Here is a 55,354-nt window from a genome sequence, read left to right on the forward strand (position 1 = left end):
TTTTAACAAGACAATAATCCTAAATGGATATCCAAGGGGAGTGTTGTGATAAGATCAAAATGGTTAAGGTGGATGCCCATTAATATGGGCGGCTGGTTTTATTCTCAATACTTCACTTCTCAAGGCAAACCAAATTAATGAAGTTGAAAAATGTAAAACTTCTTTGCCTATAAATAGAGAAACAACCGAGAAACAATACACTGCAATTAAAACAAATACTTCCTCTCTCTTTCTTTCTTATAAAGCACTTCTTTACTCTCTTCACGTATTACAATATAATATTAATATATTATCTTTATAGTAGTATAATAGTATGGTAAATGTTATAAAATAACTAAATAAATAAATAAATAAGGAAGATATAACAAACATAAAGTAAAGAAATATAATTAGATAACAATATTAACCACAATTACTATCTCAATATAAAAGAAATGATTAATATATTTACTAATATTATATACCAAGAGTAAGAGAGAGGAGTATTTAAAATACTTGTAAAATAAAGAAAGAGAGAAAATATAAGAGAGAGAACATTGCTATTATTGATGCTGTGTAGAGAGAGAGAGAGAGAATAGTATTTGTTATTGATTGTAGTGTGTTTCCATTTAGAGGCTTAAGCCTCTATTTATAATGAAACATTTTCAAACTACATTTAATAGAGTCATCCTTTGGTAAATAGAATTTCATTGGAAATGGGCATCACATCAGTACTTATCATAACACTCCCCCTTGGATGCCCATTTAGGATTATTGCCTCGTTAAAACCTTACTAAGGAAAACCCAATGGGAAAAAATCTTAGTGAAGGAAAAAGAGTACAATATCATTTGTGATGGGGACTGCCTCATTAAAAACCTTGTCAAGAAAAATCCAATGGGAAAAAAACCTGACCAAGAGAAAAAGAGTACAGTCTCCCCCTCTTACCGACATTATTTTATATCTCGAAATCGGCGCATCCCAATCTGATGTACCAATCTTTCAAAAGAAGATTTTGGGAGTGACTTTGTGAATAAATCTGCCAGATTATCACTTGAGCGGATCTATTGGACATCAATTGTCCCTTGATTTTGAAGATCATGAGTGAAGAAGAATTTGGGAGAAATATGCTTTGTTCTATCACCTTTGATATATCCGCCTTTAAGTTGAGCAATACATGCTGTATTATCTTCAAACAGGACAATTGGAGCTATCTTCTGATCAATCAGTCCACATGATGACAGAATATATTGGATCACACTCCTCAGCCAAAAACACTCGCGACTAGCTTCATGTATCGCTAGTATTTCAACATGATTAGAGGATGTTGCAGCAATCGTCTGTTTCGTGGACCTCCATGATATAGCTGTACCACCATATGTGAATATGTATCCTGTTTGAGATCTCCCTTTATGTGGATCAGACAAATATCCAGCATCTGCATAGCCAACTAATTGTGACTTGGATCCATAGGGATAAAACAATCCCATATCAACCGTTCCATGAAGATATCGAAAGATCTGTTTGATTCCACTCCAATGTCTTCTGGTTGGAGAGGAACTATATCTTGCTAGTAAATTCACCGCGAATGATATGTCAGGTCGCGTATTATTGGCAAGATACATTAGCGCTCCAATGGCACTAAGATATGGTACTTCAGGACCAAGGATATCTTCATTCTCTTCTTTAGGACGGAATAGAACCTTTTCCACATCTAAAGATCTTACAATCATTGGGGTACTTAATGGATGTGACTTATCCATATAAAATCTTTTCAAGATCTTCTCTGTGTATGTCGCTTGATGAATAAAGATCCCATTTTTTGTATGCTCGATCTGCAGGCCGAGACAAAATTTAGTCCTTCCAAGATCTTTCATCTCAAACTCTTCCTTTAGAGTTTTTATAATTGTTGGAATCTCTTCAGAAGTTCCAATGATATTTAAATCATCAACGTACACAGCAATTATAATGAATCCAGATGCGGATTTCTTTATGAAAACACATGGACAAATATCATCATTTTTAAATCCGTTTTTGGTCAGATACTCAGTAAGACGATTATACCACATTCGTCCAGATTGCTTTAGACCATATAAAGATCTTTGCAATTTAACTGAGTATAACCCCTGTGAATATTCATTGGATGGTTTAGATATCTTTAGTCCTTCAGGGACTTTCATATAGATATCCCGATCTAATGAGCCGTATAAATAGGCTGTTACCACATCCATTAAATGCATATGCAGTTTATGATATGCAGATAAACTGTCCAAATAACGCAATGTTATCGCATCCACTACAGGGAAATACGTTTCTTCATAATCTATACCGGGCCTTTGTGAAAAACCCTGTGCCACAAGTCGGGCTTTGTAGCGCACAACTTCATTTTTCTCATTTTGTTTTCTCACAAATACCCACCGGTATCCAACAGGTTTTACATCTTCTGGTGTACGGACTACAGGTCCAAAGACTTCACGTTTTGCAAGTGAGTCTAACTCAGCCTTCATGGCTTCTTTCCATTTTGGCCAATCATTCCTTTGTCGCATTCTTCGACTGATCTTGGCTCAAGATCCTTACTTTCATGCATGATATTCAATGCCACATTATATGCAAATATTTCATTGACAATTGTCTTATTTCGGTCCCATTTCTCTCCTGTAAAGACATAATTTATCGAGATCTTGTCATTTTCACAATTTTCAGGTACCTGAACATCTTCTGGCGTTATATCAGAATTTTGGACAACTGCAGGTGTCTTTACTATGTCTTTTTCAACAGGAATATTTACCTCTTTTCTCTTTCGAGGATTTTTATCTTTGGAACCGACAGGCCTGCCACGCTTCTGGCGTAAATTTGCTTTAGTGGCTATTTGTCCTACTGGGACACCAATTCGAATTGGGGCATTTTTCGCCCTGCCACGCTTCTGGCATGAATTTGCTTCAGTGGCTAATTGTCCTACTGGGACATCAATTTGAATTGGGGCATTTTCCGCTGGTATATAAGATTTAGTTATCCTTTTTGTATCGAAAAATGCATCAGGCAATTCATTTGCTATTCTTTGCAAATGTATAATATTTTGAACTTCTAGTTCACATTGCCCTGATCGAGGATCTAAATGCACCAATGATGATGCATTCCAATTAAGTTCCTTTTCAGGAAGCTTATTCTCTCCCCCTAATGTTGTAAATTTTGATTCATCAAAATAACAATCCGCAAACCGGGCTTTAAATACATCTCCAGTTTGTATCTCAAGATACCTCACTATAGAGGGAGAATCATATCCAACATATATCCCTAATTTTCTTTGGGGTCCCATTTTGGTACGATTAGGTGGTGCAATGGGAACATATATCGCACACCCAAATATTCTTAAATGGGAGACATTTGGCTGCTGGCCAAAAGCTAATTGCATAGGAGAGAACTGATGATAACTTGTTGGCCTCAAACGAATAAGTGCTGCGGCATGTAAAATAGCATGCCCCCAAACCGAGGTTGGGAGATTTGTTCTCATAAGCAAGGGTCTAGCAATCAATTGGATGCGTTTAATAAGTGATTCTGCTAACCCATTTTGTGTGTGAACATAAGCTACTGGATGTTCAACACTTATTCCATTAGCCATACAATAAGCATCAAAAGCTTGGGAAGTAAATTCACCAGCATTATCAAGACGAATTGTTTTGATTGGATTTTCTGGAAATTGTGCTTTTAATCGAATAATTTGAGTCAGTAATCTCGCAAACGCCAGGTTGCGAGAAGATAATAAGCACACATGTGACCATCTCGAAGATGCGTCTATTAGGACCATAAAATATCTAAAAGATCCACATGGTGGATGAATAGGTCCACATATATCATCTTGAATCCTTTCTAGGAATTCAGGGGACTCAAATCCAATCTTTATTGGTGATGGCCTTAAAATTAACTTCCCTTGAGAACATGCAGCACAACAAAATTCACTAGATTTAAGAATCTTCTGGTTCTTTAGTGAATGTCCATGAGAGTTTTCAATAATTCTCCTCATCATGGTTGTTTCCGGATGACCCAATCTAACATGCCAAGTTATGAATTCATTTGGGCTAGTAAACTTCTGGTTTACAATGGCATGTGATTCAATTGCACTAATCTTGGTATAATACAATCCAGATGAAAGTGAGGTAACTTTTCTAATATAACTTTTTTATTTGAATCATGAGTTGTGACACATAAATACTCATGATTTCCCTCATTCATTGTCTCAACATGATATCCATTTTGGCGAATCTTTGAAACTCAACAAGTTCCTCAGGGACTTGGTAGATAATAGTGCATTATTTATTATAAATTTTGTTCCTCCGGGAAACAAAATTATAGCTCTTCTGGAGCCTTCTATCACATTGCCCGAGCCAATAATAGTATTAACATATTCATCTTTTGGCACAAGATGGGTAAAATATATATTACTTTTAAGAATAGTGTGTGGACTCGCACTATTCGCAAGGCAAATATCTTCAGAATATGTCCTTGCCATTTTTCTTCAAAAACAAATGATAATAATAATAAAATGAGTAGAAGTACATGCACAGTAAAATTTTTCACGTGAATACTTAACAAACACATACATATATTAAACTATTCCATAATTGATCAAATAGACAATATTTTCTTCAGGATCCTCAAAGAAATTAGATACATCATAATGAGTGGTGGAATTTTCATAATTTAAAACAAAATTTGTTTCCTTTCCTTTGTCATCCTTTTTCAAGGATACTTGATAAAGATCAACTAGGTGCCTTGGGGTACGACAGGTACGTGACCAATGGCCCTTTCCACCACAACGGAAGCATTTATCCTCAATTGATTTATTTTGCCCATTGTTTCTTTCTTTATCCCACTTCTGGTGAGATCCTTTCTTATGAACATAATTTCTTTTCCTTCCATAACTTTTTTTTGTTATCAAAATCTTGCCATTTACCTCTTCTGGGGTTATAATTTGTCGCATTTGCTTCAGGAAATGGGGCGGCGCTAGTTGGGCGCGCTTCATGATTTCTTTAAAAACAACTCATTGTTGCATTCAGCAACAAGAAGGCAAGAAATTAACTCAAAATATTTTTAATTTCTTTTTCTCGATACTGCTGCTGCAGGAGCACATTCGAGACATGGAAGGTCGAGAAAATTTTCTCTAACATATCGGGCTTGAGGAAGTATCACATAATTGTACCTTTTTTCAAGGTCTTTCTACAGATCTGCAGGATCTTTTAATGTGGGATATTCATTTTTCAATCATACTTCAAGATGACGATGAAGGAAAAATATGACTTTGGTTTTATTCTTCTGAGATGTATTATTTTCAGCCTTAATGGTATCTTCAAGATCCATTGAATCATGATGGATTTTAGCATCTAGTATCCATAGTAAATAATTGTTTCCAAATATATCAAAAGCATTATATTCAAGATGAAAGAGTTTCGACATAATAAAAATTTGTTACCTGGAGTCTTCCTAAAATTTCGTTAGAGTTTCGTGCTGATAACGTGTTATAAAATAACTAAATAAATAAATAAATAAGGAAGATATAACAAACATAAAGTAAAGAAATATAATTAGATAACAATATTAACCACAATTACTATCTCAATATAAAAGAAATTATTAATATATTTACTAATATTATATGCCAAGAGTAAGAGAGAGGAGTATTTAAAATACTTGTAAAATAAAGAAAGAGAGAAAATATAAGAGAGAACATTGCTATTATTGATGCTGTGTAAAGAGAGAGAGAATAGTATTTATTATTGATTGTAGTGTGTTTCCATTCAGAGGCTTAAATCTCTATTTATAATGAAACATTTTCAAACTACATTTAATAGAGTCATCCTTTGGTAAATAGAATTTCATTGGAAATAGGCATCCACATCAATACTTATCATAACAGTAAATACTTATAGTAGTGTTTTTCTATTTATACTTTATTTTATTACCTCTTCCTTACTTATTTATTTATTTAGTTATTTTATAACAAATTATAATTTATCGCATCATTTATCATTGTTCTCTTTTAAATCATTCAATTTATAAAACTTGTTGCATTAAATAAAAATAAGCCGAGTTATAATTTTATTAATAACAAAATTAAATAATTAAAATACAGACAATGTTAATGAATTACATATATATATATATATATATTTGGAAAAATTACAAAGTTAATAAATCATAAATACTAACCTATAAAAGCTTAGTTAAAAATAAATTTCTTGATAAAAAAGTAATTTAGAATAAAATATTGATTTTACACAAAATCACAAAAATGTCTAAAGTGACTATTATTTATAAATATCTAGTTTGCTATTTTTAAATTATTTCATTATTAAAAATACTGAAACCATTTTGTTATTTCAATTTAACCTCTTAAATTTTATTTGTTTAAATTTTAGATATTTGTTTCATTACGAGTTCAATTTTTTCTTTAAATACAAATATAGCTAAACTATTAACAAAAATGCTAAAGCTAAATATCCAAAAAAAAAAAAAAAAAGCAAAAATGCTAAAACATTTCAAAATTAGTAAATTAGTGTTAAAACCCCAAAATACCCTTACTACTACTACGTACCACGCCCCCACTCTCTATTCACTTACCTGCCAATACCCACCCACTCACTACTCCGAATCCCTAATCTTCTCCCAGTCTCTCCTCTGTCAAGTGTCAAACGCCATAACTGCAGTCCACTCCTTTCTCCAGCATCACTCCCATCTTTTCACTGCGGCTGCTGCTATGTCTTCTCTTTCCACCGACGCTGTTGCTATGTAATGTCGTTGTGACCTGTGACCTCGTCGCCGATCTGTTCTCCTCTGTTGTTACCGCTGTTGTGCTCTCTGCTTCCCCATTATCGGTAACTTCCTCTGTACTCCCTCTTGCCGCCGGTCGGTCGGATCTCTCTACCGGTCTGCGCTCTTCTAGTTTTGTGTGCCTCTCTCAATGCCTTATCTTCTGATTAATTGATTGTTGAATATTGATGCTTTTATCTGTTAAGAATATGGATTAGTTCAATTTTTAAATTTCGGTTTTATTGGATTAGTTCTGGTTTTGCCTCTTTATGAGGTGAAAATACAGTGTGTCATTGAAATCAGCGGGAGCTCTTTAATCGTTGTGATCAGTTCTTCCCAAATAGAGACTTAATTTGCTTAATTTGCTTAATTTGCTTGTGTATGACTAAACCTTGTTACGTTGTGAAATAATGAACTAATTAACATTCTGGAGCCTTAATTTGCTTCAGTTTTGCTTATCATTTAAATTTAATTAAAGACAAATGGATGGAGATAGGCCTTAGTTTGCTTTTGTTTTGCTTGCCATTTAGGTTCACTAATCCATCTTCATTAAACACAATGTAATAAGTGCCTCACTGCCTTGCATGTAATTGTTTGCAGTTCATGATTTATCTTTTGTTCCTTTTTTGGCCGTGTTTGGTTAATGGGTGGAAGTAGATAAGACATATACATAGATACATAAAAATATAACCCTTCACTCCTCATCTCTTCAACAGCAGAACCACCACCACCACCACCTCTGCCTTTTTCACACTCCCTTCAAAGTTAGCACAAACCACTGCCAACACCTTCAGCACCCCAAATAAGCAACAAAAACCCAAATTTAAATTCTTATAAAAAAATTTTAAAAAAGAAAACAGAGGAAAAGAGGAAAGTTTTGGAAGCGGCAGTGTCTCTTCTGCGAGGAATGGCGGCGGCGACGACGTCTTCATCCCTGCGGCGGTAAACCATGGAGATCGATGGTGGAGGAGGCTGAGGCATGAGGAGGAGGAGGCAGCAATAGGAGGAATGAGAAGAGAAGCAAGTGGCAACTTATTGGTGTCGGTGAGGATAAAGGTGGACTTTTAAAAATTGTGGGGGATAAAATTGTAATAAACAAGATTGTCTCATGTCTAATTTTTGTGTCTCAACTATTTGGAAAAACACTGAATTCTTGTAATTGATGTCAACTTGTGTACTAGTGTGCCTACTGAAAATGTGTGTCTCAACAACCAAACAATAAAATGTACCACTGTTGTATGTCTCAAGTAGACACACACTCAAACACAGCATTTTGGATCTTGGACATATGACATTTCAAATGCCTAACAACTTGTAATATATGCACTGTGTAAAAGGATTTGCTGCATCTATTATTTCCCTTGAAATTGCTTGCTTTCCTTTGATCAGCTGTTGTACTAAATTTGGACCTTAACTATAATTCAGAATTGTCAATATTTGAGAAAATTGTCTGGACAATACAATCGACATAAACATAATACATAAGAGGAATATGGATCGATTTGTTTGGCCCTTGATTTGTTATTGTTATGTGCTATGGTGATTTGATGAATTCAACGATCTGTCATTTTTGCTTTTAGACCTTGATTTGCAATTGTTGCATCTGATTCAATACCAAAATTCTTACTTGATTATCTAGCAATGATACAAAGGAAAAAACTACTTGGGATTTCTCTCATACTCTTCCAACAAAGATCACACCATATGCACTATTAAGAAAATAAGTTTCTTCTTTTTCAGCTTGAAGGACTCTCCTTTTATAGGGAAAAAATTACATACTTGAACGAATGACATATCCTTGTTTTTGGTAATGCTAGTGATTGAGAAAGAAAGTTATACCTTTTTTGGCACCCTTCTTCCTTTCAAGTAGGAAACGTGTAATGAAAGAATTTGAAATAATTAGTATATTGAGAAGAAAGTGAGAATTATTAGAGTTGCTCAACTCTACTTCCTTTATATAGGAACACTACTAATCCCGGGTTCGCTATTGTTATGTGATCTGATGTTGCTGATTATTATTGCATTTGAACGTAATGGCATTCTGACCGTTAGCTGCTTCCTTCAACTTTAGTGCATCAAAATATAACTCAGTTTATAGTCAAATACAATTCACTAACAACTACTTGTTTGTGGTTCTCAAAGGACCTGTACAATGCTTGAGGTAGAACTGCAGAAGTATTAATGAAAAGTCTTTTTTCAATGTTAAATTGCAATGACTAACACTACCTACTGCTACTATGAATTCAAACCAAAAAATGAATTAGAGTAATTACAGGCCGTACATGAAATCATGGATTAGGGAACATGGAATTAATGTGAGTTGGATTTGATAATGAGAACGAATGAGGGTTTCCAACATAGAGAGGGAGAGCGAGAGGGAGAAGGGGGAGAGAGCGGCACGGTGGCTCCTTGAAGACTTGCCACCACCATGGTATGTTCACGTAGATCTTTTGGTCACACACCGACAGACGGAAGACAGCAACCTCATGTCCAGCGGCGGCTCAGATGAAATAGACAAAGTCATAGATGTTGGCGGCAACGGTAGCCATCAGTGAAGTTGTGCTTCTTTTTCTTCCCTTCTCTTTGTTCCTATTCTCTTTTTCCACTGTTTTGTTACACAGAATCTGTTTTCAGTTCTCTCATTTTGTATTTATTTTCTGTAATGTTTGTGAATTGAATTTGAATTAATGTGAGTTGAATTTGATCATGAGAACGAATGGGGGCTTCCTACATAGAGTCTGGAGAGTGAGAGGGAGAAGGGGGAGAGGGGAGAGAGCGGAACGGTGGCTCCTTGAAGACTTGCCACCACCATGGTATGTTCACGTAGGTCTTTTGGCCTCACACCAACGACGGAAGATAGCAACCTCATGTCCAGCAGCGGCTCAGATGAAATAGACAAAGTCACAGATGTTGGTGGCAATGGAAGCTGTTAGTGAAGTTGTGCTCCCTTTTCTTCCCTTCTCTTTGTTCCTATTCTCTTTTTCCACTGTTTTGTCACACACAATCTGTTTTCAGTTCTCTCACGTTGTATTTATTTTCTGTAATGTTTGGGAATTGAAACTTGTACCAGAGACAACTTTTGACGATACCCAATATATGTTGTGACTGTGTGAATGACAATGAAGTGTTTGTGTGTGATTATGGTGATGCTTGGGTAAATGAAAGTGTTTGAATGGCACTGAAGTGTTTGAGTGTGATAATGATGATGCTTGGGTAAATGAAAAAATATTTGATGCAAAAAAGATAGGTGATACACAAGAAGGGGTGAATTGGATTCATTTCCTCAAAAAAAATTTGCCCTTATGTTGAGTGATCATTGTATTTTATAGATAAAGTTTAAGACAATGATGCATATGTAGGGGAGAAAATTGTCAACAATAGATTGTCCAAATTGCAAACATACTTCTTTCATTCTTTGAATTTACATTTATTTCCTTTGAACTAACAGGTGCTTTAATTAGCTTCTGAAATTTCCATCTGTGACCAGCCCAGTGGTAAGACTTTGGGGACTTCCCAGCTTTCATCACATTTGGTGACTTTTGAATGCCAATATTTATAGCACATGCTGACAAATGAGGCCAATTCCTATAGCTACTGGAAAGCAAACAAAAGCATCAGGAAGAAGGATATAGTGACACGTGTAGCTCCATTTCTAGATTTTAAGGAGATAAGAAAGAAAAAGATTTGTTGGATGAGGCAAAAGTAGAACCAGGGGTTCGATCTGGTGGTTGTTCTGAAAATTAAAAATTAAGAAATATATATGTAGAAAGAGTGAGTGAGGCGAAGATCTGAAAGCTTAACTGTAACCAACTTATTACTCAAAAGAAAATGCAAGGTATGTTCAACACTATTTTTTTTTTAATTAAATGTTCTTCATATTGTGAACCATAAAGTCCCTTTATTTTTACTCAATTTCACTTCTACTGTGCTGATATTTACTCTGCTTGTTTCACATTATTTTCTGCTGGTTTCCTCTTGTTTTCATTAAAAAAAACATTCTGCAAAGTTTATATTTTGTGAATTTTGGGTCTTCAGTTTCTGTAGATATGTTAGAGTTGTTGCGTTTGCATTATATGAATTCAATTCTGTGATAGTGGGCGCTGAATCTGCTTTTGAAAATTGTGGTGGGGAGTTCTGGTTTGAGAATTCAATGATGAGTTGAACCCTTGTGTGCTTCAACCGCAAGCAAAATGAAAGCTTAGGAGTTTGGGATTTTATGAGCTCTTCTTGTGTGTGAGAGAGAGAGAGAGAGAGAGAACTTGTCTGTTTTTTCCCCTTGAGGATCGTGGTGGTTGAAATTGTGGGTATGGTTATCATTTCAGACCTTATTCGTGAATCTATGGGAAGCTTGTTGGTGTAAGTGGAGTTGGGTGCTTCTGTTCTTTTTACTTAATCAGTTAGTAGCATTAATGCATAATTAGTCACTTTTTTTTTAGACCATCTCAGTCTCACTGACTCACTGATTCCAACCATCAAAACCCCTCACTCGGATCAATTCCCTACAGCATGGCTTCTGGTAGTCACCTCCTCCTCCACCATCAGTGCCTCGCAATTATCTTCTTTCTGTCACTTGATCTTTCGTTTATTCAAGGAGGGAATTCAATTCCTACTTTTTCTACTCTGTAATTGTTGAATGTGTGTTTGTTTGTTTTTTTTTTTTTTCTTTTTTGTGGGGGGTTACACTTGTGGTACATAGCCGGTCCCAAGCCCGGATAAAGGAGGAGGGTTGTGTTAGGTCTTCGGCAACCAACATAAAAATATAGCCGAACTCCCATGACATGAATCAAAGACATTATTGCGCTAAAGCTAGGTCGTTGCCCGGAAGCAACGCGCTGTATGGCTCGAGTACGGTGTCGAAGCAAGAGCCGCTGCATCGGTGCCCGGATGTAGTGTTAAATGCGCAAGGGTTATCGCGTTTTCGTGAACGGACGAGGGTAAATAAGCTAGTTCACAAAGGAAAAGGTAAAGGTCGAAGCGACAGAAGGTTGAGATTTGGGACATGGAACATAGGCACTCTAACAGGAAAGTCCATGGAGGTGGTGGACACCATGACAAGGAGGAAGATTAACATTATGTGCCTACAAGAAACGAAATGGGTTGGTGCAAAGGCTAGGGGATTGGATACTTCTGGTTTCAAACTTTGGTATACAGGAAAGGTGAAGAATAGGAATGGGGTTGGAATAATTGTGGATAAGCAGTGGAAGAAAGACGTAGTGGATGTCAAGAGGGTGGGAGATCGGATCATCTCTATCAAACTGGTGGTGGAGGGAGGTGCTTTCCATGTGATTAGCGCCTATGCACCGCAAGTGGGTTCGGACGAACAACACAAGATAAGGTTTTGGGAGGATCTAGAGAGTTTGGTTTAAGGCATACCTTTGGGAGATAAGATTTTCTTAGGAGGAGATTTAAATGGCCATGTTGGGAGAGAAGTGACTGGATATGGGAGTATTCACGGAGGCCATGGTTTCGGGGTGATCAATGCCGAGGGTAAAACTATTTTGGACTTTTCCTCAACTTTGGATCTTCTCATCGCAAATACATGTTTTAAAAAGAGAGACGAACATCTTATAACCTATAAGAGTGGCATGACAAGCTCTCAAATCGACTTATTCTTGTTGAGGAGAGTTGACCGGAAATTTTGCATTAACTGTAAAATTATCCCGGGAGAGAGTTTGACAACACAACATAGGGTGCTCGTCATGGATTTTCGCGTTGAGCAAAAGTTGAGGAAAAGACATCATACGAAGAACCCAAGGACGAGGTGGTGGCGGATGAAAGGGGAGGAACAAAGAAGCTTCCTAAGACGGGTAGGAGAAGAGGCAAAGTGGGGTGGGAATGGAAGCGCGGAAGAAATGTGGAGGGAGATGACAGAAGTTATTAGAAGAACAGCAAAAGAAAGTTTTGGTGAATCTAAAGGAATAGGACCAAGAGACAAGGAGTCCTGGTGGTGGAATGCGAGTATACAAGAAAAGATAAAGATAAAAAGGGAATGCTTTAAAGAGTGGTCTTTATGCCGCAATGCAGATAACTGGGAAAAATATAAGGCGGCTAAGAAAGAGACAAAAGTGGCTGTAAGTGAAGCAAGAACAAGAGCATATGAGGGTCTCTACCAGTCTTTGGGCACGAAAGAAGGAGAAAAAGGTATATATAGAATCGCAAAGAGTCGGGAAAGAAGAACGAGAGATTTGGATCAGGTTAAATGCATAAAGGATAAGGATGGAGAGATGTTGGCTCAAGAGAAGATTAATGAAAGGTGGAAGAGCTACTTCTACGAGTTATTTAATGAGGGACAGAAGACTCTTCCGAGTCTTGGTCGATTATGCACAAGGGAAGAAAATCAAAACTTTAACTACTATCGAAGGATTCGAGACTTCGAGGTAAAAGAGGCTCTAAAGCAGATGAAAAATGTCAGGGCAGTAGGACCTGATAATATCCCGATTGAGGTTTGGAAGGGTCTTGGAGGAAAAGGCATCAACTGGTTAACCAAGCTTTTTAATGAGATTTTAAGGTCAAAGAAGATGCCTGATGAGTGGAGAAAGAGCACCTTGGTACCTATCTACAAGAATAAGGGGGATATACAAAGTTGCGGAAACTATAGAGGGATTAAGCTTATGAGTCATACTATGAAGTTATGGGAAAGGGTGATAGAACGGAGGTTGAGAAAAGAGACACAAGTAACAGAGAACCAATTTGGATTTATGCCAGACAGATCTACCACTGAAGCGATATACCTATTAAGAAGGATGATGGAGAGGTATCGTAGTAATAAAAGGGATCTACACATGGTGTTTATTGATTTGGAAAAAGCGTATGATAGGGTACCAAGGGAGGTCTTATGGAAGGTTTTAGAAAAGAGGAGAGTAAGGATCGCATATATTCGGGCAATTAAAGACATGTATGATGGGGCCACAACTAGTGTGAAGACTCAAGGTGGTGTGACAGAGGAATTCCCTATTGGTATAGGACTACACCAGGGATCATTCTTAAGTCCATACATTTTCACATTAGTCTTGGAAGTACTCACAGAGCACATCCAAGAGCCTGTGCCATGGTGCATGCTTTTTGCCGATGATATCGTCCTTATGGGAGAGTCAAGGGAAGACCTAAATAAGAAGTTGGAGCTATGGAGAGAAGCTCTAGAAGTGTATGGTCTGCGCATAAACCGTAGCAAGACGGAATATATGAAATGTAAGTTCAGTCTGAGAAGGGAAAACTCCAATATAGAGGTGAAGATTGGAGAAAACATCCTGCGAAAAGTTAAAAGTTTTAAGTATCTTGGGTGCATCATACAGGATAATGGAGAGATTGAACAGGATGTAAATCATAGGATCCAAGCAGGTTGGTCAAAATGGCGGAGTGCATCTGGTTTTATATGCGACAAAAAAATGCCTTTAAAACTTAAAGGTAAATTCTATCGCACCGCTATAAGACCGGCTATGCTGTATGGTACGGAGTGTTGGGCGGCTAAAGGGGAGCACGAACATAAGTTGAGTGTGGCAGAGATGAAGATGTTGAGATGGATGAGTGGTCATACGCGATTGGATAAAATAAGGAATGAAGATATAAGGGAGAGAGTTAGAGTAGCACCCATTGTGGAAAAGATGGTTGAATCGCGTCTCAGGTGGTTTGGACATGTGGGAAGAAGACCGATAGAACATCCAGTCAGGAGGGTGGATGAGATGGAAGATGGACCAAGGGCGAAAGGCAGAGGAAGACCTAAGAAGACCATCCATGAGGTGGTCAAACGAGATCTACATGTAAACGGTCTCTCTGTAGACATGATACATGACAGAGCACAATGGCGTCATTTGATTCATGTAGCCGACCCCACTTAGTGGGACAAGGCTTTGTTGTTGTTTGGGGGGGGGGTGTTTAATTGATTACTGTGCTGGATTTTTTCAGTGTGTCTGTGAGAACAGTTTCTGTGAATGTCGAAATTCACAGTTTGGGCAACTTTTTCTTCCCCCATTTATTTTAATAGACTAACTTAAAAATTTAAAAAGTTCAACCAATATATAACTACACACTGACAGGACATTATCCATTTCTTGAATAACATACCAGAGCAGGAAAATCTTTTCATAGTTGATTTGTTAAAATGTTTTATTGTATATGTACTTGTACATGGCTAATTCTACCAAACATGTACATTTTATTTTGTTGAAATGGACATTGGAAAAGTATTGACGGATGATATGCATCAAGAATGCTCCATGTGTTTTGAAATGGACTCCGAAAGGTTTATCATTTGTCCATATCTTGCTATTTTAAGAATATGGTGCATTTCATATCCATGTCGTGTCAAACATCAACTAATGTGTGATTGTATACCAATATATGGAGATAAGGATTATGTTGTGCTCTTAAATTACTCAACTGTCCTTCATAGTTCTTTTCTTAACTGGATAAAATTACATTTGCATAATGGGAGGCCCACATGAAGGGAAGTGAATCAGATATTCAATTTAATTTTCGGTAATAAAACACTTTATCACAGGGATAAATGAATTGCCATTTTTTCCATTTCATAAACAAGGCCTGCCTGTTTGATTTATAATTCTCATATTGCTGTAGTGCAGTGGTGCTGGAACATCAATGTGTAAGGTTGTAATGTTTAAAAGTATTTTACTTTGTTTAACATAGAAATCTGTGTGCAACCGTTACGTATTCTGAATTAAATGTCACTTTTGAAGTATTTTTCTGACTGTAATAGGCTTTGACAACTTAAAACTCAATGAGCATAGAGGCCGAGTAGTTATTGAAACCTGAATTAGTCTTGCCTTTGATTTATTATTTATCTTTTAGTCACATTGAAGGAATGAACGTTTTTTGGATTGATATTTTTGCTGTCATTTTCTGTTGCATCAATCAGTGAAACTATTAGATTATATAATAACTTTCTATTTTGCAACTTAAAATATTTTTGCTATAATGAAGAACTGTTTTGGTGATCTTAAGACTTGGATAATTGTTTACAGGTAGATCCCCAGACCAGGAATCTGTAGGGTCTGGGACAAAGAGGTCTAGTGTATCATCTGGAAGTAGGCCTCGGAGTCAAAAGGAGTTCTTCTACAAATTTGTTGAAAGTGATGGCTTGACTGCTAAACTTGTAGACTGGTTTGAATCGCTTACAGAAAAGTGTGCATTGAAAAGGGAAGCATTTGACGTTCCATTTGAATTGATTGACCTTCAAAAATTTGATTATGCGTTGGAAGGGATTTCTTTTCAGCAGATGATTCGCATGCCTAATGCTGTTCATGCTTCCACATCTGATGCTGTTGAAGCTACAGCTTACCTTGCTATTGAAGATTTTCTACATGCAAGTGTAAAGGGCTTGTGGGAGGCATTTTGGAGTCAGGATGAGCCCATGCCTTTTTCTGTAGCATGCCTGTATAATTCTAACTTGAAGTTTTATCAGGCAGAAAAAGCTATTGCTAGTGGGAGGCTTGGAAGTCTTTCCGCCACTGGTATATTGCTCAATAATCCGAGACATCCTCATGGAAAATGGGATCATGTTCTTGAATTGGCACTTCTAAGGTCTGATATCAGAGGTCTCACTGTTGGCAGTGATCGACGGCCTTCGCCATCAGTTTTAGGAGATGCTTTGTTTTATGCTCTTCGAATGCTATTGGCAAGGAGTTTGAGTGGACTTTCTTTCTTTCCAGATCCTAGCATGGTCTTTGTTCTTCTGGTTGATTCTCAATATGGGGGAGTGGTTAAGGTTGAAGGAGATGTAAATAAGCTCAATTTTGATGTGAATAATGTTTATGAATGTGCTGCTGAATGGGTGAAAAATCATTCAAGAATTTCTGTTTCTCCAATTGATAGGATATGGAACAAACTTGGAAATGCTAACTGGGGGGATATAGGTGCTTTACAGGTACTCTTTGCAACCTTCCACTGCATTATGCAGTACGCTGGAATGCCCAAGCACTCGATTGAGGATTTGGCTGCTGATCATAGTTCACGCCTCCAAACCAGAAGGGTTGAGAGGCAATTAGGAGAAAATAATGTGAATGGAAATGGTCTATTCCGATACCAGCAACGTAGTGTTTCCCCTGAAATTGTTGAAGTTCAGGAGGATTCTGTCAAAGTCAATTCCAGAGAGCCAATGAAATTAGAAGCTGGATCCATGTTATGGCTGGAGGACTCAGATTGGCAGAAGGGTTACCAAATAAAAGAGGTAATAAGTACTGGTGAATTGACATACTACATTGCATCATATGTTGAAGACCCAGGAAAAAATCTGTTCCTATATGTGGGCTCTCATCCCTCCCAGCTGGAACCAGCATGGGAAGATATGAATTTATGGTATCAGGTTCAGAGGCAGACCAAAGTAATGACAATAATGAAGCAGAAAGGTCTTTCAAGTAAATATTTACCTGAGCTTAGTGCCTCTGGCAGGATCATACACCCAGGTCAGTGTCAAAGGCCCAGCTCGGGTGGAAATTGTGACCACCCTTGGTGTGGGACCCCTATTCTTGTGACAAGTCCAGTTGGCGAAACAGTAGCTGAAATGGTACACACAGGCCAATTTGGTTCAGATGAGGCTATCAAATGTTGTCATGATTGCTTATCAGCACTTTCAGCTGCTGCCTCTGCTGGAATTCGGCATGGAGACATCCGGCCTGAGAATGTCATCTGTGTAAAATCTGGTGCTAGACACCCTTATTTTGTGCTGATTGGATGGGGCCATGCTATTCTTGAAGATAGGGATCGTCCTGCTATGAATCTTCATTTCTCATCTACTTATGCACTTCAGGAAGGAAAGCTATGCTCTGCTTCCGACGCAGAAAGCCTTGTTTATATGCTTTATTATTCTTGTGGTGGGGTTTTTCCTGAGTTAGATTCAGTTGAGGGAGCACTCCAATGGAGAGAGACATCTTGGTCAAGGAGATTAATTCAACAGAAACTTGGCGATATCTCTACTGTGCTAAAAGCTTTTGCCGATTATGTCGACAGCCTATGTGGTACACCATATCCCATGGACTATGACATATGGCTGAGAAGGTTGAGGCGAAATATTCACCAAGAAGATCATGGAAAGGAAATTGATGCAACAGGCTAGACCTTTAAAACTAAGTTCTATTCCAGAAAGAGAAAACTCTAGATCATCCATCTTAAAGGTGTTTCTTGTCTGGTGCAAATAAAGCATGGAATGGTACACTCTCTGGTGCTCACAATTTATATTGGTTCTGGGAAATGGTTAGTTTGTGGTCCATGAAAGGAGCATGGTAATGATTCTTCCTGTTGCTATCGGTTCCGCTGGTCTAGCGTATGTAAATCTGTAGACTACTTGATTGGTGGTGTCTTTGGGTATATGAAGAATAGTCATTCCTTCATTTTGAGGAGTCAAAACACCACTTTTAACAGTTTTCTTTTCCTGCCATTTTTGTTGTGGGGAGTTTAGTTTCTCATCAAAGTAAGTTGTATTGATAACATCAATCATTCGTTTGTAAAGATAATAGGTATTGTGGAGTTCGCTGCTCTTCTGATTACATTTTTATAAGGCATATAATGATATCTTGTAAATCAGTGTTCTAGTTGGGGCATTCACTTTCATTTTTTGAAACTTTCCTGCTGTTGATGACAAAAGGGTACATTTATATTCTAGCTTGATAGATACAGTTGATATGCTACCAGTTTATCTTTTTGCGTGCCATTATGTCAATGTAGAAATTCTTTGATTCCATTTAAAGTTGTCTCATAGAGGTTGCGCGGATTCTCTTATTATCCAAACAAAAGGCAATCAAGAATTTTGTGACGGATTTATGTTAGCAAAAAAGTATTAAGGAAGTTTTTAGGAAATTTTACATTGGATTTGCAGGTCTGAGAGAAAGGACTAACAGGTTCTTAAAAAATTTTAACCATATTTATTCACAAACGTATTTATTCGATCACTCCTTGTTATAGGTGGTATGCTATTGAAATTAGATAGGCTCAAAAACCTTTGATCTTATACAATTCTACTCTAAAATTATCAACTTAATAAATTTAAAATTTGGGCAATTTACTCAATTAAATTGTTTCTCCAAAAACGTTATCAGATTACAACTTTTCAAAGTATCAGACTTAAATGCAACTTTTCCAATTATATATAAATTGCGATACCATGCCGCGGATTAGGACACACGCAAACCGCTATATCCTGTCGTGGTTTACGTTGAATGGCGCAAGTGCACAAACTGCTACATTTGAAGATTTTGAAAGTGAGATAAAGAGAGAAAGTAGAGAGAAGGTAGAGAGAAGAAATTTGGTTTAGTTTGAGTTTCTTAGAACACTCTTCAATTGGAAACTATGGCGGATGAAGAGCGCTTGTACTGATTCAACGACATTGCTCACGTTGCTGGCGGATTCTATAGTCACGCAAATCAACGTAAACCGCTACAGGTTTACGTGCAATCCTAAATCGTGGTACCCTATCGCGGTTTACATATAATTTAAGAAGTTGCATTTGCGTTGAGTGATTTCAAAAATTGTAATCTGGTAATGTTTTTGGAGAAACAATTTAAATGAGTAAATTGCCCTTAAAATTTAGTTAATTATAATTTCTAATTATCCCAAATAATTAAATATTTTTATTTAAAACTTAATTTCTATACCCTAAACACTAATCTAAATACCACTATTTAAAAACACAAAGTCTTTACCATTTCTAAGCGTAAAATAAAAATAGAATGAATTATAATTTTATTAATAACAAAATTAAATAATTTAGATACAGAAAATATTAATGAATTGTGTATATTCTCTAATAATTACAAAAAGTGAACCATTTTTATTTATATTTTAAGTTAATAAATATAAAACGTTAGTAAAAAAACAATGTTCTTGATAAAGAAAAGTAATTTGATTAAAATATTCATTTTACAAAGGGTCAGGAAAAAGGTTTATAGTGAGTTAGTGACTGAACTTACGATTTATCTTTACATTATTTCAATTTAATTTCTTAAATTTTGTCAATTTTATTTTTTAATATTAATATCACTAAATTATTAACAAAAATATTAAATATTCAAAATTAGTAAATTAGTGATAAAAATCCCAAAATACCCTTACCAATACGTACAACACCCCACACTCTATTCACTCACTACTCCAAAATCCCTAATCTTCTCCGGCAGAACCCCGTCAGTCTCTCACTCTGTCAAACACCACAACGGCAGCCCATTCCTTTTTCCGGCATCACTCCCATCTCTTCACTGCGGCTGCTGCTACGTCTTCTCTCTCCACCATCGCTGTTGCTATGTAATGTCTCTCCACCGAGGCTGCAACCTGTGACCTTGTCGCCGATCTACTCTTCTCTGGTGTTATGTGCCTCTCTCCGTCGCTGTTGTGCTCTTTGCTCACCCAATCTCGGTAATTTCCTCTGTACTCTCTCTCGCCGCCGATCAGATCTCTCCACCGGTCTGCTCTCTTCTACTTTTGTGTGCCTCTCTCGATATCTCGTTTTCTAATTAATTGATTGTTGAATATTGATGAGTTTATCTGTTAAGAATATGGATTATTTCAATTTTTAAATTTCTATTTTATTAGATTACTGCTGGTTTTCCTTCTTTATAAGGTGAAAATCCAGTGTGTGATTAAGCTTGATTAAATTCAGCTGGAGCTCATTAATCTTTGTGATCAGTTCTGTCCAAATAGATTGTTAATTTGCTTGTGTATGATTAAACCTTGTTACTTTGTGAAAGAATGAACTAATTAACAGCCTTAATTTGCTTCTGTTTTGCTTGCCATTTAGGTTCACTAATCCATCTTCATTAAACACAATGTAATAAGTGCCTCACTGCCTTGCATGTAATTGTTTGCAGTTCTTGATTTATCTCAGAGTTCCACTGACTCACCGATTCCAACCAAAACCCTAACTCGAATCCGTACCCTACAACATGGCTTCCGGTAATCACCTCCTCCTACTTATTTTTCTAATCTATTTTTTCAATTTTAATAAGCTTGGATTATTATTTTTTATTTTAGTGCATTGAAAACCCTATCTGAACTAAGCAATGAAGCACTTTCTTGTAATTGTTGAATGTGTATGTGTGTTTTTGAGCGTGTCTGTGACGATGCTATTGTTTTGACCAGTTTCAGCAAATGTCAAAATTCATGAAAAAATCGTGAAGCTGAGTAATGCCTTTCAAATGTGGATTTTCACAATCATTGTTTATGTACTATAATAATACTGTTGCTTATGTGATATAATTGTTTAATTAGAACTTCATCTGCATCCAGTGAATGCTTTTAATCCTGTTAAGCTAGTCCCAAGCTAGCTGACTTAAGAAAAAAGAATCCTTTTTGAATCTTTGTGGCATGGTTTAATCACAAATCTAATGGTTTGAAATCCCAACTGTAGAAGGAATGGCAATTCAACAGGGTTGTTAAATATTTAATTTCATGTTATTTGCACTACAAATTTGCCACTTATGCTTCTTTGAAGTATTCATATTTTACAACATTGAATGTCCTATGCTTTTAATGTTGAAATATATATAATTATAATAGTTGATTAACTTTTTCTGATTTAGTTACACGCACTAAGTGTTTGCATTATGTTTTTATAATGTAGATGCTGATATGGAGGACTATGGATTTGAGTACTCTGATGAGGAGCAAGAGGAGCAAGATGTTGATATTGAGAATCAATATTACAATTCGAAAGGTATTTATAGCACCTATGCTTACATTCACTTCTTTTCAATGTAATGAGTTTGGATAGGTTAGTTTTATTTTTCGGCTACATACTAGTTTGCTCAAATTTAACTTGGTGTTCAAAAGTATTTTTGCACTTTCTTATGATCATTCATCAATGGCATCATTGTTGGAACTAGAAGTTTGATTCATTAGCTTGTTTTGAATTCAATTATCCTTTTGGAAGAAAGGTATATATTGATTAACTCATACTCCCTCTGGTTCAAACTATCTTTCACGCCAGAAAACTTATTCTTTTTAATTTCTTAATCTTAATTATCCTTTTTTGTGCAAGTTGATAGAAGTTAATCATGATTATTTTTTCCCAGTTTCTTATTCTATAAACCTCAGTAAGATGGGTAGATTGGATGAATGGTACACAATACCTATTGGTAAAACCATTAAAAAATAAAAAATATTGCGAGAAACTATAGGTGAAACCGTTAAAGAAATAAAATCATTTAGATTTTTACTGATTGTTTGGTTTGCGTTTCAGACTTTGGTAGCACGATAAGTTGGTGTAAAGATTATCTTTTTCATTCTCTTGTGCACTAAATGCAATGAGGGAGATCATTAGTGGAATTTTATATATTATTTTAAACTTTTGAGTATTTTAGGGAAGGGTAATATAATTACAATACGTCTTGTGAATAGAAGGCTTGTAGAAGCCTTGATAAGAAAACTAAATTAGATGGAAGGTAGCTCGATAAGTGTAGGTATAAAAAACCTAGAAAAATTGTAGATAAAGTCATTAAGAAAGGCTTATATTCAATTTGCTTCCCTGTAGATATGGTTTATGATACAATGTAATAATAGTGTGATTCGTGAAATCAACCATAACTAGTAGGAGAAAAGCTTTGCTGTTGAGTTCTTAGTCATTGTGCAAATGCCTTTAAGGACAGATATTTTGAAAGGGGGGAATCTTCATTTACAACACCATGAGATCTAGGTTCTCATAATTTGTGGTTCTAAATTGATGATTCCATCCTCCACACTAATTTCCTAAGATGCTGCTGTTTGTATGTAGGTTTGGTTGAAACTGATCCAGAAGGTGCACTTTCTGGTTTTGCTGAGGTAGTGCGCATGGAACAAGAAAAGGCTGAATGGTAAGAACCCTATTATCTGAGTGCTGCATAATAATAATAAACATATGGACACTGGACTTAAATGATAATATACTTTTGTATCTTCTGTTGCAATTTTTTGTATCATTAATAATTCAGTGATCTGATCCTGCTTGTGCTTTTTTTTTTTTTTAAATTTCATTTCATTTTATTTTCTTTCTTTTCTTTAATGTTTTGTTTCTAGTTGGCCATTCAGTAAATACTAAATACAGCTAATATATTTGTTGACTGATTTTTCCCTTCTTTTTGGTATTCTTTGATGAATTGGATCATGCATTGCGATATTTGTGTTTATCTTTTGATGGTACGAAGAAACTATTATGTATTTCATGTGATATTTATTTTACATTTTACCAGGGGATTTAAAGCTCTAAAACAAACTGTCAAGCTCTACTATCGACTTGGGAGGTATAAAGAGATGATGGAAGCCTACAGGGAGATGTTGACTTATATTAAGTCTGCAGTGACTCGTAACTACAGTGAAAAATGCATAAACAGCATTATGGACTATGTCTCAGGTTCAGCTAGCCAGAACTTTGGTCTTCTGCAAGAATTCTACCAGACAACTCTGAAAGCCCTTGAAGAAGCAAAGAATGAGGTTAATCCTGTAGACTTTATCTTGGTTGCAACTCATGTCATTGCATTTCCCATTAATGCAATCTTATGTTTAATTTTGTATTATTCAATTGGCAGAGATTGTGGTTTAAGACAAACCTGAAGCTTTGTAAGATTTTCTTTGATATTGGTGAATATGGACGAATGAGCAAGGTAAATGTCTAATTTGCTGTCCGACATAATTTGAATGTGTCTGTATGATTCTATTGGTGTCTAGTGTTTTTCATAGTAAAAATTTAAGGATTTGTTGAATCCTTTCAGATCTTGAAGGAACTTCACAAATCTTGTCAAAGAGAAGATGGCACAGATGACCATAAGAAAGGAACCCAACTGTTGGAGGTTTATGCAATAGAAATCCAGATGTACACAGAGACCAAGAACAACAAAAAACTCAAGGTCAGCATTTGTTTTAGAAAATTACTGTTGTGTACCTAACATCTAACTATCTACCTCACCAATTTATTATTGCTTATTCTGGAATTTGCTTTCAATTATCTATCAGACTTCACTTAATGTTTGTTGGTTTAGAACGAATTGTCGAATTCTCTAACACTTAATATTTATGTAAGTTTCATTCAATAAGAACTAACTGTATCTCTCTGGATGAAAGATGGAGTTGCTTAAACACATTGGTATCTCAGTACCTTGCTTGTTTTCGAATTTTTATAGTCATTTTCGTTATTCTTCACAATTTCCTGTTTTCTTTTTAATTAACTGTTTTTAGTAATTTAGATCTTGTAATCTGTGGGAAAAAAAAATATTTGATGTATGGGCAGTGACCTGTGGCTGGATACTGATGCTTAAGCAAAGTGAGTATTTGTGGGGGTGTCATTGTGGTTGAGCATGGATAACTGAGCTATCATAACCTAATGGACTATCTCTAGTAATAAATTTTGATAGGCTTAAATATCTTTCAATTGTTGTGAATGTTGTGAACTGTGGTTTTGGTCCCTGTATTAAAAAAGTTGTTTCAATTCCAAACACCATCTCAATACCTGGCTTGTAGTTAACCTAATGCTGTTGAGAATCTCTTGAATCTGGCAGCCTCAGAATTATTTTATATTCATTGATTAGTCATTAGTTTTTAGGAAAGTTTGTTTAACAGTGTCTCCTGGTCTTAAATGCAGCAACTTTACCAGAAAGCACTTACTATTAAGTCAGCTATTCCCCATCCAAGAATAATGGGGATAATCCATGAATGTGGGGGTAAAATGCATATGGCAGAGCGCCAGTGGGCAGAAGCAGCTACTGACTTCTTTGAAGCTTTTAAGAATTATGATGAAGCTGGGAATCATAGGCGGATCCAATGCTTGAAGTAAGCAGCATGGAATTCATTTTACTTTTACTTATTAGTTCGAAACATTTGATTAATGATAGATTGCAGTGTTTATGAAATGAAATTCATCACGAGTCATCAATTTTAGGATGAGATTGTTACTTTTAAAATTCATAATCTTTCCCTCGGATACATTTCAGCTTGACTGCTGAGTAAAGAATTTTAGCTTTGTTTTTAATATGTATTGTTATTGTTATTATATGCACCAGGTACCTTGTTCTTGCCAACATGTTGATGGAGTCTGAAGTGAATCCTTTTGATGGACAGGAGGCTAAGCCGTAAGTGATGTGCATTTTATTTGTCTGCTCCACCCATTTTTCATTCCTATTGAGTCCTGGTTGTTTTCCCATTCTGACTTTACATCTCATAAATTATGTATTGCAGATACAAGAATGATCCGGAAATTTTGGCAATGACAAATTTGATAGCAGCCTATCAACGGAATGAAATATTGGAATTTGAGAAAATACTGAAGGTACTTTTAGTTAGTCTCATTTCTCTTCACCTATTATTGGTTCTAAATGGATTCTGGGTATTTTGCTTTCCAGAGTAACAGAAGAACCATCATGGATGATCCATTTATCAGAAATTACATTGAGGATCTGCTGAAGAATATCAGAACACAAGTCTTGCTTAAGCTCATCAAACCATATACAAGGATAAGGATACCATTTATATCTCAGGTAATTGTACTCCTAAATTCTTGTGGAACTAAAGAAGGAACTAAAGAAATTAGTGGAACTAAAGAAGGAAAGTAAATACCAAAATTTATCTCGACAGCTTATAGATATTATTATTATTATTATTATTATTATTATTATTATTATTATTATTAATTACCTCATAGTTGGTTAACTGGTTTAAGTGAAGGGTTCTGCTGTAATTTTTTTTATTGCTTCCTCTTAATGCAAGTAATACATATTTATTAACTTGAATTATGAGAGGTTAAGGTATGGTTTGGCCAACTTAATTGTAATTCTTTTTTATTTGATAAAACCACTAATTTACAGGAACTGAACGTTCCCGAACATGATGTTGAGCAGCTGCTTGTGTCACTGATTCTGGATAATAGAATTCAAGGACACATTGATCAAGTGAACAGGCTCTTGGAACGTTCTGATAGGTCTGTTTATATATATTGTAATTATTTCAATTTTTTCAACTTTATTCTGTTTATAATCTGCTATTTTATGGTATTAATTGAATATACACGGTTCAGGTCGAAAGGAATGAAAAAATACACTGCCATAGACAAATGGAACACACAGCTAAAATCTCTCTATCAAACAATCAGCAATAGAGGTTAGACCTTGGTGTGTGGTGGAAAGGGATATCTGTATTGTTGCTTCAGCATGCAGTTTTGTCATGTGAATTTAACTTAGCTTCTAATATGCAGAGTTAGGAAAGTGTTACAAATAGTGGGAACCAAAGTGAAAATGCAACTTGTGATTCATGTTTTACTTTATTTGGTAACAATTTTAAAGGTGTTCAAGGTTGTGTAGAAGGGTTTGATGCTCCCTGAGCGCTGTTCCAATTTATTCGTCGTTTAGTAAAGTATAATGCTGCAACCGGTGTCGATATATAATTATATATTATATGAAAATAAAATGTGGATGGTTTTTTAGATTTGTTATAGCTTTCTTTTGGCAATCAGCGATAGAGACAAGGAGTTACTATTCTTATCGTATCGTTTGTGTTACTTGTGAGGTGAATCTTTTAAGAGATTGGTGCCGCTTAAAATATTGTTGAAGGTAAACTCCCATCAATGTTGGACTGGCCACAAACATAATACCCTCCTGATGAGTGATGGCCTTTCTAGGTTTCACCGTGACTAAGAACACTGATGCCTTGCCTTAGCAAGCAAGCATGCTAAAAGGATTTCAGATTGTAAATTGAACTAATTTTTGGGGGGTGGGGACAAAGAAAGAAAGAAAAAGGCATTTTAAAATTCTTTCAGTTGGCGAAAAAAGAAGTATTAAACCTTCACAGCTTCACTACGACCAAACCTCTGCTTTCTCCTTATTGTTTGTGGGGGTGTGTTTCTATTTTTCTTTTTTTCTTTTTTTGCTCAGCAGTATGTCACGGCCTTGGACACACTCCAACGCTACCGTGCCGGCACTCGGACTTACTCAACCTCTTGAGTTAAGACCAAGTCAGCCTAACCCTCAATACTTAGCAAGAAAGCTAAGAATACAAGAGAACACAAGAGAAAGAAAGCTTTGGTGGAAGTATTCTTAGCTTTCTTGCTAAGTATTGAGGGTTAGGTTGACTTGGTCTTAGCTCAAGAGGTTGAGTGAATCTGAGTGCCGGCACGATAGCGTTGGAGTGTGTCCAAGACCGTGACAAGTATCTTAACCTGCTCTATTTGAAAAACTTAAATAGCTGAAGTCCATAACAAGCCCACTGAATATCTTTAATCAATCATACAAAATGGGTGGTCAAGATTTGAAGAAAAAAAAGCCGCTGAATATCTTTAATCAATCATACAAAATGGGTGGTCAAGATTTGAAGAAAAAAAAGAGGATTGGATCGAAAACTTGACTCCTATCATAATTCATCCGAGGCTACTACTAAAAATGCACGTGAATAATTTTGTCATTGACAAAAATGCATCTAAATTGTTATTGATAAAAGTACTCTCAAATAATTTAAAAATTTGACTAAAAATATTTAAAAAGAATATTATTTTTTTATAAGTGACAAATGACTTTTGTATTTGACAAACTCCTTATGCATTTGATCCAAAATTTTATAGAAATATTTAGCAAAAAAATTGATAATATTTTTTTTATTTTTAAAGTATTATTGGTTGTTAACAAAAAAATCACAAAAATATATATATACTTAGTAAAAAATCACCAAATTTTAAGCATAAAAATATCTCATTTTTTTAATCATGTTTGCAAAAAATCGCATCAAAATTTAATCTCTAAAATATTTTTTGAGAATATGTATTTAATGTTGGATATTTTTATCGCATTTTTAAATTATTTGAGAATATTTTTGTTAATAACAAAATTTGAGTACATTTTTGTCAACGATAAAATTATTCAGGTACATTTTAAGTGGTTTACTCTTTATATAAACAGAAATTTATAATCCCAAAAAAACGAAACAAAATATTAACTTATTTTTCAAAAATAAGTTATTTTTTTAAGAATTTAAATATTAACTCAACATTGATTGTTCAGTCATGTATAAATTGACACGAAAGCAAAAGCGTGTCAGACATACTATTGTGATTGGCAAAGAAATGAAATCAGAATTGAAGAAAAAAAGTAGCGTTGTAAGCAAATATAGAAGAACTTAAAGGTCAAAATAACAATGATGGTTAGAAATCATCATACAATTAGAGAGACCATTACTATAGGAACTACAAATGGAAGAAAGCTATATTGCAATGATAAATCCAGCGTTAATTGGCTCAAGAGTGGTGATCAGAATACACGTTTTCTTTTTCGTACCAAGTTCTAAACGAAAATAGAAAAAATAAAATGAAAATTCCTTTAATAAAGAGTAAAATTTGTTTAAGAGTGAAATTTTTACTTAATTTAGATAGAATATAATGTGCATACACATGGTAATTTTTTAATAGGCTTTCTTTTATTTTAATTTTTTTTTTTATTATTTACCAAAACTTTTTTTTTTCACCATAGCAATACTCAAATAAAATATAGGTTATAGACAACAAACAAGGTGTTTGAGTCTCTTCTTTACAAAATATCAGTGATTTAAAAAAAAAAATTTGCAACGGGTTATTCTCTTATTTCAATCCCCCAAATGAATTAGATGGGTATAGGAATGACAATGGATACTCGCAGGGCAAGTACCCCTCTCGCCCCATCCTCATTTATGAAATGCTCGTCGTTTTCATTTTATTTTTGCGGGCCTGCTACACATACAAACAAAAACGGCCTACAAGTGTTACAAGTTGGCCCAGCCCATCAAAAATACATGCGCACTCACTCACTTTGAAGGAGCGTCATTTACACGCGCGCAACTCAACGGTTGCGTTTCGCAAAAAGCGTTCGTCATGGCGCACTTTTCCACTTCTCCTTCTTCGAAGAAAACACAAACCGTCCATTTTCGAGCAACATTGCAAACTGCAGAGATAGAACTCGTCGCGAAGATTAGAACTCTCCATCAACACAAGATAGAACTCTCGATCAACAATCTCCAGAAAAAACGAATATATATTACTCAAGGTACGTTACTATTTTACTCATCTTGTATATTTTCCACATTTCGAAATCGAAGAACTAGCTTTTACTGTTCTTCTACGTTCTTCTAGGTTTTGCTATTCTTCTTGTTCTAGGTCTCATTTTACTGTTTTTAATGTTCTACTTGTTCTAGGTTTTACTGTTCTTCTTGTTTCTAAGTTTTACTGTTCTTCTTAGTGGTTCTAGGTGCAACTGTTCTTCTTGTTCTAGTTCTTCTTGTAACTGATTTTTGGAAGTATATTGCGTAATTTGGTGGGTGTATATGGAGTAATTTGTTGGGAGTATATGGCATACTTTGTTGGGTGTATATTTCTGAACTGATATACTGTAATATAGTCAACAGTTGCAACTGTTCTAATATTTGCTTGTCCATAGGTGTATATTGTTTGACCTTGTAATGTTGCTTGACCTTGTATATTTATGCATGTTTGAGTGATATCTGACTGATATCTATGAGTGTATCTGACTGATATCTATGGGTGTATATTACTGATATCTATGGGTGTATTTTTCATTTAAGAAAAAATGGCAGGCAAAAATCAAGCTGGAAAAAATGTAAGAACAAATATATGTCTTAGATGAAATCAGTTTTTCATAATAGAAATATCTCTGACTCTAATTTTGCTTTGTTTACAGCAAACCAAAGACCTTAAATGTGCAACCCATTTGTTGAGTGATAAATTCAGAAATATGAGCGAGGAGAAGAAAGAAATTGTTAGGGATTTGAGATTTGGTGGCCTGATGCACATCCCGCCGCTAAGGGTGCATCACCAAATATTAAGGGAGTTGGCTAACTCCTTTAAATTAGGAGAAAACAGACTTGAAACTGACTACGGTTCTTTTAAAGTAAGACAAAAAACAATAGGGGCTGCGCTTGGCATCAACGCGTCAGGTAACTTGCTACAAACATGGGTGTATATGAACCATATTCAGGTGTATTTCAATTGATGCTTGGGTGTATTTGAACTGATTTTCATACTATGTTGTTTTCATTTTTGTATGAGATCTGTCTCCTCAGAAAGTCAATTATAAGGATCTTTCTGAAGACGACAAACAAATTTTTAGAAGATTTCAGGGTAAGACCCTCAAAAATCTGACGGATGAGATGATGACTATTGGCATTGATAATGAACAGGATCGCCTCATGTTCAAGAGGATTTTCATCCTCTATATACAGATGGCATTCCTGTTACCAACAACAATAAACAAAATCTCACCTGTGCACCTGGCACCAATTTTCAAAATGGACACAATAACAGAGCGGAATTGGGGAGCACATGTTTTGAATTTTATCATCAAGGGCATAACAGATTACAATCTGAAAAAGAAAAAGTCAATTGACGGTTGCTTGTTTGCCCTGATGATAGTTTACTTTTATCTATCCAAAAATAAAGACAAGAAGAGGGCAGAAAGTCCTCCAGAACCCTGGATTGCCAACTGGACTAGAGAGCAGTTGGTCGAAAGAATGAGGGCAGAAATGGAGGAACATATGGTAAGTGAACAAAATATCTTGGGTGTATTTTATTTACCTGAATACTGCAAACTAAAATTTCTAATATTTCAGGGGATTGTAAAGATGGCGGAAACAAAGGAAAAAATGAAAAAAATAAAGAAAAAAGAAAAAAAAGAAACAAAAAAAAGGAAGGCAAGTTCAACATCATCATCTGAGACTGAAACAACTGATAGTGACCATTCTACCTCTGAGTCTGAGACAGAAGAAGACTCAGAGGATTTACCAAGAAAATAACCCAGCCAAAAAGCCAAAAAGTAAGTAACATACTTGGATGTATTTTGTTTATCCAGTTGGGTGTATTTTGTTTATCAAGTTGGGTGTATTTTGTTTATCCGGTTGGGTGTATTTTGTTTATCAAGTTGGTGTGTTTTGTGCATTTATTTGGGTGTATTTTGTACATTCATTTGGGTGTATTTTATCCCTTTTAGTATATTTTTAAATAATGATTGTTTGCCTTCCAGAATTGAGTCCAAAAAAAGAAAGAAGATTCCGGAGGATTCTGATTCAGAATCTGAATCAACTGATGAGTAATGTTCTGAAATTATTACTCCTTTCCTTTGGGTTTATTATCAAGATTTCATGTATTAACAGAGTGTCTCTTATTAACTTATAGAAGCGAAGAATCATCACCAGTGGAGAAGCAAAAAATAAAGAAAAAGTAAGCACTTCTTTGGATAGTATTTTGTGATTAAATTAATTTTGTATTTCTGATTCATACTTGTTTTTTTCCCCTAGAACACAATCCAAAAAGAAAAAGGTCATTGTTGAGGATTCATCTCCTGAGCAAGCTCAATCCTATCATGGGTACAGTACTCTCTAAGCTATATCACCGTCTATCATCAAAATTATATTTGTTAACGTGTTCTTTTATGCATGTACTATCAGATCTGAAATTGGAACTGAAGATTTAGATGAATTCTTAAGGGAAAATAATGAAAAATCTGCTGCACAGGGGTATGTCTTGTTGGGGTGTATATTTCAGATTTTAGGGTGTTTTCTTTGCTAATAATTGTTTCTTGTTTCGCAGGGAGAAGGAAGCTGACCTGCGATCACGGAAGGTCACTATGTCTCATCTGAAACGTAAGAAGCTTTATTTAATAAAATCTTATTATCTTGATTTAACAGTATGGTATTTTTTGGGAATAACATGTAATCTATTATGTTTAGAATACCGGACGTAAACTTGGGAAGTGATGATCCTTCCTCTCAAGGACACACAGACCAAAGTAGTGCAAACAAACCGGCAGAGAGCATGTAATTTCTATTTCAAATAACCGTTGCTTCTGTTCTTTTATTACCTTCTACTTCTAATTTTGTATATATTTTTTTTAGAAAAAAACTCTTTATTGTTTTATTCGAGAAAAAAAAGGCAGGAAAAAAAAAGCAAAAACTGCAAGTATGTAAGTTCTCAAAAAACAAAGCCTGTCTTTTTTTTTTGAATGCTTCGGGTGTATTTTTGACTTTCTTAGGGTGTATTTTAGGTTGAGTCTGGTTGAAGAGTCAGCCAGTGAGCTGGCTGAAGAGAATATGATGGTTGTGAGGGAAGAGACACAGTCTGAAGCGCTTGCAATGTGAATTTTTCAAGAAAATTTCAACCTTATAACCTTTTTATTTTCGGAGGCTTTGTTAACCTTTTATTTTTCATCTTGTTTAGAGTTCCGATTCAAGTTTGTCTACCACTGTCCCAAACAACCATTATGCCGGAAATTGAAGAAACACCTGAGACAGAAAATGAACCAACCCCTGTGCTACAAATTGAAGGAACTACAAAAGGGTAAGAAATAGTCTTGGGTGTGTATTTGGTTACAGTTTGGGTGTATATTGCACCTGTTGGGGTGTATATTTTCACGATTGATCCCTGACTAGTTTTTTTATAACATGATTAATTTTATGTAACCGTGCAGCACTCCTGAACCCCCCAACAACTTGAAGAAAGCACACCCACACTTCCCCCAGCTCCATCTAAAATGTAAGTTCATTAGAGTAAAATCAATGTTTGGTTATCATTTGTATATTCTTATTCTTATAATACGTTATACATGATCACGCAGTAATCCAGCCCCAGAAGACACTGCTGCGCTGATGATGATGGCACGGACAGCATCGTATGTTCCTAAAACAGATCCGATGCCATCATTCAGCATTGGCTTGACTGATTCAAGCCAAGAAGAAGCAGCAACACAGGAGGGGGCGTCAACGCAAGATGGAGGGAGGGCAAAAACTCCAGAAATCCCAAAACTGCTAGAACAATTAGGGGATCTGGTACAAAAAATTGCAAGTGGTGGGATGACAACAAAAGAAAAAAGTCCACAGATTCCAAAGGAGAGTGGCGCAGAGAGTTTCGAGAAGTTTGAAACTCCTGCGAGGACAAATCAACGTACTTATGACATGAAAAAGAAATGCTACCTCTGGGCCATACGAGTGAAGAAATACGCAAATGGACTAACTAATGAGTTTGACACCGTCTGCACACTCCAAGCCCAAGATAGATATATTTTGTCAAAACTCCACCTTGCATCACTCGCACCTGAAACGCATATAGAAGCTGAGGTAATATTACATTAACATTAATGTTTTTATCACCAAAATTAACTGCAATCCTGATTGATGTAAAATTGATTTCGGCATCTTTTTCTAGATTGTCTCTGCCATGTGCTTCATCCTAAACCAGCAAAAGATTAAAAGGTTTCAAGAAGAAGTATACTGTCTCCCCCTGATATTGTGGTATGAGTTGCTTCAACGAATTTTGGGTGTATTTTCTGCATACATTCGGGTGTATTTTCTGTCTTAAATCGGGTGTATTTTATGTGTTCATTTGGGTATATTTTTTGTGTTAAATTAGGTGTAAGTTGTTTATTCATTTGGGTGTATTTTCTGGATTCGTTTGGGTGTATTTTCTGTATTTATTTTGTGGTTCGCAATTTTTGCAGAACATGGCCCTTGGAAATCATCCACAAGGGGTATTCTTACAGTCTAAAAATAATAAGCCATTCATGGTGGAAGACTACCCAATGTTTATACCCTTCTTGGACCTTAAAAAATTAGCATCACATCGTTATGTAAGTTTTCATTTCTAGAACTTCTTATTACCATTTTTTAGTTATGTGCCAAATAAACTAAAACAGTGTTCAATCTGAACATATTTCAGATTTTTGCACCTGTTTGCCATTCACAACATTGGTGGTTATGGTTGGCTGATACAAGAAAGCGGAAATTTTATATAGTCGACCCATATCACATGAAATCTCCATCCGATGAGAGAACTGCCCTGAATACATTCATTGTAAGTTGGTTCTGTGTTCTGTATTTTAATAGTTGGGTGTATTTCTGTTCAATATAAGGTGTAACTTTGTGCTCCTTTGGGTGTATCCCTTTATTGAAATTATTCATGTATTACTGATTTGTTTTGTGTTTTAAGGGATATGTAATTTCACGAATTAAAGTATATGCTGGGGGCACCTCTGAAGACAAGGGACAAGGACAAGAAAATTGAACCACCATACCTTAACATCTTGGGCCAAAAGACAAGGTATAAATCTTTCACTCTGAAAATTAAACTTTCTTATATATAATTTGTAATTTATTTTCTTTGTTTTCAGCTATGACTGTGCTATCTACGTAATGAAGTGGCTTGAGATATTTCAGCCCGAAAACATTAAAAGGCAGAAGTATGAGTGGGACAATTGGACCCAGGTAAATGTGTTTAAAACTAAATAACTCTGTATTACATTACTCAATTAACATGGTTGATTAAACAGAATATTCTTTTTAACTGTAGGACGAGGTGGACCACTTTAGAGTAGAATATGCTTTCCGGATTCTATTCCATGAAATAAATCAAGACAAAGCTGAAGCCATTAGGGGAAGTAATGCAATAAGACTGTCCAAACCATCCTCATTGTTATTGAGTCCATATTGTCAGATAGATTCTAAGGATATTGACACTGATTAATGTAAATGTTATATAGTCTTGTAACAAATTGAACACATGCTGTAAAAAATTGCCAATTATAATCCAGTTTATTGTAAAATTTCTTTAAATAATTAAACTCTCTCTGCTGTATTCAAAATGTCTAAATTACAGATACTATAATATGAAGAAAAATATCAAACCAAATATACACCCATAACCTCACATTGTTTACACCCAAAGAAAGTTGAATATACACCCAAACATCTATCCCCCTGATGCTTTATCCCTAAAACCCTGAATCCTAAACCCTAAATCCTAAACACTAAAACCTAAACCCTAAACACTAAATCCTAAACACTAAAACCTAAACCGTAAACCCCAAAACCATTAAACCCTAAACCCTAAACCCTAAAACCTAAAACCCTAACCCCTAAAACCCTAAACCCTTAAACCCTTAAACCGTAATAAAAAAAAACAAACAATATTTTATAACATAAACATCATATTGTGAAATATATATATGTATATATATGTAAAATGTGAAACACAAGAAAATTCACAAAAATACACCCAAAAGAACAGTGCTTTTACACCTATATTCTGTAACTATACACCCAAAGAGTTATCCGCTGCTGCTGGTACCCTGAACTGATAATTCATAATATGTCCTTGATATTGGCTAGAATTTGAATGCACCACTGATGTAGCATCAAAGAGGTTTAACTGAATATAACAAACTCACATATTAGCTAAACTATTAACGAGAAAATTAAACTCAATCACCACATATTTAGAGAACATCACTTTTACCTCGTTTAAAGCTTTCGTTTTCTTCTTTTTTGTGGTATTTGCAATCTGTTTGTCCAACTTTGAACCTAGCCTATTTTTTGGACGTTCTCTTGTTCGAATCCTTGGAGGGCTTTGAAGCTCGTTAACGGATTCCAAGTTGGTGTCTTCGTGAGATAAAGAAGATGTCCCCTTCCTTTTGGCTTTCAATGATTCCATCTCAACCATGACGTTATCGTACGCACGATGCAGAATTGCAGTCAGCTCCTCCGATTCTGATGCAAATTCACAAATATTTTGCGAACGAAAAACCAATTGGTCAAACCTCTTGCTTCTTGGCTCCAACAGTGGCTCGTCGTGACTGCTCTTGATGTGTGTGTATCGCCTCTTTACCTTCTTGCTCCATCGTTCCAGTATATATCTAGGTGACACTTGGCTTACTCGTTCAAAGCTTAACACGCTTAGTGCGTGACGGCACAATATCCCTCTTGACTCAAATAATAAGCATTTACATTTTACCTCGGCTGCTACTGAGTCGTAAGTAACCACAAACTTGTTGAATATTGAGCTGGAAACTTGTTCTCCAACTTCGTATACTGAATAGCCTAGAGCGGAATTCGTTAATCTAGTGATGCAATTCTCCTTTCCTCTAAATTGTGTTTGGACTTTCCTAAACTTTTGATGAGTGTACACATCTTGAAACTGAGCTTCAATGGAGGATTTGGTTGCACACGGTATGACCGTATGAAAATTTGCAGCATCTGATTCTCTCTCTGCTTGCTCCCTGCTTCCGAGGCAATTATCATATTGTTTGACAAATTGAATAAGCGAGCTGTTCCGGGTAATAAACTTGTTAAAAAATGAATGCATGCTCTCGATCCTTTGTGTGCTTCTCATCCCTGCTCAGAAGTGGTGATCCAGATATATTGGAACCCATATATGACGGTCTTCATAGAGATTTGCAGAATACACCCAAAAACAGACTATAAATACACCCAAAAAAAATTTAATTTACACCTCTGCTGCAGATTTTAAACAAACCTTACCTGAAAGCCACTTTTTGTTCACAAGACCAAAATTCAGCAGAAAATCATTCCAATTTCTATCAAATGAATCTTTACTATGAGAGTTCCAAACAACTTGGCTCATTTCTTGTTCAATTTTTGCATGTCCCTTGTACCCGTTTAATTTGCTTAGAATCTTCTTCATGATGTGCCAAATACACCAACGGTGAATTGTTGTTGGCATACAAGCCTCTAAAGCCCTTTTCATTGATGCGTATTGATCGGTGAGAAACCCTTTCGGAGCATTTCCTCCCATGCAACGAAGCCAACATTGAAATAACCATTTGAATGATTCAATTTCTTCGTTTTTCATCAAAGAGCATACAAGAAGTGTTGACTGACCGTGATGATTCACCCCGACAAAAGAACTACAAACCAAATTATACCTGAAATAAATTACCATAGTGCAGAATGAAAAATCATTACGTACACCCAACAAATACTTTGTATACACCCAAAAACACCCAATATACACCTCTGCGGCAGATTCATAAAAAAATATTAATTTAGCATCATAAACAGGGGCAGTTTATTACCTGTTTGTATTGTAGGTGGTGTCAAATGAAATAACATCTCCGAAATAATCAAAGGCAGCTCTACTTCTTGCATCGGCCCAAAAAGCCAGCTTAATCGATTGATCCTCCTCGAGTTCAAGCTCAAAAAAGAAATTCTGATTCTTCTCTTTCATTCTTAACAAATATTTCCCGAATTCCTTTGTATCTTCTTGTTCAGAAACATTCCGCACTTCTCTCGTAATGTAATTCCTCACATCCTTTTCAATAAAATTTAACTCGCGATGACCCCCGGCAGGCGCAACAAATGATTGGTAAGTTTTGCTCGGTCTAATACCAGCCTTCTCGTTATTCTCTATTGTACGACAACATGCTTAGTTCCCTATGCTGTTTGAGCATCTTTGCTTTACTTGGACAGCAAGGGTGTGAATGATCCAGCACAACCTTTGAAATGATCCAAGCACCAACATCCTTCAATGTGTGTATATAAATTCTTGCAGGATAGTTTAAATCGGCTGTCAGATTTGTCTTCTCGGTCGGAGATATTTTAGATTTCCATTTTTCCTCTCTGCTACATGTAATCAATTAATTCTTAATCTCGTTTCCCTTCCTATTTGTACTCCGAACTCTTGTAGAAAAACCTGCAGCCTTGGCGTAGTTCCTGTAAAATTTTCCAGCATCTTCAAGGGTGGTAAAGGTCATTCCAACCTTGGGAACAAACTGGTCATCAACAACAGAGAGAGGCTGCAGAATACACCATGTCAAAAACTAAAAATACACCCAATCATGTATGATCTAATACACCCAAACGACAACAACTCAACTAAAATAACAAAAAAATCCATAAATTGTAAATACACCCACACTTCTCCCTAAAATACACCCAAAAAATTCTGATCTACACCCGAGCGTCTGCTATAAATTGCAGATAATTATTCAAAACTAATACATTAGATTCAATCCACAAATTTATGTTCACACGTTAATTTCACAGTCAATGTTCATGAATTATTCAGCTAGACAATGATATACGAATAACTGCAACAAAATTCAGAGTAATCGTAATTAGCTGAATGTAAATCAAACCTCAGGAACTTCGTTAGATTCAAATTCAAAATCTACTTCACCCTGATTCAGCTGACAATCTGAGGTTGAATCATCCATTATCTTCAAAACGAGTTCAAACTTTGATTTCAGAAACCAGAAAATCGAAAAAAAATGAAGCTGGAGCTACAGAGAGAGAAACTCACGTCAATGACGAAGAACAAACCAGTGAGAAAGGAGGGAAAAAGAACGATCGAAAAGGCAGGGGAAGACGTGCGAGAAGAAGAACGAAGAAATTTGGAAAGAAGGAGAATGAAGAAGGAAATAAATCTTTTAAAATTGGTAGTTATATATTCGCGGGATCTGTTATATAGCGCGTGTAAGCTACGTAACACTAGGAGCGCATTTTTGGGCGTTAGTGGTTAATTGACTTGTAAGGCTTACAAGCCCTAATCGCTTGTATGCAAAGAATTTCTGTTATTTCTGTTATAGATTTTCATTTAATTGTCCATGACAGATACTCGTAGGTATCTGCTGGTATTTCATTTTAAAAAGTTAAAAAAAAAATTCATAACACAGTGATTCAAAAGTTCAACAAAATTTAACATAAGATAATACAATCTAAAGTTTCAAACTCAATTTGACATAATCTAATACACATATTAAATAGAGGAAAATCCCACCCTGGGCCTTAACCATTTCATGAACCCCATTCCATTCCTCATCAATTAGAAAATGACATTGCAGTCCCTAATCACTAACTCTATCAAACCTTCCACCTCCTCCGTTAATATCTCCGTCCAGAGCTAACGAATCTTACTTACGTGGACCGTTAAGTTAACACATGTTAAGCAATAATTTAAAGGGACAAATCGCCCCCTATACAATTAACAAAACGTCGTCGTTTTGGAGAGCTCAAGAACACTTTACTTCTTCTTCTTTCTTTCGTTGTTCAACCATAACTTAATGCCATATTTCTTTTCTCCTCTCATCCTCTTCACGACCAGATCACTACCGAACCAACTCTCTTCTCTCCGTCTCCTCTTCACCATTTTTGGCCACCATCATCATTCACATTCACGGCACCACCATTCTCTGTTCTCACTGCACAACCCTACTGTCACCTCCTCCTTTTTTTTCTTCTTATTCTTCTTTTTCAGTTGAGTAATTTTATCTGTTTAAATATTTAAATTTAGTTTGGGATATGGTCTTACGAGTTGTCCTTTTTTGGATTTTGATTATTGGATACGTATATCTATTTAAAGTATCAATTTTTATGTGAAAGAGTAATTTGGTGATTATAGAATGTGTCAGTATTTGAATTGGTGTATTAGTGATATTTGCAGTCAAGTAGTTGTTGGTCCATGAAAAATCACTATCTTATTTTATGTAAGGTTCTTTACTTGGGATTTAGTGTAAAACCAAATAAAGACAGGGACAAACTAGTAAGAGAGAGAGATTGTAAAGATAAGGAGAAGAAAAAGGGTGAGAGGGTAGCTGTGATTGCGCTGTGGTTGCCAGCAGTGAATAGAGAAGTAAGGAGAGAGATATAGCTTTGTGTTTTTGGTGCGGTCAGAAGAAGAAGAAGAATCATGGTAGTGGAACAGTGCAGCGGAAACAGAGAATGATGGTGGCCAAAAATGGTGGAGAGGAGAATGAGAGAATGCAGAGAATAGTGCTGGATGTTGGTGATGATGGTGACAAAAAATGATGGAGAAAAGAAAAAGAAAAAGGAGTTGACCTAGTGCTGTTCTGGTTCGTGAAGAGGAGGAGAGGAAAAAAGAGAAGAAGAAGGTCGAGGGGTGATTTGTCTCTTTAAATTGTTGCTTGACATGTGTTGACTTAACGATCTATGTAGACAAGATCGGTTAGCTTTGGATAGAGACACTAACGAAGGAGGCGGAAGGTCAAAATTAGTGGTTAGAAATCGCAATATCATTTTCTAATTACTGAGGTGCGGAGTGGGAGTTCATAAAATGGTTAAGGGTGGGAGTAGAATTTTTCTTTATAAATACCAAGATGGTAATATATAACTTTTATATATTAGTGAGGGCATTTTAGTAAATTCCCTCTTCTTGGAGATTTCAAAGATCTTCATGGGACAGGTAGAGCTACTCATGTTCCTGTCCCATTTATTCGCGAGGGCGGGTCCTTGCCCCTGTGAAAATTTTACAGTTAGTCTCCTATCGTGAGTAATCCCCGTGGGTACCTGCTTTCACGGGTATCTTTGCCGTTCGTAGACCAAAAAAGAGAAATGTTTCTACTAATGCGTCAATTGCTCTAGGAAAAAATGGTTTCAAAGCAAAGTTTTTTCAGCATTTTTGAGGTTGGTATGCGAGTCAATCAAGCAGTCGTTCTGCTAGCCAACATCTAGTCACAGGGTAATCGGTCGATTTGTTCGGCTGGTTAGGTTAGGTCCGCAGACGATTGTTCTGTTAATTAGCATTGATCACAAGGTGATCTCGACCTATAGTGTTTATGTCAATGGATAGTTGGTTTGTAAGGGTAGGTTGGTAGGAGAGTCGGTCTATTGATCGGTTAACTGGCATCGGTGATGGGGCAGTCGATTGGTAAGTCAATAGTTGCTAGTCAATCGTCAGTTGTGAAATATATTTTAGTTATAATTAGAGTGCTATATGATATATTTTAGTTGTAAAATTAATAAGATAAATATTAAATATATAATGGACTAGGTGACAAGTTTACAGGAAAAGCAAACAATACATGATAACCACATCTAAGATACAAACAGCCCCCTTCTATAACACGAAGGCTCCACACCCCTGTTAATGTTCATTGCATTTCCATTTTACTGCATGATTATTAACTTGTTAAGCTTTTTATTGCCAAAGTTGTCTCCAACTAAAATCCGTGATCCACTGATGCTCAAACATGATTTAAACCATTGTTTTTTTATTGAGGACCATCAACAATAACAGAATTACACGAATAATTGTTCAGTATTCTCCCATTAAACATTCAAAAGTTAAAATACAAGTGAACATCAAATAAAAGAGAAAGAAAACAGAATCACAAATAGCCTACCTAGCAGCACTTAAGGTCGCGGTTAAAGATGGTTGGCAAGGGAAGCACAAAGCACTCGTCATGCTCACTCTCATTCTTATTTGGCTCTGCTAACCACTAGTTGAATACAGAACTAGCAGGACCAAAACACTGAAAGACTAACCATTTCCGTGCTAAATATGTGTGCTGTATTTGTCACAATTTCGTTGATATAAAGACAACACATATAAGGCATTCAATAGTGGATGAATTTCAATACATAGTAATAATATAATCTGTATTAAATTCAGGTGCTTCTGCTTCCTCTTATAAGCTCTAACATTTAGGCTTGAGCCACCCCGTTACATGCCTCTAGCACCTTTGCATCTGACTTATTTACTTCACTTTCTAATTTCTTGTCATATTCCGAGATACCAACTTTTCTGTGGCTTAGTACCTCTTCAACCCAATTTTGTAGCTGGCTGGTGGCCATTTCATCTGTTTGTGATAGTTAAAGGAAAGTTCAATCACAATAGTAAAACATTACATAAACTAATATATTAATTAGTACTAATTCATCCTTCTTATTTATTAATTGTATTTATTAACAAAAAATATAAAATTAGTCAAGATAATAACTACTTTATACTATAACTCTATTCCAAAAGTTCTGGATTTAAGTTCTACAGATAACAAAAGATGTTTTTGTAAATATATATATGATAAAGATATTTAAAAAAAATGTACATACAATAAAGGGTATTGAAGAAAAACATTTGGTGAGAGGCTACCTAACCGTGGGACGGTATGACCTTGAGGGTGCCTTATTATGAGGGGATTTTGAAAAGCAGAGGCGAGCTCCTCAGAAGGCAATTTAAGCCAATCTTTGTCACCAATGAAATGAACAGATTTTGCTTTTATGGGTTCCTTGTAGGCTACATCACATATGCTTGGATCTCTAAATTTGCATCCAGATATTGATACAAACAACTTTATCGGTGGATGTTCCTTCAACAACTTCCCCTGTGGATTTCATGTTCATTAATCAAATATTCTACCTTTATATTCTTCGTTTGAAAAAGAGATTGGTTTAGTTTTAGTTTTTATTTATAAATCAAATTACTAGTTGTAGCTTACCTGTGCTTGGTAACCTATTAGAAGTGCTGAAAGCGTTGCGCCCTAATAACAGAAAAGGAGTCAATCCGAGTGAGACAGTAGGACACATCTTAAGGTTATTATTAATAGAAGATTTTATATTTATTATATAAAATTTAATTTTGATGTACTGTCATGGGTATTAGTTACGTAATACCATATCATAAAAAAATAACTATTATTTTTATTGACTGCATGAATGATCATCCTTAAAGATGGATAAGATTGAACATTTTACACTGTCAGTACTCAAAATTAAACTCTTATATAAATACACAATAAATAAATAAATATCTAAATTTTACATATTGTTTTATAAAATTTTGCTAATGGGTAATTTTATCATATCTCTTTAAAATATATGTTAGCTAAATTTAATACTTTTTAATTATGTTATGTATATATAAAAAATTAACAAATAAATTAATTATTAGTATAAAATACACATTGAAAATAAATTAAATAACATATCTATTTATACACAAACATATAATAGTTAATTTGATAACTGATTTTTAATATGCACATAATATTTTGTTTATAAAAAAGTATAGGTAAATAGTATAAATATTGAATAACGTGAGCAACGGTTTATAGAGTGAAAAAAGCATGTTATTTCTTGACCCGAACTCAGAACCTCCCTAATCCCTATTGAGGTCCTTTATTCACCTCTTTGGCATGCATTCAGATTATTTAATCATATATAGAGTCCACAAGTTGTGAATATGAATGTAATTGTACCTGTGAGAAGCCAAGGAAGCCATCAAAGGGGCCATTGGCTGTGATGTATTCACATAAGTATGATATACACTCTTCCAAATTAGTATACTCCGTAAATTCCTGAACAAGAATTGTGTTGTGCATAATAATCATTTTTCTTTTCAGCTACATATTATCTCAAATGAAACAATTAAAAGGATACAGAGACAGTATCCTTACATTACCTTGTTGAATTGAAACCATTCAAAGTAGGGTGGAGGGAAGATTCCTTCTATATCTGACTTCCCTCCAGCAGGATATTTACCATCTAGGAAATCCTGTCACAAAATGCATATATAAACAGCTTTATTTCATATCATTTTTTTAATTAAAGAATTATATAAAAAAATTAAATTACAAAACTCTTTTGATGAGAGCCTAATCTCTTGCTACTTGAACAGCATGAAAGAAGCATGTTTACCAATTTACCATGTCAAATTTTGAAAATAGAGAAGGGTCCCATTTGCTTATTTGTTTTTTCAAGAAACTCCCACTAGTTCTGAACCCATGGAGGCACAGGATCTTCATCTTCTTTCCATTTTCTCCTTCCATGGCTATTTCACTTTCACCACCACCACAAGATGCTATTTGTAAGGACTGAGAAGTGTGCACGTTGGTACTTGGTACCTACCTACTTCACATTCAATGAAGTCAACTTCCAACAGCCCATTGCATCACACAGCGGGAGGTTGGTTGGTTATGCAACATATATTATCATTTTGTTTTTGTAACAAAATATAAATAAATGGATTCAATTTTAATATATTAAATTATCATCTAATTGTACTCTTATATAAATTGTGGCTATAATAATAATTATATGTAATAGTTATTATTATTATTATTATTATTATTATTATTATTATTATTATTATTATTATTAAATGGACAAGATTGTTAAACCGAAGCTTCGTCCTTTTTGGAATTTTGGCTAGTGTTCAACGCTTAAACTTACTGAATTTCTCTACCTACCTTTATTTTTGTTTTTGTTTATGATTTCTCCATCTACTTAACGGTGGCAGGTTGGTGTTGCACGTGCAAACTTACAAGCTTTGCGCTTATGGGCTGCTCCAAGAATCTTGATTTTCATGGGGCCTTCGTTTTGCATTCTTATGGTCCATCAAAACACTTACAAAAAAGAACATAGTCCATCAATTGTTAACCAAAATCATTTAAACTTGGTCCCTTGCTGAAAAGAGAAATATGAATTGATTTGTAACTTCTTCTCCAATAGGGAACTCTTCTCCTCTCAACAGGAAAGTACTCTAAGAACATTGGTTGACTAAATTCCCATAGGGTCCCCCAGATTCAGCCCGTGCACTAATTTTGCCCCTGAGATTTCAATTGCACTGTTTATGTCCCCCAGATTCCGATTCGAACACCTTAATGGTCCTTCGAAGATTTTCCGGCGTGACTCAGCGACGGCGTTGCTTATGTGGCACAGCCACTGCCACGTTAGACGCCGTAGTGTACATATGACGTGGAATGTGTGATAAAATTTCCTAATGTAGTCCCTGTCCTCATTTTTAAACCCTAAAATTTCGTTGGCCTTCCCATTGAGGTTCTCTCCATCAACGTCTTCTTCTGCATCTCTTCTGTACACCGATAGCTGTCCCCCATGAGAGGAAGTGGGAGCCATGTTGCAGGAAGTTCCAACCGGTCATCGTCGACGGAGAACTGGAGAAGAAGCACGACGTGAAGCAGGCATGGACGGGTTCCGGACTGGTGCGGCTGTGGTTGTCGCCCGGTGCTAAGGTGGTCTGGGACGGAGTCGCATCCTAACAAGCCCTTCTTTGGTTGCCCCAACTATAATGTGAGTAAAGTTTAATAATTTATAGCAGATTGAAAAACATGGTGTGGGTTATTCGTCTGGGCTGATTCTGTGCAAGAGGAGTTGTCTGAAGGAGCTGTTGCAGGAGATGATGATGGTGACAGGAAGATGAACTTTGCATGGCGGATGGGCAAGATGGAGGCAGACATTAGGAATCTAAAATTCATAACTCATGTTCTTGGATTTGGGTTCTTAGTAATTGTTGTTTTTGTAGGATTGGTGCTATTAAAGGGTTGAGAACATGTCAATGTAATGCAGTTCCCAAATTAATGAATGAAACTGTTATGTGGTAACATAACAAGGTTTGTGTAAATCATCTTACTTTGATATAATATAATATCCTGTTGGATGAAGTAAAAGAACTTGTAAATAAGTAACAGCAAGATTGATACAAACCATGGACAGTATTAATTGATCAATACCAAAATATGGCAAACCATTCATAGTTTTAACACATTACAACCATAAGTAATTGAACAAGTAGCATGACATACTTGATTAGTAATCAACAAAATGAACCATTGTTTAGAGTGAGCGCAGTCACTGTATCTTTTAACAAAAAACAAACACTTGACAAGCAAAATGTCCTAATGTCCTAATATGAAAGTTCACTTCTTTTGGGGGTGCTTAAATCCAGGAGTCGGCACAAACTTCAGAAAATTTGTGAATCGTGAAGCAGTGGCAGAACTCGCACCCTTCATTGGGTCCAGTGCTGTAGAAGGGGTTGTTGGAGGTGACCTTCTTCTAGTAGGCAATTTGGCAGGTCTTGTGGCTGGTTCTCCGGTTACTTCAGTGAACTACACAAATTTCAAACCAGAAATAAATACCAAACATTGCCACTCAGTAAACCTTTTTCAGAGTTTTTACTCCATGAATTACAAAGGCTTATTATAGAATTAAAATTGTACCTTTTGAGAGTCTTCTGGTTCAGAACAAATTGGCTGTGACAGATCAATTTCTGATGCTTGACCAATAGGAGCAGAATTGATGGTAATATTAGCATTAGCCGTAGCTGTAGCAGTAGTAGTTGCATTTGGAGTAGCAGTTGCAGTGGCACTGGCAGATGCAGAGGCAATTGCAGTGTCAGTTGTGGTGGCCTGGGCAGTTGCAGTTGCTTGTGCACTAGCATTTTTAGGGTCTTTAGCAGCCTCTGCTGCCTTTGCAGCAGCCGCAGCATCAGCTGCAGCTTGAGCAGCATCAGCTGCTCTTTTCTTTTCACATCCTCTCTTGGTGTGACCCTTTTGCAAGCAGTACTTACATGTGAAAGGCCGAAGCTGTCTTTTCAAGGCTGTTACTGGCTTAGATTTCTTGCTAGAACTTGAGACTTCATCTGAGTCCTTCCTCCTCTTTGTTTGAAGATTCCCTGGCTTCCTCTTGATTGGTGGTGCCAATGGCTTGTTAAACTGACTTTGTTCCCAGAAGGCTTGGCCAGGTATAGGATTGATGTGGTACTTGTATGTTTCCTTGTAAGACTCCATGGTTATCAACTTATGGCAGAAATCCTCTGGGTGTTTGTTGACTCTGGCCAGTGCTGCACAAGCATGAACGCATGGAATCCCTACAAGTCCCATTTACTTCCAGCTTAGGTTAAATCAAAAATTATTTATAACACTAGTGTAAAATTAAATGAGCAAAGGTAAGTGGATGGGAGAGAATAACCTGTTAACATCCAGAACTGGCAGGTACATAATCTTTTCCCCAGGTCTACCACATGGTTTGTTGGACGCCCATGAACCTCAAACTTCTCATATCCAGTATCTCCAGACCATATAGCATGCCAATGTCTGGACTCTTTCCTCACCTTTTCTAACCTACTTTTGATTACGGTGGTAACAGCCCCAGGTGATTGTCCAACTTAACCTTGTTCTTAGCCATAGTCCGCATGACAAACATTCTCACCTCTTCTAGAAGAGTAAGTATAGGCTTTTCCCTTGCTTCTTTGATCTTTGAATTGAAAACCTCACAGGTGTTGTTGCAAATTGAGTCCAATTTCGGGTTGTGCCTGAACTGTGACCTCGTCCATGCCTCCCTTGGCCACTTGTCAAGATACTTCCATGCGTCCTCGTTCAGCCACTTTATCATATCCATGTATTCCTGAAATTCAACAGTTAATAGTTGGGAAAGAAGTCCATGTAAGCTAACTCCAGTTTCAACAAAAGTGGCTTTATGTACCTTAAACTCTTGAAATGTTGTAGCTCTAGCACACTCCCATAACAGTCCCCTAAGCTCCAGGTCCTTCCACTGCTTATTGAAATTTTGCCACAAGTGCCAGACACAGAATTGGTGTCCCACATTAGGCATCACGGCTTTCATAGCAGGCAGTAATCCCTGAAGATATCAAGCATTATGTTACCATAATAGTCCCTAACTTTGAAAATCGATCACCATAATAGTCCCTAACTTTGAATAACGATAACCATAATAGTCCCTAACTTTGCCAATCCTTCACCATAATAGTCCCTAACTTTGATTAAGGTTTCAGTAAGAAATTACCTTTTGCATATCAGAGATGAAGTTCCACCCATGGGTCTTGTAGTCTCCAAGATCCTCATGTAGCAACTCTAGAAACCACTTCCAATTCTCAAAGTTCTCCACTTCCACAACTGCCCAGGCAATGACATAGACATGATGATTAGCATCTTGTCCAACAGCCGATAGAATTTGCCCCCCGAAAACAGTTTTTAGAAAAGCCCCATCAAGTCCAATTAACGGACGACAGCCAGCCTTGAAACCTGACTTGCAGCCACTCAAGCAGACATACATCCTCTCAAATATGACCTCACCACTAGGCTGTGGCTTTGTGCATATCTGAACAGTTGATCCCGGGTTTGTTTTCAATAGTGTTTCACCATAGTCCCTAAGCATAGCATATTGCTCCTTGGCATCCCCATAGACTATATTTCTAGCATCACACAGTGCCCGTGATATAGAGTTCCTATTGAGTGACAAGTCATATTTCGTCTTGAAATATGTTGTAGCCTCACAGTTCTTGAAATTGGGATATTTCCTTAGTTTTTTTACCAACTTACCTGCAACCCAATTTCTATTTGTTGCCCTGTTTTTATCCTCTCGTGGACAAGTGTGGTCATTGAAGAAAGTCTTAACTTGCCAGCAACTGTCTTCGTGGTCCCTTGATGCGTATACAACCCACTTGCAATCCTTCACCTTACATACTGCCCTCACCCTTTTACCATCGTTCTTCCTAAACCTCATCCGTCTCCCTTCTTGTATAGTGAACTCCCTCACTGCCTCCTTGAACTCCCACTTAGTATTGAACTTCATCCCGACTTCTAAATGTAGTTCCCCGAACCTAGCACCCTGTCTAAACACCGGAAATACCTCATCTGAACTTTCTTCTCCAACCAGCTCATCCTCTGAATTAGGTGGTGTTTTCATCTCCAAAGAGTGCCACGAATTGCCACCATCCGATTCTGACCCCGGATCAAAAGCATCATGGTTATCCCCCTTTATACCTCCCCCCACAAATTCAATGTCCACATCTTCATCAGAAACGTCTTCCACAAATCCATCATCATCAACACAGACCTTGGCCTTCCCTTTTTCCTTTCCACTCTCAGCCTGGACCTTCTTCCTTGCATTGGGTTTCTTGACTTTCTTCTTCTGTGAAGGAACAGTATATCCAATGCCCGATTCATCTGAGCTATCATCCGGCTCTTGTGGCTTATAGGCCTCATCCTCAGCACTCTCGTAGCTGTCATGAGAGTTTGAGTCAGAGGATAAAAGAACATGATCACTAGCATTTTCCTTTGCTTTTGAAATACCTTTCCCTACAGACCTTAGACAATATCTCCTAGTCCTAGTTACATTGTTCTGTCTGGGCATGGATTTGGATTTGGGAACTGTCTTAGGCTTACACTTTGAGTTAGGCTTAGGCTGGGACTCCATGTTAGAATTCACATTGCTCTTCTTCAGTAACGCCTCTTTAGCTTGGGGCTTGTATGTTACCATGCTTAAACTCCTAGGAGGGTCCTTCTCGGTGGTAGGTTTGACAGGGGGTCTTTCACCATCCTGGCATTTGACTTGGCTTGCTCTCCAAGATCCTTCACCTCGTCATCAACATGCACAACAACATCCTCTCCTTGTACTATTTCAGGTTCTGAAATGCCATGTTCAATGTAGACATCCACTACCCCATTGTTCTTTCCACCATGAGAACACAGCTCTCTCAACTCATTATCAGAGTCTAAACGCCTCAAACCTACTTCCAGGCTCATCCCAGGGACCTGCCACCAAACCTCCTTCATGGTCTCATAGCCTAGCTCTTTAAAGTAATTTCTCAGGTAGAATACATCCAACCTGTCCACATCCAGATCACCCAAACAATGCCTATTGTCAGGTGTGTATGTCCATTTCCCATCCTTCCCCCTCTCAAAATTTTTCCCATGATGAAACATTATGTCTAACAATTCGGCGTTCATCTGCAACATAACAGAGGAAATGCTTAAAATTCACCACGCATGCAACACATAAACAACAATTAACTTAGATATTACACACCACCAGAGATTAACCCCTGTTCTTTTCACAAGAAACAGAGCATGCATTACTGGTTTGAAGAAGGAAAACACTAAAATCCTAACAGGCAGTGGATTCTAACACAAACTACATGCATCATGTTCAAGTAACTTTAACAATCGGCCATATCAGGAATGAAACATGATCCAAAAAATTCAAAAAAATATAATAAAATTTGTACCTTGAAGCTAGCTTAAACGGTTCTTCAGTCGATGCTTCAATGGTGAACCACGAACCTTCCCCCAAGTTCAGTACAGCAATGTTAAGAAACCAGGCAGCAGTGCCCTTGCCTGTCGCTACTGCTTATGGAGGAGGAGACCAAGCGTTGAGAGAGGTGAGAAAATATGGAGGAGAAGACGTAACGAATACCAAACCCTTTGCCCAAGTTACTACTACTCTCACTGTGATCAAAACGGCGACGTGTGGGCTTTCAATCATTTTGCCCCATGAAACGACGTCGTTCTGACTCTCCAACGTGGCAGTGGCTGTGCCACATAAGCAACGCCGTCGCTGAGTCACGCCGGAAAATCTTCGAAGGACCATTATGGTGCTCGAATTGGAATCTGAGGGACATAAACAGTGCAATTGGAATCTCAGGGACAAAATTGGTGCACGGGCTGAATCTGGAGGACCACTATGGGGATTTAGTCAACATTGGTTCTTCTTCAATAGGGAGTTTTTTTCAACCTGTTTAAATTTTATAACTCGTATTCTCACACTATTTTCTTTCCATCTAATCTACCAAAATCACTATGAAACCTGAAATATACAAAGACTAAAAGATTAGCAACTAACAATATGAATAACATAGAAGAAAAAGTCATCAAACTCAACAAGTTCAGAGAGCTGGGAAACAAAAAGGATTGCTTGAATGTGATGGGAAAGATAATAAGTGATAAAGAGATGAAACAAGCAAAAATGCATTATTGAAAATGTGAAAAAACCCACAAGGAGTTGCAGTTACTAACATTAGGTTAAAGAAGATGTTATTCAGCTTTAAAGATAGGAAAAGAGGACTTCAGATTATTCAAAATGGTCCTTAGAATGTCAGAGGAAATCTGGTCAATCTCACATTATGGATGGAGGGTGAATTAATTTTTAAGGTTGATCATGACTTCATGGAGTTCTGGATTCAAGTTCATGGCATTCCACTTGATCACATGAATAAGGAGACCGAAATTCTTATAGGAGGAATGTTGAAAGTTTTGGCAGAGGCTGAAGACCCAAAAGTGGATGGCGTTCTTAGGAGATCTTTTTTAAGGATTAGAGTTAGCATCAATATTACCAAGACTCTGTCTACAGGTTTCTGGTTAGAAAGAGAGGAGATGCCACCATTATGAGTTTTCTTTAAATATGAAAGGCTGCCAGACAACTACTGCTTTAACTGTGAAATATTGGGACACGAGAAGAAAACATGCAAGAATCCAACAGCCATGACATGCTGGGATCCAACCAAGAAGAAGTACTCACCAGGACTAGGAGTTAGCCAAGTTCGTCCAATTTTAGCCATAGGAGGAGGAGGGTCAAAGCAACATAGATGGAGAGAAGAAGAGGAAGAGCAGGTGCGTGATCAACAAAACCTTGGAAGAGAGAGTAGGGAGGAACAAAGCACTAAAGAAAGCAGAATTAGGGCTAAACAAAATTTGCAGTAGGAAATAAGGGAGAAAAGTGTACGGAAAAACCAAACAAGAAGAGAGAATGTGATGGCTGAAGCAGGAGAGCAGTTGGGAGAAGTACAAGAAATCCATGATTTTCAGGGAGATGAGGATATGCTGCTTGACCTAAAGGCAGCCTATAAATTTAAAAGCCTTATAAGGGAGATAAGAGAAAGGAACAATGAATGGACTTACATCAAACAAGCCCAAAAGGGAGAAAACGGTAAAGATGCACAGCAGGTGAGTATATACAGGCCAAATAAGAATGGTAGGTCCAATATTCTGGCAGATCAATTACAAGTTGGGATTGGAAGGGAGGATAAATACAAGATAGGTGGAAGGCCTAGAAAAAACACACAAAAATTAGAAGATGGAATGAATCTGTACACAATAGAAGAAGGAGAGGTGAACAGCAACAAAAAAGAGGTCTGGAAGGCTGCCCAAGGAGATAAAGCATAGAAGAAAACTACTGGCCAGGAACTAAAAAGGCTCATGACAGCTAAGAGGAAGGAAGATTACGAGATTGTTGAAAGAGAAAGGATAAATGAGCATCAAGGAATGGTGAAGAGAGGAACGGAAGAAAAATTCAAGAAGCTATCCATGGAGGTACAGGGCAGAGAAAATGCATTGGGGGAGCAAAAGAAAGACTCAGATGAGAACGTTTACTATGCAGAATTAGTAACGAAGAAGATGAAGATAAAGAGGTGGGAAGGAAAGAGCCTACTAAATGGGAAGCACAACAAGCAAAGGAGATGGAATTGGAGTTGAACTTGAAAAGAAAAAGAGAAAACAGACAATTGCTAATGCTAACTAATGAGGAATGGAAGGGGGAACAAGAGGACATGGTGCCTAAGAAATTAAAGGACAACAGTTATGCTCTGGATACAGGAGAGTATGACTTAACTCTGTATGCTTCTAGTCAGTATAAGGGAATACTAATGGCTGAGGAGGGGAGTCATAACATGCCCCACCCTCAGCCATGAGTATAATTAGCTGGAATCGTCGGGAAATAGCGACTACCCCGACAATATCCGAGTTGTTTGATCTATGTAAAAAAGTAAAGTCGCTCATAGTATTTCTGATGGAAACTAGGGCTAAATAAGAAAAGATGTTTAGGATAAAAAGAAGGCTCTATTTTGATAATATATTTTGTGTAGAACTCCGGGGCTTGTCCGGTGGGCTATGTTTGTTATGGAAAGCTAATGCTAATATTAATGTTTATGAGTGGTGTGATAACTACATTAAGGCTAGTATTAATATTAATAATGGACTGAGATGGCAGGGTATTTTTGTGTATGGAAATCCGATTTTCCAAAAGAGAAGGAAACTATGGCAGAAGCTAACGGTAAGTAATAAGAATAAGGAAGAACCTCAGGCTTATTTGGGTTACTTCAATGATATCTTAAGTCAAGAGGAAAAGGTGGGCATTCATCCACAACCAAGGATTTATTTAGAAACTTTTAGAATGTTTGTAAATGAGAATAGTTTAATGGATGTTGATCTCAAAGGTAACAAGTTTTCATGGTTCAGTAATCCAAGAAATAACTTTATCACTAGGAAAAAATTAGATAGGGTGTTAGTAAACTAGAAATGGATGCAAATATTCCAGAATGCTATTTTAAAAGCTTCTCCAGCTGTAAGTTCAGATCACTGTGCTTTAATTCTTGAAACACAGCCGTTGATTCGAACAAGAAAGGATTTTAGGTTTGAGACTTTTTGGGTAGAACATGAAGAATGCAAAGAGGTGATCAAGTGGAGTTGGCTTTTGGATGACAGAAATAGAATTTGTTGGAATTAGTTCATGAGAAAGAGAAATAGATGCAAGAGGGAGTTGATAGAGTGGAGTAGAAGGAAGTTTAAGAGAGTAGACAAAGAACTTGAAAGAAAGAAAATAGAGTTGCAACACATTCAGAAATATGATATGTCAGAAAGAGATAAGAGGAGAGAGTATGAACTGAAAAGGAAAATCTCAGAACTATAGAAGCAGGAAGAGAAGTATTGTGGACAAAGATCAAGGCTGAAATGGTAAATACAACTTTTTTCATGCAACAATAATTCAGAGAAGGATTAGGAATAGAATAGAAAAATTAAGAAATGAGTCAGGACAGTGGATACAAGGAGAGAAAAATATGATGAGATTAGTGGAAATATATTTCACCAAGTTGTTTATCTCTACTGGGGTTAGAAATTTGGAGGACTGCATAAGAGAAATACCTAGGAGAGTCAATAGGGAGACGAATGAGGAGCTTATGGCAAGGATCAATGAGGAGGAAATTAAGAAAGCGGCCTTTAGTATGGGTGACTTAAAGGCTCCGGATCCAGATGGATTAAATGGGTTATTTTTTCAGAAACACTGGGATATTTTGAGTAAGGAAGTGTGTGGAATTGTTAAATGTTGTGTTGATTCCCAAAATTAGTCAACCGGAAAGCTTAATCATCTTAGACCCATAAGCTGTTATAATTTTGTGTAAAATATTATAACGAGGGCTTTGGTGGGGAGGTTAAGGAGAGTGCTAGATGTTATCATATCTCCAGTTCAAAGTGCTTTTGTAAAAGGAAGACTCATACAGGATAATATAGTAATAGTACAAGAAGCTTTTCACAAATTAAACAAAAAAAAGTCTTGGAAGCAATGACATAGCCATTAAATTAGACATGAATAAAGCGTATGAAAGACTGGAATGGAATTTTTTGGAAAGGATTCTGGAAGAGTTCGATTTTAGTAATGAGTGGGTGAAGTTGATGATGAGTTGTGTGAAAGTGCTAGTTATAGGTTCAAAATAAATGAAAAGTTGTCCAACAAGATCAATTCCCAAGAGGACTTAGACAGGGAGATCATCTATCACCCTATCTCTTTATTTTGGCTGCTGAGAGCTTTACTATTCTCATGGAAAAGGCAGCAAGGGATAATATAATTTTAGGAATTAGATTAGCTCCCACAGCCCCGGTTATTACTCATTTATTATTTCCTGATGATTGTATTGTTTTTGTCGGGGTGCAAGAAGATGATGTTTATCAACTCATTCAGATAATTAACAAATATACAGAGGCATCATGTCAAAGAATCAACACTAAGAAATTTGGGCTGATTTTTGGAAGTAAAGTATCTATCTAGAGTAGGGTGAACATAGAAGAGATCACTGGCATGGCGACGTGGGAGGATCCCGGAAGATATCTAGGGTTGCTAGCGAGTTGGGCAAGATCAAAGAAAAGAGCATTGGAGTGGATAGAGAATAAGATGCTCAACAAAATACAATGATGGAAGGAAAAATTATTAAATCAAGCTGGAAAAGAGGTATTGATAAAGGCAGTCATACAGGCGATTCCGGTCTATGCCATGAATGTTATCAAATTTTTATCAAAATCTTTCTGCAAAAGAATCAAAGCAGCGATTGCCAAATTTTGGTGGTCGAATAATGGAAAGGAAAGAAGCATTCATTGGAAGAGTTGGGTAAAAATGACAAGGAACAAAAAGAGCAGAGACTTGGTTTTAAAGACCTAGAATGTCAAAACTTAGCATACTTGCCTAAACAAGTTTGGAGGCTACTAAAAGAGGAAGATGTTATATGGATGCGGATTTTAAAGGCCATTTATTATCCTAATTGCAGCCTATGGGAGGCAATAGAAGAAAAAAATACATCTTGGATGTGGAAAAGTATGTTGGAGGGAAGAGACTTCCTCAAAAGGAAGGGCAACTGGAGTGTAGAGAATGGATTGGAGATAGAAATTTAGTAGGATAACGGGGTGGCAAAAAAAGGAAAACCAGAAAGATGTGGAGATTGTAGATTTCGAAAAGTGAGCGATTTGATAAGAGATTGGGAGGGTTGGGAGGCGGATAAAATTCATGATATATTTCCTGGTAACATAGCTGAATTAATACTCAAAACACCAATCAGTTTGATCAATAAAAGGGATCATTTCATTTGGCCATATAAGAGTGATGGACAGTACTCAGTGAGAATGGGTTACCACTTCGCGAAAGGGGAGAAGGATGCCAGGGAGGAGAGAAATCTCAGCAAAGTCTCAACAAGTCAGAATTTGAGGGAGGTTTGGGAAACACTGTAGAAGCTACCGATGCCATAAAAGGAAAAAAAAATATTTTTATAGAAAGCAATGTAAGGAATTCTACCAACAAATGCAAACTTATATCAAAGGAGGATAGCAAAAACACCCACATGCAGCATATGCCAACAAGCAGATGAAACTATCGAACATGCTTTATTGTTGTGTCCGTGGACTAGAACGGTGTGGTTCGGATCTAGTCTACAAATTTTGCCTATGATCTATAATGTGAGTTTTTTTGGGAGATGGATGATGGATACAACAGAAAAGATCAAGAGGGAGACCGGGATGGATCAGTCAATAATTTTGTGTAAATTGGGATGTGTGTGCTGGTGCATATGGAAAGAAAGGAATCAACACATATTTCAGCAATCAAACATGAAACCACAAAAAGTAATAGTCAATTCAGAGTGCCTAACAACAGAATCCTATAATGCAACAGAAGGCGGTTCTAATGATAATAGATTAGGAGTAGGCAAGAGCGGTGTGAGAAAGAGAGTTACCTGGAGGCCTCCGCCCAAAGAGTGGTTGAAGGTGAATACAGATGCGGCTTTCCAAAAGGAAACACGCACGGCAGCTGCAACAGTGGTTGTCAGAGATTGACAAAGAAAAATTATCACTGGGTCAACAACAATATTCAAGATAGTGTCAGCATTAGTAGCAAAAGCTCAAGCATACAGAGAGGCTCTTCAACTAATGAAATGCATAATTGAATCAGATTGCTTACCTCTAGTTCAAGCAATTAAGGCAAAGGTACCAG

General features: G+C 36.5%; 6 protein-coding genes across 8 annotated transcripts; 2 read left to right on the forward strand and 4 right to left on the reverse strand.

Annotated features, from left to right (window-relative positions):
• Positions 1–6,562: 6,562 nt before the first annotated feature.
• On the forward strand, positions 6,563–18,343 carry LOC107604720 (Protein kinase superfamily protein). Of its 3 annotated transcripts, XM_016306371.3 has the most exons (4): positions 6,575–6,846; positions 10,230–10,275; positions 10,373–10,616; positions 15,760–18,343. In XM_016306371.3, exons 3-4 carry the CDS (start codon positions 10,610–10,612, stop codon positions 17,847–17,849), a joined length of 2,097 nt encoding a protein of 698 aa, XP_016161857.1. In that variant the 5' UTR covers positions 6,575–6,846; positions 10,230–10,275; positions 10,373–10,609; the 3' UTR covers positions 17,850–18,343. The 3 variants fall into 3 exon arrangements, with proteins under 3 accessions (XP_088347596.1, XP_016161857.1, XP_016161858.1); XM_088491470.1 differs by having other exon boundaries at positions 6,563–6,846; positions 10,230–10,616; XM_016306372.3 differs by having other exon boundaries at positions 6,581–6,846; positions 10,269–10,616.
• Positions 18,344–19,846: 1,503 nt separating this feature from the next.
• On the forward strand, positions 19,847–26,170 carry LOC107604721 (COP9 signalosome complex subunit 2). Its single transcript, XM_016306373.3, has 13 exons — positions 19,847–20,140; positions 20,593–20,677; positions 21,345–21,437; positions 22,494–22,572; positions 22,948–23,188; positions 23,284–23,358; positions 23,467–23,601; positions 24,333–24,520; positions 24,751–24,819; positions 24,926–25,016; positions 25,090–25,224; positions 25,552–25,664; positions 25,761–26,170. The coding sequence occupies exons 2-13, from the start codon at positions 20,668–20,670 to the stop codon at positions 25,846–25,848; spliced, it is 1,317 nt and encodes a 438-aa protein (XP_016161859.1). The 5' UTR covers positions 19,847–20,140; positions 20,593–20,667; the 3' UTR covers positions 25,849–26,170.
• Positions 26,171–34,793: 8,623 nt separating this feature from the next.
• LOC148562387 (protein FAR-RED ELONGATED HYPOCOTYL 3-like) lies at positions 34,794–35,870 on the reverse strand. The gene is made up of 2 exons (XM_088489307.1): positions 34,998–35,870; positions 34,794–34,910 (listed from the first exon to the last, which is right to left on the reverse strand). The coding sequence occupies exons 1-2, from the start codon at positions 35,868–35,870 to the stop codon at positions 34,794–34,796; spliced, it is 990 nt and encodes a 329-aa protein (XP_088345433.1).
• Positions 35,871–40,534: 4,664 nt separating this feature from the next.
• On the reverse strand, positions 40,535–43,223 carry LOC107604722 (uncharacterized). The gene is made up of 6 exons (XM_016306374.3): positions 42,940–43,223; positions 42,696–42,788; positions 42,493–42,591; positions 41,734–41,775; positions 41,388–41,619; positions 40,535–41,094 (listed from the first exon to the last, which is right to left on the reverse strand). Exons 1-6 carry the CDS (start codon positions 43,060–43,062, stop codon positions 40,940–40,942), a joined length of 744 nt encoding a protein of 247 aa, XP_016161860.1. The 5' UTR covers positions 43,063–43,223; the 3' UTR covers positions 40,535–40,939.
• A 1,815-nt stretch (positions 43,224–45,038) lies between these two features.
• On the reverse strand, positions 45,039–45,819 carry LOC110263793 (uncharacterized). Its single transcript, XM_088489901.1, has 2 exons — positions 45,250–45,819; positions 45,039–45,119 (listed from the first exon to the last, which is right to left on the reverse strand). The coding sequence occupies exons 1-2, from the start codon at positions 45,817–45,819 to the stop codon at positions 45,039–45,041; spliced, it is 651 nt and encodes a 216-aa protein (XP_088346027.1).
• A 1,000-nt stretch (positions 45,820–46,819) lies between these two features.
• On the reverse strand, positions 46,820–48,199 carry LOC107647143 (uncharacterized). The gene has a single exon (XM_021105585.2). It carries the CDS (start codon positions 48,182–48,184, stop codon positions 46,820–46,822), a length of 1,365 nt encoding a protein of 454 aa, XP_020961244.2. The 5' UTR covers positions 48,185–48,199.
• Between the last annotated feature and the right edge of the window lie 7,155 nt (positions 48,200–55,354).

Source organism: Arachis ipaensis, chromosome B6 (assembly GCF_059453495.1).
Source record: "Arachis ipaensis isolate K30076 ecotype BB chromosome B6, ASM5945349v1, whole genome shotgun sequence".
In the NCBI taxonomy this organism is placed as follows: domain Eukaryota; kingdom Viridiplantae; phylum Streptophyta; class Magnoliopsida; order Fabales; family Fabaceae; genus Arachis; species Arachis ipaensis.

Coding starts and splice junctions, on each gene's coding strand:
- LOC107604721 (XM_016306373.3), top strand. Junction 24,820..24,925: donor GATGGACAGGAGGCTAAGCC/GTAAGTGATGTG, acceptor TATGTATTGCAG/ATACAAGAATGATCCGGAAA. Junction 25,665..25,760: donor CTCTTGGAACGTTCTGATAG/GTCTGTTTATAT, acceptor TACACGGTTCAG/GTCGAAAGGAATGAAAAAAT.
- LOC148562387 (XM_088489307.1), bottom strand. CDS start 35,870: ATGAGAAGCACACAAAGGATCGAGAGCATGCATTCATTTTTTAACAAG. Junction 34,911..34,997: donor AAACGAAAGCTTTAAACGAG/GTAAAAGTGATG, acceptor TGTTATATTCAG/TTAAACCTCTTTGATGCTAC.
- LOC107604722 (XM_016306374.3), bottom strand. CDS start 43,062: ATGGAAGGAGAAAATGGAAAGAAGATGAAGATCCTGTGCCTCCATGGG. Junction 41,620..41,733: donor TAATAGGTTACCAAGCACAG/GTAAGCTACAAC, acceptor TGAAATCCACAG/GGGAAGTTGTTGAAGGAACA. Junction 41,095..41,387: donor TCATACCGTCCCACGGTTAG/GTAGCCTCTCAC, acceptor TATCACAAACAG/ATGAAATGGCCACCAGCCAG.
- LOC110263793 (XM_088489901.1), bottom strand. CDS start 45,819: ATGGAGTCTTACAAGGAAACATACAAGTACCACATCAATCCTATACCT. Junction 45,120..45,249: donor AACCAGAAGACTCTCAAAAG/GTACAATTTTAA, acceptor AAGTAACCGGAG/AACCAGCCACAAGACCTGCC.
- LOC107647143 (XM_021105585.2), bottom strand. CDS start 48,184: ATGCCCAGACAGAACAATGTAACTAGGACTAGGAGATATTGTCTAAGG.